Genomic DNA, 52555 nt, shown 5'->3' on the forward strand with positions numbered 1-52555 from the left:
GGTCAATGTTCAGGGGCTGTTCAGGGAGGATTGAATGTAATCTGCAGGAAAATTTCCAGAAGGTTAAAGGAAGCAACATTCTGCTTGCAGCCAAAGGGAAACAAACTCAGCACAGGGCACGGAATTTCCTGCCTGGAGCAGTGGGCAGGGGGGCTGGGGTGGGGGGGGGGGCGGCGGCTCTCCGGCCTGCACGTGGGGCTTCCTGGGCAGGGGAACGGGGTGCGCAGCCAACCTGCCAGCCCCATTCATTCGTCCCCTCCACTTTGCAGATACAGGCCATCTCTGCCCGCAGGGCCCAGGGCCATCCTGGGGCCATCGAGAAAGAAGACAGAATGTCCTGCCACCCCCAAACCACACCACTCAGCACCGCCACACCTCTCTCCCACCATCCAAGGCAGACGGGAGAGCTCAGCCCTGGCCAGAAGGAAGGACACAAAGACCCAGAGGAAAAAATGGACCAGAGACAGGCAGCAGGTGTCAGAAGACACACAACCACTAAAGATACCCGGGGGGAGAAAAAAGGATCGCATCGCCCGTGATCGCACACAAGTTAGAGTAACCACCTACCTCTGGGGCTTTCTAAATCGGCCAAGATGAAAAAGGAGGTCCACCCGGCCTTGCCCGGCCAGCAGGCATGCGGACCTGAGCCGCCCTCCTGGACGGCAATTAGGTGACATCTGTCCAGAGCCCTCGGGGGGCGGGGGCTGCCCCCTGGGAAAAGTCCCAGCGAGCGTCAAGCCACGGCCCTGACCGGAAGGAGGATGGTAGAGACACCAAAAATTCTGTCCCAGGAGAACAATCCACATGGGGAAAGGGCCATGATGGTGAAACATTGTTAAGCTTTAAACGGGTTACAAATCAGCAGGCAAAACACCTCCGATCGGGAAAAGAAAAGTGGATGAGCGTGTGCACACAGGCGCTCAGATACACACACACACACACACGCACACGCACACACGCACACGGACACGGTGGGGCCAGGGGCTCACACCCCACGGTGCCAGTGTGGGTCCTGGGAGGAGAACTTCGGGTGAGTTTGTGGCTTGGTCTGGAGTGCTTTTCTGTGCTTTTCACGCCTTCTCCGATGCTGGTGTCCCATTGTCACAAGCAGTAAGAAGACAAGAAGTGTCTGTAATGGGCAACGAGCCACAGGGAGACCCGGGAGTTGGCCAGCCCACAGGCGAAAGGGCAGGCATCCAGGAGCCAGCTTTGCACCCCGGCCCGGCACTGACACTAATTCCCTGTCGGAGCAGGGGTTATCACTGCCCTTGCGTGACCCTCCTCTGGGAAACGGTGACAACTGTAAAATCACAGACTGTCGGGTCTGCAGAGACCACGTATAATGACGGCTTCCAGTCATCCATCCGGGCACTGAAGGACATGACACACACACACACAGGCTGCCCAAAATATAGGCGTGTATTTTCCAAAAATTAAAAACTTCTTTTTTTGTTTGTTTGTTTGTATGGTAAAAATACCTCCTTGTGTAAAAACTTTGTAAACATTCAGAAAAAGGAGAAAGGAGACACTCCCCCCGACCGGATGGATGTCACCATCCCAGGAACACCCCATCAGGGAGCCTGTGTGTTTTTACACGAACAGGATATTTTTTATGCTGCTTTATTTTTTTTTTTCTACTGTTTATTTGGAGCTAATGACAGAATCACATCAACATGCACAGACAGCACGGAGAGGCCCGTCTACCCATCACCCAGCTTCCCTCCACGGTCAAAACCAGGAATCTGATGCTAAGATGCTACATAATGTCGGGCGTGTGTAGACTTCTTTGTATCAGTTGTATCACTGCATCTCCTGTGTAGATTCCTGTAACCATCATCCCAGTCAAGATCCATGCCTCACCCCCCCCCCCGCCCCGCCCAGCACCACGATTGTTCTCTGTCTCTGTCATCCTGAGAATGTTCTATAGATGCAGCCATGCAGCTTGGAGCCTTTGGAGCTTAGCGCAGTACCCAGGAGAAGCCTGCACTGTGTCGCCCATCCCCATGGCCGAGGAACATGCCATGGCGTGCACGTCCCAGCCGGCACGGTCAGTCACTTCTTGAGGGCATCTGGGTTGGTTCCCATTGGGGGCTTTCAAAAATAAGCTGCCCTGCACATTTGTACACAGATTGTGTGCAGGACGTGAATGTTCATTTCTCTGGGATGAACGCCAGGGATAAACACGGCAATTGCTGGGGCGCCTCCTAAGTGTTTTACATGCTGTTTGGTGAGCTTGACACCAGCATATCAAGGACAATATCCCTCACCGCTGGATACTCTCGTTTACAGTGGCTGCTCGGGATCCCCTCCACACAGAGGTGAGTCCCTGGGTTCCTTGGATATGAACGTGCAGGTCGCTGGCGGGGATGCAGCCCCAGACACACGGCGCCCACTGACTGCTGTGACTCTCGGACTACGCTTTTCTAGAAGTGGAACCACTGGGTCAAGGACTCGTGCTCGTGTTGACATGTGGGGCCACGTGCCCTCCAGCCCATTTAAACTTTTTTTTGGTAAATTGAGATATAATTGACATATAACATTGTGCTAATTTCAGATGTACAACCTAATGATTCCATATTTGTGCATATTATGAAATGATCACCACGATATCTAGTTCACCTCCTTCCACACTTAGTTACAAATTATTTTTTCTTGCTTTTTTTTTTGGCCATGCTGTGCCGCATGCAGGATCTTAGTTCCCCCTACCAGGGATTTAACTCTCGCCCCCTGCAGTGGAAGCTTGGAGTCTTAACCACTGGACTACCAGGGAAGTCCCAAATTATTTTTTTCTTGTGATGAGAACTTTAAATATCTCTATCAGCAACTTTCAAACACAGGATACAGTGTTAACTATAGTCAGCAAGCTGTAAGTTACCTATCTTGTAACTGGAAGTTTGTACTTTCTGACCCCCTTCACCCAATTCTCCACCACACCCCCTCGGACACCCACCCATTGGTTCTCTGCATCTATGAGCTTGGTTTTTTTTTAAATTTATTTATTTTATTTATTTATTTATGGCTGGCATGGGCTTTCTCTAGTTGCGGCGAGCTGGGGCTACTCTGTTGCGGTGCACAGGCTTCTCATTGCGATGGCTTTTCTTGTCGCGGAGCACAGGCTCTAGGCGTGTGGGCTTCAGTAGTTGTGGCATGCAGGCTCAGCAGTTGTGGCACACGGGCTTAGTTGCTCCGCGGCATGTGGGATCTTCCTGGACCAGGGCTTGAACCCGTGTCCCCTGCATTGGCAGACAGATTCTTAACCACTGCGCCACCAGGGAAGCCCTGAGCTTGGTTTTTGTTTCAGATTCCACATTGGAAGTGAGATCGAACAGTATTTGTCTTTCTCTGACTTACTTCACTGAGCATGTGTTAAACCTTTAAAAATAGATGATTCAGACTATATATAAAATAGATAACTAATAAGGACCTACTGTATAGCACAGAGAACTCTAATCAATACTCTGTAATAACCTATATGGAAAAAGGATCTAAAAAAGAGTGGAGGGCTTCCCTGGTGGCGCAGTGGTTGAGACTCTGCCTGCTAATGCAGGGGACACGGGTTCGAGCCCTGGTCTGGGAAGATCCCACATGCCGCGGAGCAACTAGGCCCGTGAGCCACAACTACTGAGCCTGCGCGTCTGGAGCCTGTGCTCCGCAACAAGAGAGGCCGCGATAGTGAGAGGCCCGCGCACCGGGATGAAGAGCGGCCCCCGCTTGCCACAACTAGAGAAAGCCCTCGCACAGAAACAAAGACCCAACACAGCCAAAAATAAATAAATTAATTAATTAAAATAAATAAATCAATAGTCAATCTAAGAAAGAAATAGAAAATTAAAAAAAAAAAAAGAGTGGATATATGTATATGTGTAATAGATTCACTTCGTTGTACACCTGAAACACAACATTGTAAATCAACTGTACTCCAATAAAAATGTTAAAAATAGATGACTCAGGACATTAGTAAAAAAAAAATAAGTGTTTTTACCAATATATATCATATATATAATATATGAAGGATACATACAGTGTAGCCAGTTTAAATCTCTATCAGTCATGCAGCCCCGTCCAAAACACACACACACACGCACACACACACACACACACACACACAAAAAGCCATCTCCTTTTGGGTGACGTCTTTGGCTGTTGGGCTGAACATCACTCCCATCGAGAACTGCGTTTTCACTGAGTTTGCCCATTTTTCTCCTGGGTTGTTGGTCTTTGTTGATTCACAGCAGAGGTTTGTATATTAAGGATATTAATTGTGTGTCCCAATGGTTACACGTACGTAATTTGTTGTAAACTTTTCAGTGGCCAGATCTCTGAGTGTTTTTTATTGATGGTTTCTGGCATTTAGAGCAGATTTGGACAGGATTCCCTCATCCCAAGACTAAAAAGAAACTTATCTGAAATTTCTTCCAGGACTTTATGGATCTACGAATGACCCAAGGATGTCTTTTTCTTTTTTTTTTTTTTTTAATAAATTTATTTATTTATTTTTGGCTGCATTGGGTCTTCGCTGCTGCATGCGGGCTTTCTTTAGTTGCAGCGAGCGGGGGCTACTCTTTGCTGCAGTGTGCAGGCTTCTCATTGCGGTGGCTTCTCGTTGCGGAGCACGGGCTCTAGGCACACAGGCTTCAGTAGTTGTGGCACATGGGCTCAGTAGTTGTGGCGCACGGGCTTAGCTGCTCCGTGGCATGTGGGATCTTCCCAGACCAGGGCTTGAACCCATGTCCCCTGCATTGGCAGGCGGATTCTTAACCACTGCACCACCAGGGAAATCCAAGGATGTCTTTTTCAAGTGAACTTTCTACTGTGGAATAATTTGAGATTCTGAGAAAATTTGCAAAGGCAGTGCGTTGTGTTCCGACACCCAGATCCCCATGGGAACCTCTGATGGGGGGAGGGGGTGCATCCCTAACAAGGAAACCAGCCTTTCTTTGATTTCACCCATTTTTCCACTTCTTTCTGCTCCTGGACCCCATCTAGGATTTCACGTTTCAGTTCTCATGTCTCCCCAGGCTTCTCTATCCAGAAGTTATTGTCATATAAGGATCTGCTTGATTTTCCCCCCAGTGGCATTTACACAAAATTTACACAAATTTAGAGTCCATTCTAATCTCTAAAGGTGGGTTTTCTCATCCCTGAGCATTGTGGGTTGCCTTGTGTTCCCCAGAAAGATAGGTCCACGTCCCAACCCTCGAGACCTGTGAACGGGGCCTTATTTGGAAATCGGGTCTTTGCAGGCATGATCAAGTTAAGATGAAGTCACACCGGATGAGGGGGGCCCTGATGGCTGGTGTCCTTGTAAGAAGAGGGACATTTGGACACAGACGCACAGGGAGTGGCCACGTGACCACAGAGGCAGAGATCAGGATGATGCAGCTTCAAACCAACGAACGCCAAGGATCATCAAGAAACCACCAGACACTGGAAGAGGCGGGAAGGACCATCCCCGGGAGCCTCCAGAGGGGGCATGGCCCTGCCACACCTGGATCTTCACCTTCTGGCCTCCAGACCTGGAAGGAAATAAATCCTATTGGTTTGGGGGTTTTTTTTTAATAAATTTATTTATTTATTTATTTAATTTTTGGCTGCATTGGGTCTTTGTTACTGTGTGCAGGTTTTCTCTAGTTGCAGCGAGCGGGGGCTACTCTTTGTTGCAGTGCGCGGGCTTCTCATTGCAGTGGCTTCTCTTGTTGCAGAGCATGGGCTCTAGGCGCGCGGGCTTCAGTAGTTGTGGCTCGCGGGCTCAGTAGTTGTGGTTCGCGGGCTCTAGAGCACAGGCTCAGTAGTTGTGGCGCACGGGCTTAGTAGCTCCGCAGCATGTGGGATCTTCCCGGACCAGGGCTTGAACCCGTGACCCCTGCATTGGCAGGCGGATTCTCAACCACTGCGCCACCAGGGAAGCCCTACATCCTATTGTTTGAAGCCACCCAGTTTGTGGTCATTTGCCACGGCTTCCCCAGAAAACCGTATACCCAGTCACCCTGCAGAGCTCTGGGCGCACAGCGCAGGAGGACGACCAGGCCAGGGCCAGGGGACGCCGAGTGGCTGCAGCACGTGGGAGCACCCTCCAAAATGCCGCTTCGGAGCTCCCCCCAACGGGGAGCCCGCACGCAGGCCTCTCTCCAAACCGGCTCTCCTACAGAGGGAGACACCACAGAGGCCGGTGCCCCACATCTGCATTTATTATGAAAACAGCAAGTAAAAGCTCAGTGACCAAATATAGCATCTCTGCCACAACGCAGAGCAGCCAGGCTGGCTGGGTGCTGGTGCACGGCTGGTGGAGCATGACACAGGCAGCCGCTGTGCAAAACAGGATGGCGGTCCCCCAAAATTAAACATTGACTCACCATGTGAACCAGCAATCCCACTTCTGGGTCACCTTTGGGTGTATGCCCAATGGAACTGCAAGCAGGGTCTCAAAAAGATATTTGCACACCCATGTTCACAACAGCGTGCTTTACAACAGCCAAGAGGTGGAAAGAACCCAAGTGTTCATCAATGGATGATGGATAAACAAATGTGGTCCATACACACAGTGGAATATTATTCAGCCTTAAAAAGGATGGAGATTCTGGGGACTTTCCTGGTGGTCCAGTGGGTAAGATTCCGTGCGCCCAATGCAGGGGGCCTGGGTTTGATCCCTGGTCAGGGAACTAGATCCCACATGCATGCTGCAACTAAGGAGCCCGCCTGCCACAACTAAAGGAGCTGGTGAGCCACAACTAAGGAGCACGGCTGCCTCGACTAAGACCTGGCACAACTAAATAAATTAAAAAAAAAAAGGATGGAGATTCTGACACCTGCTACAACGTGGATGGACCCTGAGAACACGATGCTCAGTGAGAGAAGCCAGACACAGAAGGACACACAGTGTGTGATTCCATTGATAGGAAACGTCCAGAACAGGCAAATCCACAGACACAGAGAGTGGGTTTGTGGTTGTCAGGGGCTGGGGAGGGGTTGGGGGGTTGACTGCTCATGAGGACGGGCTTCCTTTTGGGGGGATGGAATGTTCTGGAATTAGAGGTGATGGTTGCACAACCTTGTGAAGGTACAAAATCCCACTGAATTTTTTGCCTTAAAATGATTAATTTTATGTTGTGTGAAGTTCATCTCAATTAAAAGGTTACCTTCCTAATTTCTGTTCTTTGTATTGCAGAAGTCAGGCATGGTCACTGCTAACTAAAGCCGTCGTAAAAGTCTGTAGCCCGCCAGGAAGCTCGCACCTGTGTTCAAAGTTCTCTCCGGGGAGAGAGGTCTGTGCAGACAATGCCGTTTTTATGTAACAGTGAAAAAGTAATGTCAGCCACGGCTGTGGTCCCCAAGCTGAGGGCAGCTCACGTCCACCCCTGCTGGCTGCGAAGGACCTCAGAGCCCACAGAGTCAGAAGTGGCTGCTGATGAGGGTCCCAGGCCCACCCATCCTTCTTGGGGGGCCTTCTCCAGCAGGATCGCTGCTCTCGGGTTTGCAAATCTGAGCCTCGCGTCTGCTTCAGACCCAGAGGGGCTGCTGGGTCCCTGCCCCAGGCCCAGGAAGTGGGGAAGGAGACCCCTGGCCTCTCCCAAGCCCCAGCTCATCCCCCTGGGCACTGCCCAGACATGATGCACTCGCGGGAGACTGGGACGCCACCCAAGCCCCAGGCCCTGACCGCTGTGTCTGAGCCGCCGCAGGGCTCGGGGCTCTGCAAGTGACTCCATACCAGCCCAGGCCAGGGGGGGGCCCACTGCTCCCATTTCACAGCCAAGAACACCGAGGCTCACGGAGATCTCAGCAGGCCCCAGCCCCAGCCAGGGCAGGGCTGGGATCTTCCCTGTCCCCACGTTCCTCCCAGGGCCCCCATGCCCCACCTCGCTGTGCTCCAGCCCCCAGCCTCCCGAGGTCCCCTGCCCCCAGAGCTCACAGCCAGGGCCCTCGCATGAGGCACCTCGGGGAGGGGAATCGTCTGTTCTCCTTAAGCCTCCATCTTTAAGCCGGCCGTTGCCTTGGCAACGGTCTGTGGCTGACCTTTGTGCAGGAAGAAAGGGTGACCCTCCCAATGCAGCTCCCCTCCCTGCCATCCCCACCCCCCCCACCCCGCCCCGCCGAGGTTTAAAGGCATCTGTCTAAACAATACATTATGGATTTCTCTGCCGGTGCTCACGGCCTGAGAATTTCAATACAGGTGCTCCACCGTGTCCTAAACTTGAGGAGGGAACGGTGTCCTGGGAGAGGGTGTTAGAAATGCATGCTCTGGGCTGGGGTGGGCCTGGGAATCAGCAAACGCTGCCCGGACGGCCCAAGACGCAGTCGGGCCAAGATCGGCGCCCCAGCCTCAGTCTCCCGCTCTGTACGCTGGACACGGCAGGACCCAGCAGGTGGAGGTGACTGGCTGGCCGTGCTGGAGCCCGTAAGGGGCAGTTCCCCAAGCAGAGCCACTGCCACGCCAGGCACAGGGACGCGCTGGTCAGTGTGCAAACCAGGCCCCCCTCTATTGCCCAGGACGGGGAGGAGACTCCCAGGCTGCAGCCGGTCAAGGCCCGGGGTCATCACTGGGCCCGGTGCTCCCTCAGGGGTCAGACAAGGGCTGAGGGCGGGAAGGGGTGCCTGGCTCAGCTGGGCCACCCCCCCACACAATGGAGAGTGGCTTCGGGCACCAGGACCCTCGCCACCAGGCACAGGAACCCACCCCCAGGCCCTTCCCTCCAATTCCTTAAACAGTGAGGGAAACAAGGAAACGAGGTCGGGGAGGAGAAATTTTCCTCCAAGTTCCTGTTGGCAGGATTTCTGCCCTGGGCTCCTTCCCCCACCTCCAGGCAGCCCTCCGTGCCTGGCCCTCCTGATGGGCCCACCATCGGATCATGTCCTTCCCCTGCTCCAAACTCTGCCATGGCTCCCCAGGGACCTTGGGGGGAAACCACGCTCCTCCCTGAGGTCCCCCAAGCCCTCACTGGCCTCCCCACACCAGCCTCCCCCGCTGCCCATCACACCAGCTGCCTAGAGGACCTGCAAACACACCTGGCTGTGCCCCACCTCAGGGCCTTTGCACTTGCTTGTGTCTTCTGCCTAAAGTCACCTCAAGACACTCCTCTCCTTTCAGCTCAAATGACACTTCCTCTGAGAAGGCCTCCTGTTCCTTCCCTTAGAGCTTGTCGAGACAGACAGGGAGAGATTGAGGCAGAGAGAGATCCAGGCAGCTTTTGGAGCTCACAGACTGCCAGCTCCCTGAGGACAGGCACCGGCTCTGTCTTCATTTTTATCTTATTCTCTTTTAAAATTTCATTTCATGTTCAGACACAATGCACGTGGATTCTGTGCCACACGCTGTTCCAGGCGCTTTACAAATACAGACTCACTGGACCCATAACCACCAGTTACCCCGATGTCTGAAGGTGCAAACTGAGGCCAAGGGAACAGGTCTCTCTTTTCCTGCTGCTCCCCTACACCCAGAGCACAAAGTCGGTGCTCAATGAATGCACACGTATTATGTGTTATGATACCAGTCATTGGATGAGGGTTCACTCTATTGACCTCATCTTCACTTGATCCCATCTGCAAGGACCCTATTTCCATACACGGTTCCATTCCAGGGGTTGGGACTTGGACACATCTCTCTGGGGACACGATTCCACTCATAACAGCACATCAGTAGGTCTGGGCCCTCCCTCCTCTGCCCCCCCCTGCACCGAACCCTCAGCCTCTCACCCTTCCCTGCGAGGTCCGGGGAGATGCCGTAAGCGTGCCGAGGGCGGTGCCTGGGGCTCCACCATCTGAAATATTGGGACCTGACATTAAGAGGGGCCCCTCTTAGGGGCTACCCTGGAGGTCCAGTGGTTAGGACTCCTCACTTTCACTGCCGAGGGCACAGGTTCAATCCGTGGTCGGGGAACTAAGATCCCGCGTGGCGCAGCCCCCCAAAAAAAGAAGGTCCCCTCTTAGATCCAGAGTCAGGCCAGGAGGCCCTTCCTGGGGGCCTGGGGCGCTCAGGCCCAGCAGAGCCCAACGGTGTCTGAGCCCTTTCCTGAGTCCCTACGGCCACGCCTGGCATACGGCAGGTGCTCACAGATGGGGCCACCCCGGAGCTTCGTGACACTGGGAGCGGACATGAGGCAGCCCCTAGGCCCCCGGGGGTCCTGACCTGGCGGCATCAGCTCACCCTCAACCCCAGACTCAGAGGAGTCATGCGGCTGTCCGTCCAAGGCCACAGAACGGAACCACCCGAACAGCCGGGGCGTGGGGTTCAGGGAGCTGCTGGGCTCAGGGGGCCCGGGAGTGAGGCCGCTGGCCTGGCAACATCGTCCCCGGCCCCGGCTCCTCCTGTGTCCCTCTGTGTCTGTCCCTCTCTGTGTCTCTGTGTCTCCCACCCATTGTGTGGCCTTTGGCCCCCGTCCTCTCTGGCCTCTGTCCAGTAGTCTCCACTCTGTCTCTGAGATCTCCTTCAGGAAAAGAAGGAGATGGATGCAAGGGCAGGGACTTATGCAACCCCTCCTCCTTGAGGACTGGAACACAGGTCACCTGGCGCCCCAGGCAGAGCGGGGCAGCTTCCAGGGAGGGCCCGGAAACTGCCAGCTGCCTAGCCAGCGGACAAGGGGGCTTTAGTGCCCCCACCAGGCTGTAGGCATCAGGTGGGTGCTACCCACCCCCAGGCCAGGCTCAGGGACCTCATCCCCTGCCCTCCCCACGTCTGCACAGCAGGTGCGAACTCGCTCCTCTGGGACCACCCCTCCAAGATCGGGGACCAGAGGAGGAAAGTGGCCTTCCTGGATTTCTGGACAGAAAACCGAGGGGTCGTGGATGCTGGGACACCCCCTCCACATGCCCAGCTTGCCCTCCAACAAGAGCGGTGGTGAGACCCCCATCTGCGGGAGCATGCAAGCCGGGACCCCCTGCGCAATTGCCTTTAAGTGAAAAGCAGGTCTGGGCACAGACGCTGTTCCGGTGTGATGTGAACACATTAGGTGCTGTTAAAGCCCTTTGGCCAATGGAGACACCGGGGTCAGGGCAGGGCCACCCGGAGAGACTCGGGGTCCATGCCCCTGACCCCACATGAGGCTTTTTCCCGGAGCTGCAGACGCCCCGAGCCGCACTATGCTTTTGGCCTTGGTGGGCCTTGACCTTGTGTGAGGGTTTCATGCACAAGGCAAGGGATGATTAAAGGGCTTTCAAGAACAGAATCCCCTTGGGCTTCCCTGGTGGCGCAGTGGTTAAGAATCCGCCTGCCAATGCAGGGGACACGGGTTCGAGCCCTGCTCTGGGAAGATCCCACATGCCGCGGAGCAACTAAGCCCGTGTGCCACAACTACTGAGCCTGCGCTCTAGAGCCCGCGAGCCACAACTACTGAGCCCACGTGCCACAACTACTGAAGCCCACGCGCCTAGAGCCCGTGCTCCGCAACAAAAGAAGCCACCGCAATGAGAAGCCCGCGCACCGCAAAGAAGAGTAGCCCCCACTCGCCGCAACTAGAGAAAGCCCGCGCACAGCAACGAGGACCCAACGCAGCCAAAAATAAATAAATAAATAGAAAAATAAATTAAATAAAATAAAAAAAAGAACAGCATCCCCGTCATAAACTCCAACAGAGTGGGAAACAGCCCAAGTGTCTCTCAGTGGTGAAGAGATAAACACCACGTGGTCCCTCCACACACGGGAACATCACTCAGCCACGTAAAGGAGAGAAGCCCTGACACTCGCTACCACGTGGACGGACCTTGAGAACACGATGCTGTGAGAGAAGCCAGACACAGAAGGCCACACAGTGTGTGATACCACGGATGGGAAACGTCCAGAACAGGCAAATCCACAGAGACAGAGAGTGGGTTCCCGGCTGTCAGGGGCTGGGGTGACTGCTGATGGGGACGGGGCTTCTTTTAGGAAGGACGAAAATGTTCTAGAATCGACTGTGTTGATGGACACATAACCTTGTGAATATAGTAAAACAAATGAATCATACGCTTTAAATGAATGAACTGTTAAGGTATGTATCTCAATGATGTTGTTAAAACCATGACATGCCCTCCTGCCCTGTGTCCCATTCCTCCCTGACTTTGGAAGTCCACCCCAGGTAAGGCACAACTTCCCCCTCACCCAGGGCCACATGCAAGGAGGCCTTGTCTAGAAGACTTGCGAGGTAGTGAGCTTCCCGTCTCCAGAGGCATGCAAGCGGGGAGCAGCAAGCTGTGGGCAGGTCTCCCTGCCCTTGGTGATGAATGGCCTCTGACTCAGGCCCAGCACTGAAAATCCTGGAACTCCTGGTTGCTAAAACTACCTGGTATCTCAGACACTGTGCCTGGTGTAGGGGCCCCAGGGGTGAGCCCTCTGCTGAGATGGCACCTCAGGGATGCAGCCTCAGGGCCTGGTGGGGCCGCTGCCATTGCACATACGTACATGTACGTTCACATGCACACATATAAATGTTTGGGGATTTTTCCCTTCTTTTCTTCAAGTAAAGGAGCCTGTCATGGTCACGGGGCAACGGTGACACCGTGGATTTCACGGTGCTTTCATCATCGCCGGCCTGGCTCACAAAGGCCCTTCTAAGCCCTCTCCTCTATTCTCTACGTGGGAGCCTCCTCGTTCCCTATTAACTTCAAAAGTCTCAATCCCATTAGGGTGGGGGCAGAGGGACAGCAGGCCAGTCAGGGGCCCTGGGGACCCTCATTAGGCCGGCGGTGTTCCCGCAGGTCTGAGGGTCTCTGACAACCCCCCTCCCCGCCTCAGCACCTCCGGAAGCAGCGGTAGGGTGCTGAGCCACCCACAAGGGCCACTCCTTCTGGGCAGGAATGCAGGGCGGGGGGCAGCGGGTTCTGGGCATCTAGGGGTTCAGCTGACATCATTTTGTGCAGCTGAGAAGTGTCTCTGGACCCCGACTTATGCCGCATCCCCTGAACCTCCGTCTCCTTACCAGGAAAATGGGGCCAATCCCACATCCCCCAGCTGTCGCCCACCCTACCCTTCCTATCCGAGCCGGGACCCTCCTGAGGATCAACCGGCCTCGCCGTGTGGCCGCGGGAATGTCCGGCCATGCCCTGGAATTCGGATTAACCCTGAGGGCAGTGGGAAGCCTTGGATTTAGGCAGGGGAGAGTCACGGTTTGACTTGGGGTTTTGAAAAGTGCCCTGGTTGCCCCAGGAAGCAGGCAGTGTGGGGTAGTTAACCGGCCTGACCCAGAGCAGAGTCGCGGATGAGGAAAGGGGCAGATGCCATGTGTGTTGTACAAGATGGGGACAGATGGGGGGGTCAGGGAGGAGGCGGATCCCTGTGGGACCCGGCCTGGGTGTGCTGGCCCACAGGGAGGAAGGAACGAGTCGGGCTGCCTACATACGATATTCAGACACGAATCTCATCAGCACCCTGACCAACACGGAGAAAAGGACAGGACAAAATGGGAATATCCACACACGGGAGCATCACTCAGCCGTGAAAAGGGGTGAAGCCCTGACACTCGCTACCACGTGGACGGACCCTGAGACCACGATGCTCGGTGAGAGAAGCCAGACACAGAAGGACACACAGTGTGTGATTCCATTGACGGGAAACGTTCAGAACAGGCCAATCCACAGACACAGAGTATGGGTTCCTGGTTGTCAGGGGCTGGGAGAGGGTGGGGGGTGACTGCTTCTTTTGGGGTGATGGAATTTTCTGGAATTAGACAGAAGTCATGGTTGCACCACACTGTGAATGGACTTGAAAACACTGAACTGCACACTTTGAATGGATGAAGTATGTGGTATGTGAATTACACCTCAATTAGAAACAAGAGAATCACTGGGTCTTCTGGGTAAGAATGTACCACTCACTCCATCAGTGTATGCAGCCGTCCTTTTTCAAACACATTTGCCTCCTGTACTCGACCGTGACTTTCTGGAGGCAGTGGGGCACAATCCCCCAGCCTCTTTGTAATAAATATTGTTGAACTGAAAGTGAAAACGGGGTTGGCACATGGGGGAGGGTGTGCCCAGTGGGGCTGCCCTTCGCCTGATTGGCCAAGGGTCATCACACACGGGAAGGGAACGGGCCTGTGCAAAGGCCCTGAGGCAGGGACAAGATTCATTTGTTCCAAAGAAGAACAGGATGGCTGGGTCGGAGTGAGCAAGGAGGAGGGGCGGCCTATGGGGCCAGATTCCTTACTCTCAGTGCCGTGAACCTGTATAGAGAAGCGGCTGGGGAGAAGGTTCAGGGGCGGAGCAGGGCGGCTGAAAGATGCTGGAACCCCAGTGCCACCCCACAGCAGATGGCATGCTAGGGAAGGATAGAAGCCGGTGCTTTGTGGGGGAACACCTCCCCACAATGAAAACAAGAATGGCTGCCAGGGCAATGTGGCCTTCCTGGGGCCCAGGACATGGGAAATGGCCACCAGATGGGCTAATCATACCGAAGGAGGGACCCAGGTATGCTCATTACACAGAAGGGGACCACAATGTGCTAACTGCACAGAGGAAGCACCGCAGATGTGGCAATTGTACAGAAGAGGAATCCCAGATGTGCTAATTACACAGGGGGAGCTCCATATGTGCTAATTACACAAAAGGGGACGCACATGTGCTAATTACACAAAAGGGGGTCCCAGATGAGCTAATCACACAGAGGGAGCCCCACATGTGCTGTGAATGACCAAACCCTCTGTGCCTCAGTTTCCTTTTCTGAGAGATGGGTCTTCCAAGAGGATGAAGCTGTACAGCAGAAACTAACACAACATTGTAAAGCAACTATACTCCAAAAAAAAAAAAGAGGATGAAGCCAGAAGCCACTCCTCAGGCGGCAGGTGGAGCTGGCAGAGCCAGGAGGGGGGCACGGGGCAGGCTTGGGGTTCCAGTCGAGAGTCAGATCCGACCCTGAGGCTCTGGCAGACAGGGGACAGCCTGGGGCCGGTGGCTGACACCTGAGCCCACTCTGGTTGTCCATAGCTTGAGCCCTGCGGCTCCGTCCCTGCCCAGGCCCCACCTGGACCCCACCCAGCCTCCCCCCTGGCCCTACTGGGCCCCCACTCCTGCCTGGGCCCAGGTAGCCGGAGGGAGCTGGGAAACAAAGTAACTTAGACCATATCACTCTCCTGCCCTCACCCACCATGGCTCCCCAGTGCTCTCTGCACAAAACTCAAGTCCTCCCTACCCTTCGTGGCCTACAAAAGCCTGGGGTGGAGGCAGCCCTGCTCTGCCTCTGCCGCCCAGCCTGCGGTCCACCTTGGGGCGGGGAGAAGCTGCCCGCTCTGTGCAGGACACTCACTCTGCCCAGTATCCCTCGTGCCCCAGGTTTCAGCTGCAACGCCACCTCCTCAGAGAAGCCCACCTGGGTCCTTGCCTGGGGGTGAGGAGGGGGTCCTGAGGACCTGAGAAGACCCACCCAGCCTCAGCAGCACCCTAACTCAAAAGGACCCTCGCAGCCCCTGCACGCCGGCGGGCACCCAGCCTCAGCCTCCCCAGCCGCCTACTCGCGCCGCTGCCAGGCTGCGGGCGTTCGCTGGGAGCTGCCGAGTCTGAACTGTGCGTCCGGCTCCCACACCGGCATCCGCGCGGCGGCCGGGTCAGGGGGTCGGGGGTCAAGGTCGGACGGGTCCTCACCGCGCGCGCTCTGGACCCCGCCCCTTCTGCTCCCGCGCTTACCCCTCGCAGGCTGTCCGGCCCGCGGGCGGCGCTTCCCTCTCAGGGCCGCTGTTTGCAGGGCAGGGGGCTCGAGCGCGGAGGGGTCGCGGGCGTCCACCCAGCAGCGTCCGCTCAGGGCCTCCGCAGCTCCGGACCGCGTGTCCGCCCGCGCCGCGTCTCCACCGGCCTCCTTGCTCCACCTAGCGGCGGCCGGAGCCGGAGCCACGCGGGGCCCAGGGAGGGCGCGGGCCGCCAGGCGCACAGCCGGGGTCGAAGCCCAGGGGGCGCGCGGGGCCCCGGGCGCACAGCCGGGGAGAGCGCGGGGCCACCAGGCACACAGCCGGAGTCTGGGCCCAGGGAGGGCGTGGGGCCGCCAGATGCACAGCAGGGTCGGGGCCCAGGGGGGGGGTCCCGGGGCGCACAGTGGGGGTCGCCCCCTGCCAGGTGCACAGGCCGCAGCAGGGCTGCGAGGGTGGGGGGCGGGGTTCACAGCCAGGAGAGGTGGAGCTTCATACCCCCGCCCTTACTCTGAGAGGGAAGAATCTCCCACAGTCTCTTGTTACAAGGTGGGGAAACCGAGGCACGAAAGGGACAGGCATGCCCCAAGGTCACCCAGAAGGGAAGGCGAGTTCAAAAAGTCCACCGACTCCGGACCCCATTTATGTCCTTCCTCACCTCAGAAATTGTGGGGGGCCTGGAGTCCCCGAATAGTGGGGTGAGGAGAGGGGTACGTGGCTGGGGGTGGGGAGGTGGTGGCTGAGAGTCCACTGCAGAGGGACGGACGATGCCCACCACCATCCTGCCTGGGACTCTAGGACAGATCTGAGCTGGGACCAAACCCCAGCTCTGCGCCGTCAGTAAACTTGGCCAGCAGCCCCCCCGCCCCCCGCATGGCCTCAGTTTCCGGATCATAGGGTAGTTGATCATAGGGTAGTTGTGAGGGAGATGAGGCATATAGTAGGCACTAAATAAATGTTGGCTGTTGATTAGCATTGAGTCATATTGTCACCAGGCTCATCCACACTCCCTCTGCTTCCCGCTCCTTACCTGCTCCTGCCACACGGGTCTCCTCATGCTCCTCCAGGGCCCTATGCTCCTGCTGTCTCAGGGCCTTTGCACGTGCTCCCCCTGCCCAATGCCTGAGAGTCCCCTTACCCTGATTAACTCCAGCTCAGTTTTGTCTACTTTGGTTCCCACTTTGTCCCCAGCGTTCCGCCTGGGATCAGACACACAGTTGGCACTCAAGAAATGCAGGAGGTCCGATGAAACAGGCCTGGCCCCAGGCTCCCTCCCCCCATTTCATTATTCCCGGGAAACCGAGGCCCAGAAAGGGGCAGCAACTGCAGAGCCCTCTTGGCACCCGGCGCAGGTGCTCGGGACCTGGTGGGGCAGGCTGAGGAAGCCACCACGTCCCCCTCCCCGACCCCAGCCCCCGAGGAGGGCCAGGCTGCAGAGGCAGAGACCAGGCCAAATTGAGATTGATCGTGGGGAACAGCTCGGCAGGGTGGAACAGACACGCGGCCACTGGGGAGCCCAGGGGCGCCCGGGCGTGCGAATGCATCCCAGCCAGCGGTGGAGAATCGTTTAATCTTCACTGAAGGCTCCTAGCGGCGGCCTCCAAGGAGCCGGAAGGCTAAGTCGCCACAGCTGCCAGAAGCGGGGACACCCCCCTCTCCTCATGCCTTCACCCCGTTCTTCCTCAAGCATTTAACAAGCATCTGGTTATTCAGTGTCTTAGTTTCTCCTCAGCCAGCCCTGCCGGGTCGGTAGAAGCAAAAAGAGGCAAAATGCTCCTGCACGGTGGCCCAAGGTCAGGACTGGAGCCAGGGCTGAAGTCAGCACCGTCCTGAGCTGCATCTATTGAGTGCCTGCTGTATGCCTAGCCCTGGGCTCAGCCTGATTAGTGCAGTTCCTCATTTTATCTTCACAACAACCCTGGTGTTACTATCCCCTGTAACCACCGGGGGAGGCCCAGAAAGGAAGACGGCTCACCCACACCCACGCCCACGGAGTGGGACTCACCCTGGGTGGGGGGAACTGAGATTTGAACCCAAATCACAGAGCTCAATGGCCAAAGCGTTTGCCACTGTTTCTGTGGCCCTTGTCCAGGTGGGGAAACTGTCTTGAAGACAGTGGGAGTTATGGAGGAGTCTAGAGCAGGGGAGGGCAGTCCGGTCAGAAAGTCTCTCCCACACTCCAGGCCAGGGTCTCCTGGGGCTTTCCCAGAGGGGACACGGGAGCCATCCTTAGCCATCCCCCAGCCCAGAGGGGTACACTGAGGCACAGAGCCAGCTAGGAGCCCAACACCCAGCATGGCTGTGGGATGCCTTCCAAGACGCCCGGGCTGCCTGTGACCTTCCTATTTTCAGGCTCAGAGAGGGCAGCTGCTGGCCTCTGGTCACCAGCCTGGAGGTGGCAGGGCCTGGGGGCTTCCAAGGGCTCTGCCTGCCCTCAGTTTCTCCCACGGGCCTCTGCGGGATGGTGACCAGACACGTGGCCAATTGGGCAGCCGTGTTCCCTGAAGCCCCTGTGACCCTGACCCGGAAGCCCCCCTTGGTGCCTGGGGCGGGGGTCACACCCTGGCCCATCTCTTAGGGCCCTCCCAGTGAGGGCCTCAACCCCGGGATTAGGGGGCCGGGGTCAGGGGTCAACAGCATTTGCCTCAGCCCCTTTCAGGCCTCAAGCAGATCCGTTCTCCCTGCCACCTCGAATTTCCTGGACAAAGGCTCGGTGGAGGGACTGGCCAGAGGGCCGGGCCGAGCACCCCTGGGAAAACTGCGGCAGCTCAGGGAGGGTGTCTGCCCGCCAGCCGCCACTGCCCACACAGCCCCCGTCAATCCCCAAATGACCCGCGGGCAGCCCCGGTGGGCGCACCCATGCTACAGATGAGGAAACTGAGGCTGGGAAGGGACTCAGCTAAGCCACTGGGCCGCAAGCCGCTCTGCTGAGGGTCCGGTGGGGTTTTGTGCCGGCCTCACCCGTCAGGGGCCACAGCTGAATGTGCGGCAGTGGAGACGGCGTCCGGGACGGCGCGCGGGCGGGGCCGGTGGTGGACAAAGGCCGGCAGGCCGGGCCCGCGGGGGTGCGTTCCGCTCGTCAGCGTCGGTTCCACTTGAGTCCATCCTGGACAGGCCGGAATAATCCCTCCCGCGACCGCTGCTGGGCCGTGACGACTTGAAGGGGCCCCGCGGGCCTGACTGACGGCCAGGCCGGTGCAGGGGGGCGCCGGGAGCCCGCCAACAGCCCCCGGTGCTGGGAACAGTACCAAACCACCACTGATGATGACGTGGGGAAACTGAGTCACAGGAGGCGCACACGACCTCTCACATCACACAGCCTCACCGGGACCTCCCCGCCCCCACCAGCAACACAGCCTCACCTGTGACCTGGAGGAATTTGGGGGCCTGGGCCCTGCTGAGTCATGGGAACCACTCACCTCCTGTTCATTCCCCAGCACCTGGGCGGCAGGTACACACAGGTGGCTGGACTGGAGCCAGGCCAGGGTCCCAGGGGAGGCCCCCCTGGCTGCTGCTGAGGCCGGTAGACAAGGCTACCTGCCACGTGCCTCCGTCTCTCTGGCTCAGGCCTGGAAGGGTTTCTGCAGGAGGGGACAGATCCTGGGAGGAGGAAGGCCCAGGGGCAGGATAATTAGTAGACTCGTGGAGCGTGAGGGTCGGATGGGGTCTGCGGGAGAGTGGGGAGCAGGCTGGGGAAACTGAGCCCCAGGGGGAGGTGTCCATGGGGGTCAATGTTCCGCAAAGAATGCTGGGAGGGGGACAGGGACCAGTTGGGCTAAAAACCCTCACGGGGCTCCCTTGTCACCCTCAGAAGGAAAGACGAACTCCCTTTCTGCCAACCTCCTGCCACACCACCCTCAGGCCTTCCTGGGCTCCGGCCTTTACTGCTTCCACCCGGAGTGCCCTCCGCATTGACCTCCTCCCCCTTTGGTCCCCAGAGCTGTTCCCCAGTGGGCATTTCTCTCCCACCAGACCCCTGGCTGCACGGGCCCCAGTCTCCCTCCCTCTTGTTCACTCTTTGGCCTCAGCACTGGGCTTGGCAAACAGTAGGTGCTCAATAAAGCCATTCTGAAACCACAAAGGAATAGGAGCCGCTTAAAAAGGCCTGGGTTGGGGCTTCCCTGGTGGCGCAGTGGTTGAGAATCTGCCTGCCAATGCAGGGAACACGGGTTCGAGCCCTGGTCTGGGAGGATCCCACATGCCGCGGAGCGACTGGGCCCGTGAGCCACAGCTGCTGAGCCTGCGCGTCTGGGGCCTGGCGTCTGGAGCCTGCGCGTCTGGAGCCTGCGCGTCTGGGGCCTGCGCGTCTGGGGCCTGGCGTCTGGGGCCTGGCGTCTGGGGCCTGGCGTCTGGGGCCTGTGCTCCGCAACAAGAGAGGCTGCAATGGTGAGAGGCCCGCGCACCGCGATGAAGAGTGGCCCCCGCTCTCCGCAACTGGAGAAAAGCCCTCGCACAGAAACGAAGACCCAACACAGCCAAAAATAAATAAATTAATTAATTTAAAAAAAAAGATATTAAAAAATAAATAAATAAATAAAAAGGCCTGGGTTCCAGGGACCCTGGACTTATAGCCCTGGGATCCGGCTCCTCCCCTGAGGGGCTCTCCGTGCTGGCCGGGGCCTGGGCTCCAGGCAGCTTGATCAGGACAGGCAGCTTGATCAGGACGAAGACCCCGCCTCTTGTCCCTGCTGTTCGACAGCCATCTAGGCCACCTCGCCCTCTGTGGGAAAACCCACCTCGGTGTGCAGGGGGGAACAGCAGTGGGCCGTGCTTGGGCCGGGTCCACTGGGGGTGCCCTGGGGCGCATGCCCTGGGAGGCCCCCTTCACTCGGGGTCTCTGAGTCTATCTGGGCCTCAGTTTCCCTCACTGAAAATGGGTCCTGGCTTCTGCAGAGGAAGACCTCTCTCCCTCTGCCTGTCCCCCCCCCGCCCCCCGGGGATGGCTCCCTTGCAACCCTCCAGGGGCCTCGCTCCGCTAATCCACTAGCCAGCCTGCGCCTCGGTTTCCCCTCCCGGCTGCCTAATCCCAGGATTGTCGGAGGCCGGTTTTACATACATTTAGAGGCTTTTCATAATAGATTTACTGGGCCCCAGAACGGCCCTCGCTGGGTGATTAGCTTCTCCTTAATTGAAAACTCCCTTCCCACTCCCTCTGCCCCTTTGGGCCGAGCTCAGGCAGAGGGATGGGGCCAGGGAGCACCCACAGCTGTGTGGGCCCCACGGGGGCCTCCCCCTGTGTTCAAATGGGGTCTCCCTGGTATCCACCTTGAGGGGGGCTGCCAGTACTGCTGCCACCCCCGCCCAGGAGGGGCTGAGCCTGGATTCAAACCTGTTCTGTCCCAGCCCCACGTCCATTGCTACCATGGCTTGCGGGGGGTGGTCTCCCCAGTGCGGATAGGGGGGGTCTCACTCAAACCTGGGCCTGTAGGACCAGGTTGTGGGCGCCCACCCTGGGGCTCAGAATTCAGGTCTTGGACCCAGATCTCACTCCCTGAGGTTCCCAGGATGCCCCCCCCCCCCCCGCCAGGTCCCCAGCAGGCTCCAGGGGCGCCAGAATGTTCGCCGATAGAATGAGGGACGGTCGAGGGGCAAGAGCCAGTGACGCATCCCCACCCCCCCACCCCAGCCATCGCGGCCGGGTCCCCAGCCGGGCGACTTAATGCCGCCTGTCACGAGGCTGTGGGCCGGGTTATTTATCTGGTGTATATACGCATTGTAATGTAAAGATCTGCCAGCCAGCACGGCTGACTCCTGCGGTGCCCCCACTGCCCCCCTCATCCGAGAGAGGCTGTTCCCCACCACCTCCCCATACCCGGGCCTCCCCCAAGGAACAAACGCTGGAGAAGGAGGCCAGCACCTCCAGCGCTGTTGGTGAGCAAAAGCACTTGATTTGGAGTCCATGTACAGAACACACTCAGTAAGTCATTCAACAAATGTTTGCTGAGGGCTGGCTGACATTGTGCCAGCTGCTGGGGCCATGGGGGGAGGGGAGAACCAAAGGTCCTGCCCTTAAGGGTCATCAAGAACCCCCAGGCAGAGTCCCCTCTGTGTGCCATTATAGCTCCATTTTCCAGACTAGCAAACTGAGGCTCTGAGAACAGCGGTGGTTCATCCGTGGCGGGTGGTGGGCTGCCTCCCTCCCCACCCACCTCGTGCTGACAGCAGGGTCCCAGCTGTAGGGCCTGGGGCTGGCCCGCCCCTCCTCTGGCCTCAGCACCTCATCTGTAGAATGGGTCTCAGCTGGGTCTCATCTGCTCGCAGAGAGGTCGACTGAGGCCCAGAAGGGAAAATGCCCCCTCCCTCGGGGGGGTCCCAGTGGAGAGAGAGGCTGAGTGGAGGCTGGGACCCAGACCTTGCACCACACCACACAGCTGGGGAGACTGAGTCCCAGGGGAGGGGGCAGCTTAGCCAAAGCTCTCAAACCGGGCCTGTCCTCCCCACCCCAGACCGGAGCTCACACCCCCACTTTGTAAACGGGGAAACTGAGGCCCAGAGCAGGCCCTCCAGGGTGAGATGAGCGCAAGGAACCACGCCGCTGGTTGGGGGGCCCATCTGGGCGGCGGGGGGAGGAAAGGAGGGAGGGGGGAGCGCAGTGGGCAGGGCCTCACGGGAGAGGTGGGGCCTTGTCCTGGGTACCTGGGGGCCAAGCAGGGATTTGAGCAGGGGAAGGAGTGCGGGATCCAGGACCTCGGGTTCGGCGGCGTGGGGGGGTGGGGGGGAGGGGGCAGACGTGCTGGGATGCACCGCCTGTCTCAGGGGCTAGGACTTTTCGGGTGGGGGCACCCCCAGCCTCGGCCCCCGCTACCCTTCCCCCGCCCGCCCGCCAGCCTGCGGGTCCCAGCGGCCGCAGGAGGCTTTTAAGCACTTAGAGCCGGAAACCGGTGTGAGAGAAGCAGCTGGTCCTCTGGCCCATCCCAGTCCGGCCTGAGGGCCCCCAGGGGCCCAGAACCACCTCTGGCCGCCCCTTCCTCCCCCCAGGAACCCCTCCGGGGCTGGGGCAACGCCCCTGAGGCCTGCCTCAGATTCCTGGGGAGGGATCAGTAGATGGTGCAAACAAATCCTGGAAGCCGCGGAGGAGGGTGGCCCGGCGGGTGCGGGGATCCGGGGGTGCCATAGACAATACCCCCCCCTCACCTCCCTGCACTGGGAGGCCACACAGCCTGGTGTTTCCTGGAGGAGGGGCTTGCAGGGCGACCCCCACCCTGCAGCACCCTGGCTGCTGTCGGGGAACCCAGGCCTCCTCCATCGCCGGCTGCCCTAGGCCCAACTCAGATCCAACTCCTGATCCCACGGAGGCCTGGGGCTCACCCTGGATTCACCCCATTGACATGTGGGGCCTGGTGAGGCCTCAGTTTCCCCCTCTGTACAGGAGAGGGGGGGTCTCCTCCACCACTCGCTGCCCGCCCTTCCCCAGGGACTGCATTGTCCATTAGGGCCCATCGATCACCTCCGGGCCTCAGCCTCCGTTTCCGGATCAATGGGGCGGGTGAGGGGCTGTCAGGTGGGTGGCCCCAGAGGGAGGGGTCCCGCCCCCGACACCCCTGCCTCCACGCCAAGTTTCCTGGCTCCCATAAGTGAGCCGGTAAGCGTGGAGAGGATGGATGGGGTGGGCTCTCTTCTTCAGCAGAGAAGGCACAGAAGGGTCAGTGGCCTCCTGGACGCCTCCCTGAAGGGAAGCCGGGGTTCTCGGGCTCAGCAGTTCCCCACCCAGAGTCCTCTCCTCCTCCCTGGCCTCCAGTCCTGCCCCACAGCCTACCGCGGCACCCCCTGCCCATCTCCTTTGCCCCTGCCCCCCTCCCCACCCAGCCTCCATCAAGATCAGGCGAAGAAATGCCTCAATCGCCCAGCAGTCTGTCTCTGTCCTGCACCTGCCCCGTGCCCAGCATTTGAGGCCCCTCCCTGTCCCAGGTCCACACCCAGCCCCAGCCCTAATCATCCTCACAAGTATTGTTCCAGTAAGGACCACCGCCAGCAGCTCCGGGGTGGAAACTGAAGGTGGGAGGGGCTCCTGGCTCCCCCCGCCCCCACCTGTCTCAGCCCCACCAGCCACACCAGCCCAGCTGCAGCCACTTAATTTCCGACTTGTGTGTCATCTCATGTGATTTATGGCTCCTCAGGGGCTCCCGGGCTGTGAACTCGCTTTTTATTTGTCTGTCAGTGGCCGCCTGGCCACCTGCAACCTGGTCCACAGTCCCCATCACCGTGGCCTCCTCTCATGACCCATAAGCCCGCCAAATATGGGGCCCGGGGCCCACTGGGGCAGGCCCCACTGTCCTCGCCCTGATGCCACAGACAGAGGGAGGGCCCTGCACTGACTGCACACAGTAGGTGCTCACTGTTTGCTGGGGGGCGCTGGCATTGACATGGGAAATGTGGGGGGTGGGGCGGCAGCACCCCAGGGAGGCAGAAGGTCCCCGAGGGAGCCGGTGGCAGGAGGGAGGAGTGGAGGCACCTAGACTGGGGACGTGAGCCCCAGGGCCCCTGGGATGGTGGCCTTTCCTCCGCGTGACATGACCCACTGCGTGACTGTGGTCAAGGGACTTGATCGGACCCCTGAAAGCCAGGGTGGTCCCCATCAGTCCAGAGGGCGAGGCGTGAGCCCCCTCGTCACGGTCACGGAGGGGGTGGTGGTCGGGGACCCAGGGTGTGGCTTCTCCTGAGACAGCGCCACAGATTAGATGGGGACTCAGGGGCCCAGAGGGGAAGGGCTGTGGGGTGCCCTCCTGTGACTGTGGGCATTGATACCCCCAAGCCTAGGCGGCCATGAATCTGAGGGGGCCCCGACCGGGAGGCCTGGCTCCACCCGAGAGCGACCGTCAGGATGTGGGGGAAACCTCAGGACTCCCCCTCCCCAACTCCCTGACCCCCCACCCTTGGGGATCCTCTGGGTATACGCAGGACCCCTTTACCGATGGCCACCCTGGGGGTACCCCGCTGTGCCCAGTGCAGCCCCAGGAGTGAGGGGCCACTCTGCACCTTGGTGGTGGCCCCCGAGGCCGTGGCTGGTGACCAGTGATGGACAGCATGGTTCCTGAGAGACCCAGGCCCCAAACGCAAGCATCTGTCGGTACAAGGGTGCACACAGGTGGGCGCGGCCATGGGGTTCCTCCACACACGTGTGTGCACGCGTGTTTGTGCATGTGGCAGATGACAAGTCCCAGGGGAGACTCCTGACTGTGGGCCCGTCCCCCCCCCCCGCCCTCTGGGGACTCCCAGCCGGTGGGGAAGACAGACAAGTAAAGAATCAGAGATTTGTGTTGTATGAAAGGAGAGAAGGTTAGCACTCCCCTCGACCAGGATGGAAGAGACCCTCGGGCCTGACAACACGCATACGGTTAAGGCATTGCCACCTACTTCGTGGCATCTAACCACTGTTTTTGACGTGTACCATAATGTTCATTGTAGCACTATTTACAATAGCCAGGACATGGAACCAACCTAAATGTCCATCGACAGATGAATGGATGAAGAAGATGTGCCACATATATACAATGGAATATTACTCAGCCATAAAAAGAAACGAAATTGAGTTATTTGTAGTGAGGTGGATGGACCTAGAGTCTGTCATACGGAGTGAAGTAAGTCAGAAAGAGAAAAACAAATACTGTATGCTAACACATATATATGGAATCTAAAAAAAAAAAAAAATGGTACTGATGAACCTAGTTGCAGGGCAGGAATAAAGAGGTAGACATAGAGAATGGACTTGAGGACGTGGGGTGGGAGGGGGAAGCTGGGGCGAAGTGAGAGAAGCATCGATGTATATACACTACCGAATGTAAAATACCTGGCTGGTGGGAAGCAGCCACACAGCACAGGGAGATCAGCTCGGTGCTTTGTGACCGCCTAGAGGGGTGGCATAGGGAGGGTGGGAGGGAGGCTCAAGAGGGAGGGGATGTGCGGACATGTGTATGCATATGGCTGATTCGCTTTGTTGTACAACAGAAACTAACATAGTATCGTGAAGCAATTATACTCCAATAAAGATCTAATAAAAAAAAATACATGTGGTAAATTAGATGTAAATAATGCCTGGTAAATAAATACACATTATTGTTAAAAAAAAAGAAGAATCAGAGATTTGACAGCAGGGGGATGGGGTGAGGGCCACTTGGCCAGGGAGGTCTAGAGGGGACATGTACCCCTTATGAAGGGGCTGGGGGAGAGAGTCAAGCAGTGGTCTGCAGAAAGGGCACACCAGACAGGGGAAACAGCACGTGCAAAGGCCCCGAGGTGGGAATAGAGCTATTTTTATACTTACCCATCCAACGTCGCCTTTTTGTGTTAAAATTTTGTCTCAAAAGTCCTCAGAATAGCTAAAAGGAAACAACCCAAATGTCCATAAACTAGTGAATGGACAGAAAGTGATCCCTCCACACACGGGAACATCACTCAGCCATGAAAAGGTAGGAAGCCCTGACCCTCGCTACAACATGGAGAGACCGTGAGAACACGATGCTCAGTGAGAGAAGCCAGATACAGAAGGACACGCAGTGTGTGATTCCACTGATGAGAGACGTCCAGAACAGGCTGATCCACAGGTACAGAGAGTGGGTTCCTGGTTGTCAGGGGGTGGGGAGGGGGATGGGGCTCCTTTTTGGGGTGATAGAATGTTCTGGAATTAGATAGTGGTGATGGTTGCACAACCCTGTGAATGGATAAAAATTGTGGAATCGTACTTTAAATGGATGGATTGTGTGGTATGTGAACTATATCTCAATAACTCTTTTTTAAGTAACAAAATCAAAGTTAGCTGCTACGATTCTGCACCACGACCCCTGCATTTAATCCTGGCCCTCCAGTTTCCTCTGTCCCCGTGGCCGAGTTGGGGTGTTCGAGCGAGGGGTCTCAGGGGGGTGGACATAGGGGGGCCTCCTCCTTCTCTGAGCCTCGGGGTCCTCTCCACAGAGTGGGGGGGATCCCTCGGCTCTCCCTCTGTGGTGCTCGGCAGTGGCCACCCTCCGTCCCACTGCTGCTGGGCAGGGCAGGCGGGGCGCACACAGGGGTCTTTGTGCCGCTTCCTGGCCTCATTAAGAGGCAGCCCCCGTCGCTGGACCCAGCACGGCCGAATTAATTCGCTGAGAGCCCTCCCTCCAGGCTAATTGTGCCCGGGGCGCCGCAGTCCCTGCAGGTGACACTGAGGCAAGGAGCAGCCCCGAGGCCCCAGTCTCTCCGCCCTGTTCTGTGCCTCTCCGGGGCCAGGCTGGGGTGAAGGCCCCTGGGACCCCAGAAGCCTCTGACACATGTCTTTCGGAAAGCCAGGAGGGAATTCGAGATGACAAACCCCCACCCTTGCCTGGAGCAGTTGGAGAAACTGAGTCACCCCTCCACAGAGCTTGGTGACCAAGATGGCACCGAATTTGGTTGGATCCTAAAAGACCTGTCATAGAACCCAAGGACCGCCCCTCAAGTGAGGACGAGGGTACAGGAGGCCTTGACTGGCCCTGGGGTCCAGGGATTCCCACCTGCTCAGGTGCATCGGGTGACAGACACTTAACAAGCCCCTGTTGTGTATTCAAAGCCAGCTCCGTCTCTTCCCTCCATCCTCCCAGCTGCCCCAGGGGAGAGGGGCTTGTTCCCCTCTCCTAGGGGTGGTATGAAGGGCACAGCACCCCATAAGATGCTCAGTTCGGGGCCAGGCACCCAAACGATACACAAAACCAAAGGATCACAACCGGCCCCGGGGTCTCCAGACATTCCTTAAAGACACCCCTCCCCAGCAGGTTCCAGACCCGACCTGCGGCCCCAACAGAGACACACAGCCTGGATGCTTACGCTCATTTTATTATAAAAAAATACAGAATCCAAAGTTGATTGTGACGGGGTTGGGGGTGGGGGGGGCCTGTCGCCAGCTCCAGGCGTGGCAATGCCGCCCGCCCACGACCCCTACAAAAGCCCCCCACTGGCGTGCCCGAGCCATCTCCCGGCGGCCGCACGCCATATATATTTATATATAATATATATAAAACACAGATCAGGAAAGGCGGGTAGAAATATGAAATCTGTATAAATGCGCTGTTTACTTCATTAGAGTGTTTTTGGGAGGGGGTTTCTCTTTTTTGGTGGTGATGTTCCCCTCCCCCCCGTTTTGTTTTGTCCTGTTTTCCCTTTTCTTACAAACATTATTAGTCATACGGTAGAGGGAAGGGGGTCTGACAGACAAAGGAGCTTATTGTGAAGTGCGGCTTCTACGCTAAAAAGTCTACCCCAAGCCCCCCATCAAAATAAAAGCCCCCCCCCATGAAGGGGTGAGAGAAAAAGAAACATTCCAGTTCATCCTCAGGAATACAGTAAAAATAAATCACAGTATATACTTGCTGGCTCTATTTACAGAAATATAACGTCTTCTCGGCCTCGGGGGCGACTGTGTGAGGCTGGGCAGACAGGTGGGGCCTACATCATCTCTAAGACGTTGTGATGCTATGATTTCGAGGGGGCCGGGGCTCCATGGTGGCCGCTGGTGAAACCCCGTGGTTTTCTGCTCTAGGAGACAATCACCAGGCGGGAGGAGGGTAGAGCTGGCAGGACAGGGGTCTGAGGGCCCCGGACCAGAATCGGGGGGACTCACCACCCGCCCCTTCTGCCTCAGGCCAGCCTGTCCCGTGGCACCTGGGGTTCCACTCCATGGTTGCCTCCACCCAGGACCCAACAAATGGAGTGACCAGGCCAGGGGTGCCCCAATCCCCCTCCCCTCAAGGGGGCCAGGGACCCCTGCCCCGTCTGTCCATTCTGTTTCCTTCCCAAAGTCACAGGCGACAGCAAGGAATAAATTAAATTAAAAACTCAAGTCTTTCTGAAGCAACCATGAAAAATACACTTCAAAAACAAAAACCAACATCACCAAAAGATCCCAGGGTTCAGCAGGTCCCCCGGACAAGACAGCATGGCCAGGAGCTGAGCAGACACCCGGCCCCTCTGGCACGGGGTTGGGGGACCTCGGCTGCCCTCACCCACCTCCAGCCCTGGGGCGGGTGGACGGCCCCCTGCCCAGCGAAGCAGCACCAGTCGTGGGAGAAGTGGAGTCTCTATTTGGTCTCGGAGGCGGGCCATCAGGGCGGGGCCAACGTCCCATTGGGGACTAGGAGCCCAGGAGGGTCCACAGCACGGGGACGGTGCTGAGGAAGAGCTGGCAGCTGCGCAGGCCGCTGCATGAGTTATTGCTGGTGAAGATGGGCTCGGGGGCCTCATACAGGGTCTCGTCTGGGTAGACAGGGAGACAGGGGGGTCAGTGGCAGGCCTCCCACCCCCCACCCTGCTTCCTAGACCTCACCACGACCTGACATTGTTAAACATCTCCATTACGGGACTTCCCTGGCGGTCCAGTGGTTAAGACTCCGCGCTCCCAATGCAGGGGGCACGGGTTCCACCCTTGGTCAGGGAGCTAAGATCCCATATGCACTGCGCAGCCAAAAAAAAAAAAAAAAAAATCTCCATTTCGCTGCACCTCCGAGGGCACAGAGATTTCTGTCCACCTCGGCTGAGGCTGTGCCTCCAATGCAGAGCATGGCAATCAGCAGGCGCCGGGTGAAGTGGCGAGGCTGCAGGACCCCCCTTCCCCATGTTTCAGGAGCTCAGAACACAGACCCGTTGGTCCATCTCAGAGAACTTCCGTGATACCCGCTCACTGGGTGAAGGGGGCTTCGGCCTCAATGAAGCCCAGCCATGGACTTCAACCCTCATTCTTGAAGGTCTGAAATGGCCCCATTTGCAGATGGAAAAACAGAGGCTCAGGCAGGGCCTGTCCCAGCCATCACTGAGGTTGTGGGACTCCCCAGGCTATGCCATGACCGCCTCCTAACTCCGCTGACGACTCACTGGGTTCTGTGAGTTGAGGACCCTACATGAACCCCCACCAATAACTTACTGGTCGGTCGCACGTAAACCTTCAGCCGCAGGCAGGGTCGGTCCACAGCATTGGGGGGCGTGGCAGCTGGAAGAAAGGGGTTGGGGGTTAGTAGGGCAGGAGGTTCTTGGTGCCTGAGACCTCTTGAGGCTGTATCCCCTTCCCTATGCCGGTAACCCAACCCTGACCCCAGGTTGGGGAATCCACCCATAAAACTCCTCATCATACATCAAAGCCCCAAACACAATGCCCATGATTTCCCAGAAGTCCTCTTGCACTCTCCCCCTACCTCTCAGTTTGCTGAATCCTAACCCCAGAGACGGGGGTCAGGTGAGGTGTCTATGTCACCCCAGGGCTCCATCTCACCCCAGGGCATCACAGGGCAAAGTTCAAAGGTGATGAATAAAAATAGGTGTGTTTCCAATCAGCAAAAAAAGGGAATTCCCTGGCGGTCCAGTGGTTAGCTTTCACTGCCAGGGGCACGGCTTCCATCCTTGGTCGGGGAACTAAGATCCCGCATGCCGTGCAGCACGGCCAAAAACAAAACAAAACAAAAATCAAACAGCAAAAAAAAAAAAAAATCAGTGTAACCAAATGATTGACCAGGGATCAAATCCCTGCTCTCAGGGTGCCTGTCGGCAAGTCACTCCCTATCTGGACTCATCTGGCCCATGGGAGGTGCTTTGGAAATCATTCTTTCCATCTGGGTGACGCCGGGAACCCAGTTACCCCTGGGAAGGAGGCAGCTTCCGGCCTCACCTGGAGAGCGACCCACACCGCCGAGTCATGTGCAGGCCGAAGTGCATTGGGTCCTCACACCTAAAATTCCACCATAGGGCTCCCAGCTTCTTGGCCCACTTGGCGGGCGGGGGAGGTACCAGAGCATCAGCCATGAGTCAGGAGGGAGGAGCTCGGGGACCAGGACAGGGGCAGGGAGGGAGGCCTGAGGCCCTGCGGGTGGTGGGGCTCACACAAGTGAACAGGCATGGGCACCCACACGGCTGCGGCTGGGCCTGCCCCCGCCTGTGCTCTCGGCCGGTCCTCTCTGTGGCCATCACCTCTGCCCGCCCCCCCAGAAGCCCCTCGTGCTGGGAGATGAAGATAAAAAGCACGTAATAAAAGTAACATTCATCACAGAGATAGGACGAATAATTACAATAATTATCTTTATGAAACTCCCATTTCGGAAAGAAAAATGTAATTTTTCTTATATTACGGAGACTTAATTTAAGCACCTTCTTCCCCTCCCCCACCCCCTTCTTCCCTGAATTAAAAAGAAAAATTCCAAATAGAGCAGAGAAAGGAGGAAATGGGAGCCTTGTAGAGTTTAATTTGACTCAGCAGGAACCGGGGTGGCGAGGCGCTGGTTCCCTCTCCGAAGCCCCGGGGGTAGACCCCCCCTCCCACCTGCTCCCCATCAGCCCCCAGGACGCTGAGAAATGGGACTCCACAATCGGTTGAAGTCTCACCGCCTCGGGAGAGGCATGAGTCCGATGCCAAGGTGGGCTCCCTGATACCCCCTCTCGGCAGGGGCGATGCCTGGACCCCAGTATTCCTGGTTTAGGTTCTCAGACTACAGTCTGCCAAGGCCCCACTGAACGGGAACTTGAACCCAGGCCCGACTCTGCCGCCTCCCCAGACCCTGCCCTTGGCACTTGATGGGAAGGAAAAAGGGGCCCCTTGGGAACCCCTGATGCCTAGGACAGGTGGGGGCAGCCTACCCGGCCCCCCCGCAAGGCTCACAGCGGGGCACGCATGCCCAGTGTCCCAAGGCTGCCACCAGCCGACAGTGAAAAGCCCCACGCTCCTCGGGGAATCTGGGCGCGGGTGGGCCGCTGGGAGATGGGGGGTGGGCCCGGGAGACCCCTGCCGGGTCCAGGGTTGGTCGCCCTCACCCCCTCCCTCAAGATTCCGCAGGCCTCAGTTTCCCGCCTCAGTGCAATGGGGGGACGGCACCCCCGGTCTCAGTGTGGGACAGGCTGACCACATGGTCCCAGTCCAGAGGCCCAGAGGCTTATCCAGGGGCCGAGGTCACAGGGGGGCTTGCGGGGAGGATGGCGAGACCACCGGAGCGCCCGCCCGGAGACAGAGGCCAGCGCGGAGGAGGGGGCCCCCCCCCGCGCCCCTGGCCCGCCCCCACTCACAGATGTAGTAGTACTCATGGCCCGGGCGGAACTCGAAGCCCAGCGAGAAGGGCGTGAAGAGCTGGAACTTCTCCGAGAACTTGAGCGGCCCCCCGGGCGCCGCGGGCCGGTTACACTCCCAGCGCTTGAAGCCGCGCTGCCGGTGGTCGCAGGAGGCGTGGCCCTCGCCGTTGACCATGTACAGCACGTAGCGCTCCATGCGCTCGGCCGGCGGCAGTGGCGCCCCGTAGTGCGGGCAGTAGATGTCCAGGTAGTCGTTGATGCTCACCTCCACCGTGTAGCCGCCGCCGTCGTCCGCCGCGCCCGCGTGGAACCTGGGGGCGGGGCCGGCGGTCAGCGCGGGGGGAGGGGCTGGGCCCGAGATGGGGATGACGGATCAGTGCAAGGGAGAAGAGGAGGGTCAGGGATGGGGTAAATGGAGAGGGGTCAGCGGTCAGCGCGTGGGAGGGGACGGGGTAGGGGACAGGAAGCACGAAGGCGGGTGGAGACGGGTCAGTGCAGGTAGAAAGGGGTAGGTCAGAGATGGGGAAGGGGGAGGGGTTAGGGGACCGATGGGCGGGCACCCTACCCACAGACAGGTGCCAGGGTCCGAGCCCACAGCCCCCTGCCTGGCACAACCCTGCCCCACCAAGGCCACAGCAGGCTCCTTGAGACTGGGACTAGCGCTGCTGGGCGCTGGGGAAGAGGCGCTGCCGCCAGGCATTCTGGATAACCACATGCAAACGAGCAGGTGCCACGTGACTCGGAGCCCCCCAGTCTCTCCACCCCCTGCAGAATCCACATCTGGGCCCCTCAGCCGCAACAGGCCTGGCACAAGATATCCCCCACCCCACCCCACCAGGAAGTCCCTCTCCAAAAACCTTACTGCTTGACTTCGATGCCCCCTCCTCCAGGCAGCCCCCCACGCCATCCCCACATGCAGCCTCCTCAGCTTTCCTTTTGCAGATTTGCCTGCCAAGAAGGCCGAGGGCAAGACTATACTTTCAGGGATCATTTCTATAGTTCGTTACTAGAGAGGTTTCAATATTACTCAGCCATAAAAAAAAATGAAATTGAGTTATTTGTAGTGAGGTGGATGGACCGAGAGTCTGTCATACAGAGTGAAATAAGTCAGAAAGAGAAAAATAAATACCGTATGCTAACACATACATATGGAATCTAAAAAAAAAAAAATGGTTCTGAAGAACCTAGGGTCAGGACAGGAATAAAAACGCAGACATAGAGAATAGACTTGAGGACACAGGGAGGGGGAAGGGTAAGCTGGGACGAAGTGAGAGAGTGGCATGGACTTATATACACTACCAAATGTAAAATAGATAGCTAGTGGGAAGAGGCCGCATAGCACAGGGAGATCAGCTCGGTGCTTTGTGACCAACTAGAGGGGTGGGATAGGGAGGGTGGGAGGGAGACGCAAGAGGGAGGGGATATGGGGATATATGTATATGTATAGCTGATTCACTTTGTTATAAAGCAGAAGCTAACACACCATTGTAAAGCAATTATACTCCAATAAAGATGTTAAAAAAAAAAAAAAGAAGGCCGAGGGCAGTGTGGGACACAGGCCAAGTGTACCCAGCCTCTCTGGGGCAAGCTCTGCCCCTCCCCTAGCCTCAGTTTCCCCAGAGGGGGCGGGGTTTGGCATAAAGGATGCTCAGGCCCTCCCTCGCTCAGTCCAACTCAGGGGTGCCCTGGGTTCAAGCCCCCCAGCCCCACCCCTTCCATCCTGTGTGACATCCTTCCTTCTTCCTCCAGAGCCTCCAAAATCTGGCAGCTACCCCTCAACTTCCTGGTCACCCCACCAGCTTCCCCACCCCTGACACCTCCACCCCCAAGCCCTGCCTCCCAGGCTTTGCTCTGGAGGTCTCCCCACACTGTCATGCAGCCTGCACCCCTTTCTCTGGGGGGGGGCTCCTGACCCAGGCTCATCTGTCAAGGATGGAGGTCAGCTGAGCGAGGGACCAGCAGCTCCCCTTCCATCACCGCCTCGGGCTACAGCGCCAGGAGCCCCTAGACCTCCTGGACGCGGTGCCCCGGGCCCGTCATGTAAACGTGGCCTGGACCGAGGGGGGACAAGGGGGCCTCCCGAGAGGGGCTTATTAGCACATAAAAGGCCTGAGCATCAGGGGGTTGGGGGGCGGGCTCCCCCAGCCTCCTCCACTCTCTGTATCGGCTGGGAAACTGAGGCCCAGTGCGGTCAGAGGCAGGGAGGGCTGCTAGGATCCCAGCCACGCCGCTGCCTCCGTGCCCGCCGTGCCAGCCGCCCCGGCCCATGGGAGGGAGCAAGGTGGCCCCCATGCCAGGTGCGCTAATTCCCACAGCTGGCACCTGAGGGGGCAGCTGGATTATCAGATGGCATCGGCTGGCCCCCCGCCGCCCGTGAGACTGAGCCAGGTGGGGGCGAGGGCTCCTGGGAACCCAGAGCTGGAATGACGGAGACAGGGGACCAGCTCACGGTGCCTCAGTCTCCCCCTCCGTCAGCAGGGACCCAGCATGATGATTCACGTCTGGGGCTGAGGTCAAGGCTCGCAGAATTTCAGGTTGGGGAGCGGGGGAGTGGATTCACCTCCAGCCCCTTCCCTGCTCCACTGGGTTCATCCAGGGACGGGGAGGCCACCCCCTCTCGCAGAGGTGGGAAGGCGTTTGCAGAATAAATGTGTCTGGCCTCGGGGGTCACTTGGGGGCCGAGGAACCTCAAATGCAGGTCAGTCACAGGTTGGAACCCAGGTGGATCTCACAGCTCCTCTTCTCAAAGCCTCAGTTTCCAACTCTGTGCCGTGGGGATGGTCCTCAAGGCTGATGGGAGAACTCCAGCTCTGTACACAGCAGGCACTGCATAGATGCATGCGGGGCGGCCCTGGGTCGGGCTGGGACCCTGCCCGTCCCTCAGGCAGCTCCACGGCTGGCCAGGCACGGGCGTCTCATTGACCGGCCGCGTCCTCCGGCTCCTTGGGCACGGTCGATGCAGAAGCTGCTCCAGGCTTTTTGAAAAGTCATTTTCGCTCCTTCCCGGCCCCACTGAAAGCCCCATTGATCAGCCGATCGATGGCAGCTGTGGCCCAGCAGCCGCCCAGGGACCCAGCCTCACCCAGGTGGGCCCTGCAGGGGAGGCTGTGACGGGGAACCACAGGCAGTGGGGGGAGTCCTGGTCCTGGCCTCCGGCCCTCAGTGTTCCCTCTTGCCCTGGCACGATGCCGAGGGATGTATACTCAACCTGAAAGAGAACGTGACTCCACGCACGGTCTTTCTGGGAGAGAATGGACTCCAGAAGGTGGGCTCCCCTTTCCTCCTGCCTGTCCCATCAGGCTTGCCTCCCTCCCCCCGTGACACCTGCACCGTCAGGTCCCCCCAGCTCACTTTCTGAAGAATATCAGAGACCGAAGCTGCTTTGCTGCCTCAGAGGCTGGACACCTGAGCCCCACTAGGGCGGCCAGACTCCTGGCCTCCCAAAATCCAGGGCTCACTTTTCTGAGTGTATATCAGACCCCATGACCCACTGTCTCAAAGCCCTCCATTGGCTCCCCCAACACAGAACAAAATCCACAGTCCTCCCAGGCCCACGAGGCCACATGTGGCCCCCGTCCATCCCCAACCTCATCGCCCTCTGGCTCCCCCAGCTCACTCCCCTCCAGGCACACCAGCCTCCGGGCTGCTCCTGGTCCCACCCCAGGGTCTTTTTTTTTTGGCTGCGTTGGGTCTTTATTGCTGCACGCGGGCTTTCTCTAGTTGCGGCGAGGGGGGGCTACTCTTTGTTGCTGGGCGCGGGCTTCTCTTCTCTTGTTGCAGTTGCAGAGCACGGGCTCTAGTCGCACGCAAGCTTCAGTAGTTGTGGTGCCTGGGCTCAGTAGTTATGGCTCGTGGGCTCTAGAGCCCAGGCTCAGTAGTTGCAGAGCACGGGCTTAGCTGCTCCACAGCATGTGGGATCTTCCCGGACCAGGGTTCGAACCCGGGTCCCCTGCATTGGCAGGTGGATTCCTAATCACTGTGCCACCAGGGAAGCCCCCACCCCAGGGCCTTTGCACATGCTGTTCCCTCTGCCTGGCACGTTTTTCCCTACTTTACCCAACTCATCTCGTTTGGACATCATCGTATTTATACCTTTAAGCAGCCCATTGTCTGACTTCCTTGGATCCTGGGGGTTGGCCTCCTTCTCTGCCCTTTTCCCTGTAGCCCGCACAGGCCCTGTATACAGTGGTGCTCAATATATGTTTGCTAATCAAACAAAGGCCAAAGACTCGAGGTCTTTGAGGTGCTACAGTCATGGGGAGCAGAAAGCTGCCCCCAGGTGGGAGAGTGAGGACCCCAGACAGGCGGGTCCCCAGGAGACGCCTACACCCACACACACACCTGAGCTCTGGCCGCCTAAATGGACCATTTTTCTCCCTTCCCTGCTCTAAAATAGTGACGGCCTTGCTGCGTTGGCATTCCTGTTCCAAGTTGGTGCCTCGCCCCGCTCAGGGTGACGCTTACGCAGGGGAGCGGGCCCCCACCCCAAACGGAGCCTGGTGAGAGCAAGACAAAGCCTTCATTTCCTCCGTTAGTGCCGAAGCCTGATATGCAAATGCTCCGCGGGAGCGGCGGATAGAGATCGAAATTCTCACTAAGGGGTTAATGACTGACTTGGGATGGTTCCCAGACAGAGGGCTCCCGAGGCTTTCAGACCTCCCCGCCCCCGCCCCGCCACACCTTCACCCCCAGCTGCTCACCCTGCCGGCCTCCTGCCAAAGTCCACCCTGCAGGCAGCCCCCCCAAAGCCCAGGTGACCCTTACCCGCCACCAACCCACCCACCACCCCTTCCCCAGCAACACCCAGCCCGCAGCTAATCAGCTCCAATCGGGCCACTGTCAAGTCATTAGATGCTAATAGCAAAGCCACTAATTAGGAGTCTCACCCAAAATGGGGGTGGGGTGCTGTGCCACCTTCCCAGACTGGAAACTGAGGCACGGGCAAGGCGGGCAGTGGAGTCTGTGTCCCCCTCACTCCCTGTGGCTCTGCCTCTACCTCCCTGGTCTGAGTCCATGCACAGCTCCTACTAAAGGCGCTCAGACATGCCAACAAAGATCCCAGCAAACAGCACGCCCAGGCCGGCCTGAGTGGGCAAAACAGCCCCGAGGCCCAGGGTGGGCCGAGCTCGCCCATCCCCGCCTGCCACCCCCAGCAAGACCCCTGAGACCTGTGTCCTCCCCCAGCTTTTCTAGGGGCCAAGAAGACATGTCCCCCATCCAAGGCCTGGCCGCCTTCCTCCTGCTGGTGGGAAGTGGGGAGGACCTCCCAGAAAATTAGGGCCCCAGGGTGGTGCAGGATCAGCTGAGAAAGGACGATTATGGCCTTGTGTGTGGATGGGTAAACTGAGGCACGGACCCCAGAGCTGAAGCAAGAGGTAAACAAATGGGGCTGGGTGAGCAGGAAAGGTAGGGGGAGGGCCTCAGGGCCACCCCACCCCTCAGGCCTTGGTCTGAGGCAGGAGGAGGCCCAGGTGCACGGTCCATGGGGCACACCTGCCTCGGTCACCGCGCCCTCCTCTGCCCCCCGGTGTGCATGGTGTCCCTGATGCTCCTCGGCCAGCCCCAGACGTGGCTGCCTCTTGGAGGGGGTCACCCCACTGGACTCGACTTCCTCATGACCACAGAGGAGTCACTTTCTCTGGGTCCATGAAACGGGGGCTTAAGGGGGAGTCCGACCCATGGGGTGGGCAGATTAGGGGGTGCATGGCTGGGTTGGGGCAGGCGAGGGGCAACGTGGCCCGGGTGGTGGAACGAGCCCCTCGAAGCCAGGGTCCCTGCGTGGGAGGGGGTGTGGGGACAGGCTCCCCCCACCCAGGGCCGGCCGGTGCAGAGCTCGGATTCTGGCTTCTGTGCTCCCAGCCTTCAGCTGCGCGTCTGCCATGGGGCAGCCACAAAGGCGGCTCTGCCCTTTCCCAGCATGGCCCACCAGGTGGGGGATGCAGCCAAGCCCCCTCTGGACCCGTCTTCCAAAGAGACAATTTCCCCAAAGCAGCACCTGGGGGGCGGGGGGCAAGGCTGGCCGAGTGCCGGGTCCTGAGGAGGAGGAAAGGGGAAGGGGGTTGTCCCAGAGAAAACCTGCTGCGAGGCGGGACCCCCCCAGCAGGCCCGGCTCGGAAGCTGCAGAACCAGCCATCGGCCCTGCAAGAAGCCTGTCTTCCAGACCCCCGTTCACGCACCTGCCGTCCCGAGGAAAACCACCTTTGCACCCATGACCTCGAGGGACCCGTGAACCTCGCGGGACGTCTGCTGGGGGGTCCCGAGGTCAGAGACGGCCGCCCCTTCCCCGGCCCAGCTCCCAGGCAGGCTGGAGGCGCCCCCCGCACCGCCCTGTGTCCTGAGCTGGTCCCTAGCCTCGGTTCCTTCCTCTGCAAACTGAGCAGCCTGGGGAGGGGAGAGGTCCACTGTGGGGAGGGACCAAGGCTGGGGACAGGGAGCCTGTGGACCCCAGCTTCAGCGCCCAGGCCCCCGGCAGGGTGGGGGTATCTGAGAAACACCCCGCAGCCCCGGCACTCTGGTTCCCCCCCTAACGTCACGACTGCTGCAGATGTGAGGGCCTGGTCCCCAAGGCTCCCCCGCTTGCCCACAGGAGCTGCATCGGTTTCCTCTCCCCCTCGGGGGCCTCTGATTCCCTGGGGTCACGCCCATGCCTCGCCCGTCCACGCTGCGCCCTGCTGCCATCCGCAGAGTGACAAAACCCACCAGCCCACTTCCTGGAGGAGGCGCGGGGGCTCCGAGCAGCCAAGCTGCCCACCCGAGGGTACAGCCAGGCTTCCCAGATCCCCGAGTCCGAGCCCCGGCCCCCCACGGCCCCCCAGACCCATGGATCCTCACTCTCCAAGCCACCCCCCACCCCACCCTGCAAGCCGGGTGGTCGAGCCTCTTCCAAAGGAAACAAAAAAGCCTCATGCGGCAAAATAAGGCATCGCCCCCTTCAAAGCCGGTTCCCTGGAGGCCTGGACGAGGCTGGCAGGGACCGGGGTGCCCGACATCCCCCCCCATGGGGAAGATGCTGCCCCAGTCGCCATCTTCCCACCCGGTCGTTTGAGAGGGGAACGTGGCTGCTGCCCACACCCGAGGGTGATCAGAGCCTCCACCCGGGTCCGCACCGCTGGGTCCACCCGGGCTACAGGCCCCCAACCAGGTGGGGGGCCCCGGGGACGGCGGGTGTCCTGCCGGTGCCAGCTCTGAACCTCGACGGCCCCTCTGCACCGAGGGTGGCACGGTGCCCATGGGATCTGGCCACGTCCCCCCAGCAGAAACCCACTGGGCTGGAGGAGGGGGCGGAGGAGGAGCGGCCGGGCGGGCAGGGAGGGCAAGCTGTGCCCCCACTGGTGTGGAGTGTCTGCCCCCTCACCGGAGTCCCCGGGACGGCCAGAGCCGGGCCGCACACGCAGATACTCTAAAGACATGCATGCATCCCACATACAGATGCACCTGCTCCCCAGGTGCCAATCTGCACACACAGATATACACACGCACCGCAGACACCACGTACATTCCACACCCAGACACACTGCTGCAAACATGCATGCACCCCGCACACGTGTGTACTCCAGGCACACTCACGTGGGCGCATGCAAACGTCCAGGGCCAGGGTCGCCGTGCACACGTAGGCACACGAGCGTCTGTGTGGCGGGGTGACACATGTGCTCCACACACACAGTTCTGCACCTCCCAGGGCCCCAGGACCCCCGAACATCATGGGCGAGAACACGCAGCTACACGCAGTGACACGTGCAGACACACCCTGCAGCTCAAAGAGACTCCTGGGTGCCCCCGGGTCCCCCATGTACACAGATGCACCCGCAGCCCCACGCTCGGCCCGTGAGCAGTCAACCAGGACCCCCGGCCCAGTCCCACCCGGGCCGCGGACAGGTCCAGAGACGCCCGGCAGCCAGCCCGGGAGTGCCCGGCCCAGGCAGGGGCCGGCCGGAGAGACGGCTGGACAGCCGGCTGGTCGGGGTGCCGGGGCCAGGTGGCTGGACTGGGCTCCACCCTTTGGCTGCGGCGGAGGTGGGTGCAGGGCTCCCTGGCAACGTCCGCCAGCCTCACGTGCGCAGGAAATACACGGCACAGCAGGAGAATGCAACTGGGGAGACATAGCCACATACGCATTACCTCGGCGCGGGTACCAGGCCCGGCCGGGCGAGGGTGGTCGGCCTCACTGAGCCCACCTGAGCGCACTCATTCCCTCCCACCCCCGCTCCTCCGCTGGCTGCCCGACCGCCCCCCACCCGAGCCTGCCCAGCCCTGGCTCCATCCCCGTCCCCACGGTGCCTTTTGTGTGCGCCCCTGTCTCCGGCATGGCCCCCGTCCCTGCGTTCCCCGTCTCCTCCTCCTGCCGCCGCCACCAATCTCTCTGTTTCGACCCCATCCTTGTCTCTCCCCGCACAGGCCCGTCTCTGCCCGCAGGACTGCCTCCTGCGTGGGGCCCGCTCAATGACTCCACACTTCTCCCCGCACCCCCGGACCCTGGCAGCTGCCCCCGGGACTGGGTGCCCTCAGGAAATCTCCATTCCGGGTGCCCTCGGACCCCGAGGCCGGACAGCACCCCTCCTCCCGTGACTGGCACACACCCTGTCACCGGACGCAGATTCCAGTCCAGACACCCCTGGACACGAAACCTCCTGAGGGGCCCCCGGGCCTCCAAGGCCTCCTTTGGAAGAGCCCCTGAACCTCAGCGATGGATGGAGCCCCAATTCTGGACCCAACCGGGCTTCTTGGGCAAGGGGCTCCCCAGGGCCCCAGACCCCATCGCAAGAGGTCGGGGAGGTCACCTCCCACCCAGGATGCCCCAGGCAGAGAAGGGGGAGGAGAGATAGGAGAGGAAGGCCCTGACTGCCAGGGTCTGCGCTGGACAGCAAGGCCGTCCCCTCGGGCGGCTGGTCGGAGCGGGGCTATCAGGTCAGCAACAGGAGGCGGCCGAGCGGCCGAGCGGCCGGCCGGAGCCCGGCCCCACGGGCTGCCTCCTTCCCGGCCGAGATCCTGCCTGCGGCCCGGTGGCAGGTGGGGCAGCAGGCGGCCCCAACGACCCCCTTCTGTCCCCGTTCGAGGCTCCTCGCGTGTCTGGCGTTTGTTAGAACAAAGGACAGGCCATGCCGGGACGGAGATTCCGGAGCTGAAACCAAAAACTTGGGCCGGGGAAGTGCTGCCCGCTGGGCTCCCTGCTTGGCCGCAAGGAAGAGCCTTAATCAAACCCACATGTGACCAGCGGGGCGGGCCACGCGGGGGACCAGCTCCATGGTGGCCCGGCCAACCCTCCTAGGCCCGGGGTCTCTGCCCTCGGCCCCGGGGCCCAATCCCACAGCCAGGCAATGGAGGGGGGTGTCTGGGCGTGCTCCCTGCCCCCACCCAGGACCCTGACTGCCCTGGTCCCAGGCCTGCCTCAAAGATGGCCCTTTATGCAACTTTCCAGTGGAGGATGGAGAACGGTGGGGGACAGTGAGGGGACGGCGGGCTGTGGAAGGCGGTGCGGCTGGTGCTTGAAAACCGAGAGAAAGTGACTGGTAGCAGAGGGTCAGGGGGCGGGGAGGCCAGCGCCTCTACCCCCACGTGCAGCCCGGCTGGCCTCGATACAACGGTGACCGTGACCGTGGGGCTGACCGGGAGCAGCAGGACCCCGAAGCCCCATCTCCCACGGATCCCCAGCCCGCTCCAGCCTCCCAGACCCTGGATGGTCCGAAGTGCCTGCTGCTGTCCAGGATGTGGTCAGTCACCAGCAAACTTTTCTCACTCGACAAACAAGGGCTTCTGCTGCCCCCCAGATGGCACTCAGCGCCTGACATCGAGGAGGACTGCAGGCAGGCGGGCGGGGCAACTCGGCCGGGCGTGGCAGGCTGGGCACAAGGCCACCTGGGTCCCTGTCCCAGCTCTGCTCCCCTGGCCGTGACCTTGAGCCAGCCGCTCGGCCCCTCTGTGCCTCAGTTTCCCCACCAGCGTCAGGACAGGAGAGGACGCCACCTGGTCAGGACTCTCGGGACAGACCACCAGCCCCCTTGGTGCCTCAGTCTCTCTGTCCCTGCAGAGCAGGGGCCAGGGACCCCCTGCAGCGAATGTGGACGCCGGCCCGTAGGGAGGAACATTCTAACTTCCCCAAGTTCATCTGGGGACCCGCCGGCAGAACGCACCCCTGGACTCCTCCCCCGAGGGGCCACGGTCCCCCACCTCCGGGCGCGGCTCAGTGACAAGGTTCCCGGGAATCCCCACCAACTCTAAAGCCAGCGGGGGTCCCTGGAGAGGCCAGAAGATGGGGTGCCCCAAGTCCGGGGAGGGAACTCAGGGCCGCACTGCATCTGAGGGTGCCAGAAGGGATCCCCAAACTCCAGGGCCGGCGGCGCGCCGGGGCATGCAGGGCGCCCAAATCTGCAGGCGGAGGGGCGCCCTGGGGGTAGATGCACACGGAGCGTGAGACCCCCAAACTCTGGGGGCCGGAACTCCCTGGGGGCGCCCGTGGGAAGCGGGCGCCCCCACTCCGGGGGCAGCGCGCAGGGTCGCCCCGAGCCCGGGGCGGGAGACCAGGCTGGGATGGGAGCGTCCGGAGTCTCCCGGCGCCCGGTCCCCGCCCGCGGCCACGCTCACCTGGGGTTGCTGCGGTTCCAGTAGACGGCGTAGCGGTCCGAGTTGCCGCGGGCGGCGTCCTCGGCGCGCGCGAAGGGCGGCGGCGGCGGCAGCGGCAGCAGCAGCAGCAGCAGCGGCAGCAGCGGGCGCTGCGCGGGCGCCATGGCCCCGGTCCGGCCGCCGCGCTCGCCTGGCCGCCGCCTGCCAGCCGTCTCCGCCTCCTCCGCCGCCGCCGAGCGGGCGGGCGCGGGGCGGGCGGGAGGAGGGAGCGCCGGCGCTTGGAGATCCCCGGCCGCCCCCGCCTGAGCGCGCGCGACCTCGGGCGCCGGAGAAGTCAGGCGGCGGCGGGCGGGGCGCCGGGGCGCCGGCCCGGCCGCTCGGACTCTGAGAGCACGGGCCGTCGCCGCCGCACCGCCGGGGAGGGGCCGGGACTCCGGCCTTTGTCCCGCCCGAGCGCCGGGAGGGCCGCGGGCGCCCCCTCCTGCCGTGCCCCAGCCGCGCGGGGGCTGGGCGGGGGGCTCCAGCCCCCGCCGCGCCCCTACCTCTCCACCCCCCGCCCCGCCCCGACTTTCCGGGACGCGTCCCCCCCGTCGGGCTGCCTGCACCCCCGGGGTCCTGCCCCCACCAGCTCCCCGGCCACCCCAACTCTGAGGGGCCCTGCATCCGCCCCTGTCATCACGGGGCCAGGCCGGGGTCGCTGAGTTGCTCTCAATCACCTCCATTCAAGCCACCAAGCGGGTCTCCAGAGCCTGGCCCGGTGCCAGGAGCAGAAGACACAGAGATTGCTCACTCCCATCTCTCCTCCCTCATTCAAACCCAGACCCCAAATCCTAAACCAGGCCCAGCCCATGCCGTACCACCCTGTCCAGCCTGGTGAAGAGTTCTACAGTCAGGCTGACCAAAGTCCAAAGCCAGTGTCCACTGCTGCCACCCAGGGGGACCCCAGGGCAGTCACTTCTCCTCTCTGAGTCTGTTTGTTCATCTAGGAAACAAAATAGGAATCCTGACCTCAGCCCCTAAGGGTGCCAAGCATAGTAGGTGCCCAATACTCCCAGCAACCCGGAATTGGGTCCAGGCCAACAGCGGGTGGGAGCACGGGGAGTCTGACCGGGGCGGAAGATGGGAAGGGCGTCAGGCGGAGGGTGCAGCTTCAGCAAAGGGCTAGAGTGCCTGATGGGTTCGGGGCACTCAGTGACCACTCGCGGAGGAAGGGGGCAAATTGCTGACTGTGGAACTGGGAGACTGTCCTTCATTTCTGTCCTCATTCATGTCATAGTCTCCCTCACCAGACTCTGAGTTTGTGGAGGTACGCTGTCACCAAGTGCTGGCAGGAAAGTGCCAGAGGTGCCCAGCCAGATTCCACCTCTCTGGCTTTGTTTCACTCTCCCAGGCCTGGTGCAGGGCCTGGGAGCCAAGAGCTGGAAGGTCCCCATGTGAGGGATTATCGAAACTCCTCGCAAGAACCTTGAGAGGCCAGAGACTGGCAAACTAAGCTTTGCCCCAGCCAGGCGGGGATGGTAAATGCACCCGCCCCAGCTACACATTTCCGATATGCTGTGGCCATGTTCCACATGTGCCCTGAGCTTCCTGCTCTCCTCCCGGCTCCCCCCTCTTTGCTTGGGCTGCACCGTGCCTGGGAGGCCTTCCCCGCTCTTGCTGTAAAATTCTGGTTCCTCCTTCAAGGCCTGTCGTCCTCCCTGTACTTCAGCCACCCCCCACACCCCGCCCACAAGGTTCTCTGTTCTCTGCCCTCCAGGGAACTCTGCCCATCTGTTTGGGGTGTTCTGGCTTCTGGGTCTTGTCCATTGACTGCAGGTACCCAAGTTTGAAGTCCCAGGGCTGGCTGAGGTGGCTCCACAGAGGAGGGTGGGAACCTGCCCCCAGGTGGTGGGTGGGGCAGGCCCGGGAGGCAGAGAGAGGACCAGAACTGGCCCAGGGTCACCTGGCAAGGCCCCAAACAGACCATCTGGACACCACTGGAGTGAGGGCCTGGGGCTCCAGCCACACAGGCCAGGCTCGGCCCAGGCTGGCTGGTCTGGCTCTTTGGGAAGTGATGGGGCCACCACTCTGGAAGGCGTGGGGCCTGAGCCCAGGAAGAGGGGCTGCGAGCCCAGGGGTGCCAGGCCTGGCCGGCAAAGGGGTCCACCCAGAAGCTCTCTCTGCCCTGGGACGAGAGCACCCTCCATGGCATGGGACTTCATGGATGGGCGAGGGTCTCTTCTGTCACACCCAGCAGGACTTGGACCCGCAGGGTTGCAGGGGTGTGGGAGACAGAAGGGCACAGCAGGTGAGGGGACATCCGGCAAAGGCCTGGATGGGTCGGCTCATTTGCATGCAGGGGCCACCGAGGCGAGAGCCACTGCCGCCGAGCGGATTTGAGCAGAAGCTCCGTTTTCCTTCTGTTCTTGTCTCTCTCTCAAGGTCAGAGCCCGAGCAGGGACAGGAACAAAGGCGCACGTCCCCCATTCAACCTCCCTGCGCCCGCCGCGCTCCCGGAGGAGGGGCCCCCAGGGAGGGGAGGGGAGGGCAGGGCTGCTCCACGGTTCGGCCCTGGGTAAGGCGGGGACGGAGGCGCGGGAACAGCTGCCCATCTGCCCTTGTGGACCCCTGCCCGGTGGGCCCCGCTGTGGGCCCCCAAGAGGCTCTGTCGGCCTCCCAGAGTGGGTGGCCATCCCAGCCTCCAGGCTCTGCCGGCAGGGGGGTCAGCTAAGGTCAGGGGTCATTCTGGAGTAAGCTTCTGCTGCAATCAAGGGTCAGTGGTCAGGCTCACTTTGGGGACCGGGGTCAGTCTTAGGTTCAAGGCTCAATCAGGGTCAGGGGTCACTCAGGGTCGACTGTCAGCTCCAGGCCCAGACCCAGGGCAGGGTTTTTGATGGGGTCTGTCCCCGTCCACTGCAGTCTGCACTCCTGGGCTCGAAGGTCCACCTCAGACTCAGGGAGGGTCTTGTCCAAGCCAGGCCCAGACCTGCCCCTAGTCTGTGCCCAGCACCCCTGCTTCAGCACCCACTGCCCACTGCCCACCAACCCTGACCGATCACCCCCTACCCACTGTCCCCTGCCCACCCCCACTGGCTCCTGACCCGTCACCCGCCGCCCACGAGCCCCAACACATCACACACCACCCATCACCCTCTGCCCACTGACCCCCGGCCCAGTGCCCACCACCCATTACCTGTCGCCCCAGCCCACAGGGTGAATTCCCAGGGCTTGGCATCAGCGACCAGCACCCCCTCAACCTTCAAAGGCCACAGCGCCTTGGAGAAAGCTAAAAATATGCGGGCAAAAATTTCTCATTACAGAAAATATTGGACCCAGTCCGCCGCCCGCTCCGGCTCGAGTGCTTTTCAAGAGGCGGGAAGGGGTCGCCGGGGAGGGCAGGGGGTCTTGGCGGGTCTGGGGCTTCACTGAACCAGGTCAGAGCGGGTCTCAAGGAGAGTTCTCCAGGCTGTGACTGAGCATAAACAAACCAACCGGTCCCTTTCTCTTGCTGGTAAATTAAAATTCCCACCCTCATGTCCAGTGTCCAGCCAGGCCCTTGAAACCTCAGCCCGGACCTCAGATTCCTGCAAGCTCCACAGCCAGGCCAGCGCCGGACCAAGCAGGCGTCATCCCAGCTATTCCCCCCTCCCCCTCCTCCTCCTCTTCCTCCCCGCTCCCCTCCCTCCTCTCCACCCTCCTCCCTCCTCCCCCTCCCAGCCCCAGGGCCCTGGACACAGACCCCCTCCTCTGGGGGCTAGACCACCACTGTCCAAAAGAACTTCCCACAAGGATGGATAAGTCCAACACAGGCACCACCAGCAGTTCCACATGGCTACTGGGCCCATGAAATGTGGTCAGTACGATGAGGAACAGGACTTTAGACTTCACCTACGTTTAATTAACGTGGATATAAATAGCTAGTCACGGTCACCATACTGGGTGGTACGGCTCTGGGTGGAGCCGTGCCTGGGTGGCCACCTGGACCGCCACTTTTGTCCGGGACCAGGACATCAAGGCCTCCGTAGAGAAGGGAGGTGGCGGCTCAGCGCAGAGAGGAGATGGGGGAGGCGGGGCTGAGCCCCCGGGTAGGATAGGGGATCAGGGGAGGGGTCCTGGGAACCCCAGGGAGGGCACAGCTCCCTCGCCTGCTGACCCCAGGGGAGCGGGGGCCACGTCCGAGGGAGACCACGTCAGAACCAGCAGAGGGGCTCCCACCTACAGGGAAGACGCCTGGCCTTGACCAGGTTCCCCGCCCCCTCCCGGCCCCAGTCCCCAGACGGAGAACCGAGGTTGGGGGCGAGGCCGTCTAGCCGCACAGGAGCCAGAGACCCCAACGTGGCTCCCGGGCCGAGGGGGCTGCTTTGCTGCGTGTCCAGTGGGCACTCCCAGGGTGGGGGCTGGGGGACGGAGGTGGTGGGAGGGTCCTCGAGGGCGCCGGGCTGTGGGTCTGCGCACCATCACCCGGCGCGGGCTTGGGACCCGCTGCGAGCGACACCCGTGTGTGCGCGCGTGTGGGCTTGTGCCCTGTGTCCGTCCCGCACACCTGGCGGCCGTGTCGCCTGTCCTCGCAGCCGTGTCATGCCTGTGCCCGTGTGTGAGTGCGGAGAAGGTGCTGGAACGCCTCCCGAGCCGGCATGCACACGCACACGCGGCCCTCCAGCCACCCGGGCCCGGGGGCCTTTCATCTCGCGCTGACAGGCTCCTCTCCCGGCTCTTAGCCGCCGAGCACTTCCCGCTAATAGTGCATTACCCTTGGCGGGGGCTGCCAATTACCCGGCACTAACGCCGGGGGCGCGGTGCGCGCGCGGACGGCGCTGACAGGCGCAGGGGCCGGGAAGCGGGCGGGGCTCCCCCCCACCCGAGGGGGGCGGGCAGGAGGCGCGGGGCTGCGGGGGCACGCGGTGTGTTCCCGGCTCCGGATGGCAGAGCGCGGGGTCTCTCCTGACCTCATTAGAGTAATTAATGTGCCTTTTGAAGCTCGAGAAATCGCTCAGAGCTGTGGGAAAGGGGCGCAGATCACGGGGTGGGGGCTGGGGGTGGGCCGTGGACGGTGTCTGAGCGCCTGTTAAAAGCGTGTCCCAGCGGGTCAGACACGGAGAGAGACGGAGTGACAGAGAGGGACAGACAGAAACCCAGGGAGGCTGAGTGAGAGGCAGTGCAGATGGAGAGAGACACCAACAGGGAGACAGGCAGAGGTTCAAAGACAGAGACACAGAGACAAAAAGACAGAGATACGTGGAGAGAGACCCACAGGCGGAACAGATGGGGGAGAAAGAGCGGCCAGAGCCCGGGGGTCAGGGGGCGTGACATCTCAGGGCCTCCCAGGGACTCTGGCCTCACTTCCTCAACCCTCCCTGGCTGCTGGGGACCGGCTCGCCACTCCGTACAGGACCCTCCCAAAGAATGGGGGTGGCGGGGGCAGTTAGGACTTCCTGGAGGTGGCAGCTGGGCACCAGAGGGGCTAGAGGAAGTGTGAGCAGACTTGGGGCAGGGTCGGGGGCTGCCAACAGAGATGCCCAAGGAAGCCAACTGGGGGCCAATGCAGAGGACCCCGGCTGGAGAGAGGGGTGGCCAGCTGACCATGACAGCTCTTCTGCAGGAAGCCGGGCTCAGGCTGGGCCAGGAGGATCAACAGGACTGCAAGGTAGACGGGCCCCAGGGGCTGATGGGTCTTGAGTGGGCAGCAGGCTGGGACCATCCCATGGTGGACATGGCAACAAGGTGGGGTTGAGAAGGTGTGCGAAACAGGGCCCCCGACTTCGAAGTACTTTGCCACCTGTGCAACGGTTTGCCTCAGGCCAGCCCGGGACCACAGGCCAGCATGGGACCACAGGCCAGCATGGTAGAGGCCAGGCAGCACAAGGCTGCCACCTGGTGGCAGCTCCTCCTAATGACAGCTCCTCCTAACGACACAGCCTCGGTGCCTCCAGCCAGCGGCCAGGGGAGACCTCAGGCTGTGGGCAGCCACAGGCCAGCCCCACCTCTCCCACTCTCCAGGACCACAATGACAGGGTGCGGGCGGGGGGGCGGGCTGGGGGGAACAGGCCAGCGCTGGGCTCCGCCTAGAAACAAGGCCCACAGAGAAACTCATCAAGCCCCTCACCAGGGATGGGGACTGAAGTACCCCGATGGGACTCAGGTGCCCAGTATGGATCTCAGATGGCCAGGATGGGGATTGAGGCACCCCAATGGGGTGCAGGTGCCCGGGATGGGGCTCAGGTGGGAAAGGAGGTCAGGTGCCCAGGATGGGGGTCAGTTGCCCCAGTGGGACTCAGGTACACAGGATGGATCGCAGGTGGCCAGGATGGGCAGTCAGGTACCCCAGTGGGGGTCGGGTTCCCAGAATGGGGCTCAGGTGGGAAAGGGGTTAGGTGCCCAGGGTGGGGGTCGATTGCCCCAAGGGGATTATGGTGCCTGAAAGGGGTTCAAGTTCCGGGGATGGGGCTGAGGTGACCAGGATGGGGGCTGAGGTACCCCCCATGGGACTGGGGTGCCTGGGATGAGGGTCAAGTGCCCCAGTGGGACTCAGGCAGGTACCCACGATGGATCTCAGGTGACCAGAACGGAGGCCTGAGTGCCAGAATAGGTTTCCTGGGATGGGGGATCAGGTTCATCAGTGATTCCACAAGAGGCTGATAGGGGAGAGGCAGGGTGGGCACAGGGAGCCTCAGGCTGCAGAAAGCTCCAGACCCGTACACTACAGCCTGGGGTTCCTTAGGAAACACCCCCGAAATAGTGGTGTGAGTGTGGTGAGGCAGAGAGCATGGCCCTTAGGGGCCCCAGGCTGAAGGCATTATGGATGGGGGAGCCCTGAGCAGGAGCTTTGCTGGATGAATAGGAGTTCTCCCTAGGCTCAAAAACAATGACTAGCAGGGTCTTTTTCCAGGCAGGTGGGAGTAGTTCTCCCCCATCTCTTTGTCTCCTTTGTGGGATTCCTCACAGGACCCTCTGGACACCTGAGGATGGGACCAAATGGTCACAGGTGGGAGAACTAAGGCCCACATGGAGCCCAGGTCTGCTGCCCACCCCCCACCTGTGAGCCAGAGCGCTGGGTCTGGCCCACTGTGGAGCTGGGTACCAGCTACAGAACCACTGGCTGCCTTTATTGTCCTCAGCCCAGGGATACGGTGCTCCCAGACAGGCCCCCCAGCCCACCCGCCTACCAGACCTCAGCTTGGGGCTGACGCATCCCCACCAGGAAGGGTGATCGGCACAAGTCACAACGTGGCCAGGGGACCTCAGAGTTCTGCGTGCTGCTGCCGGGGCCCCTCTGGCTTCCAGCCGGTATCCTGGGCGGTCTTGTCCGGGGGCAGGGCTGAGGCGGCTTCTGGAAGGCCGGGCAGGCCCCACACAAGCTCTTTGGTGGCAGGAGAATCAGCGGGGCGTTCCAAGCACTGGGAGGGGCCCTGTCTCTTGTCCTTCCCACAGGGCCGCTGGAAATGCTGCCTTCCCAACCTGTACATCTAGAAACGAGGGATAGGAGGTGAGAAGTGTGGGGTGGGGAGCCTGCCCCGCCCCCGCCCCGCCCCCGCCCCGCTGTGCCTGTGCCTCTAACCTGCCCAGCCCCCACCCCCAGCCTGCAGGCCCTGCCGACTCCCTACCAGGGGGAAAAGGGTGCCCCAGCCAGGAAACGCTGAGACCAGAGGGATTCCCAGGCCATACCCACACCTCCCTCGGGGGGCTTGGAAAGTCAGAATTGTCCTGTGGTCTCTCAGCTTCTGTGCCTGAGCCCCCAACAAGCTGGGGTTAAACAGGCCATCCCTCCCCGCTCAGGTCCTGTCGCTGGCCCTGTCGCTGGCCCTGCGCCCAGTGGCCACTGGGTCACCTCCGTCGTCAGCCCTCTTTCTTTGTCTCTGCCATTGCCTCTGCCCGGGATGCTCTACCCGGGGCTGGGTCCGTGGAGAGGCCGTCTCTGACCCACCCCCCCAGCTTTGGTAGCACCTCACAGTTCATTCTCCATCTCTGACACTGATCTTGGCCTTCGGGGTCAGGCCCAGAGCAAGTGCCCACTGAATCAAGCGCTGCAGCCCGTTCCCATCTTAAAGAAATGGGAAACTGAGGCTGGGAGATGGACGTGCCTGGGACGAGACCACACAGCCTGCGACAGCAAAGCCAGGCCCGGCCACTGTTGTGTGCTGACTGCACTGAGGACCTCACCGGCCGACAATCTTCCTAACTCTCTGGCCTGCTGACCCCACCCCCCAACCCAAGGAGCCCCTGAAGATGTGTGGAGGGCTGCCCTACCATCTCAGGTTCCTTGTTTCAAAGACCGTCTCCTCGTCGCTGTCCAGCGATGCCATCTCGGTTGGGTCCTCGGTGTTGGCCAGGAGCCCGTACCTCCTCCGCTGCGGCTTTTTCAATCTGGAAGCAGACCCAGGCTCGCTCAGCGGCCCTCTCATGGCCCTTCGGTGGAGCTGCTGACACTCTGCCCTGCTTCCCACCTTCTCCGATAATGCTCGTCTGCTCGACTCTCAGAGTCTTGCTGTGAACTTTCCGGCTCCAACTGCGTTTCTTCTCATAATGGTCACAATCATTATCAGTTGCTGTGGACATCTCCCTTGGCAGGCCCCCAGGGCATAGGCCCTTGGGCGAGGACCCCTGGGAGGGGGGCGCTGTAATTCCATTTTACTAATGAGACGACTGAGCCTTAGAGAGAGTTTGCTAAAGACATCAAGTGGAAGGTTGTCACGGGCAAAAGCCCCGGCTCCTGACCACCACCAGGGAAAGCATGGGACCCTCTGTGGTGGATGTGGCACGTATTCAGATGGGAGATGAACATTGTGTACCCACAGCAGTGTCAATGCAAGACAGAAAAGGCCCCTTCAGAGCATCTGGATATGATCAGCTCTGCGTGACAAAGGCCCTCTGGAGATCAGCCCCAGAGAGGAAACCAAACGGGGAGGACAGACGCCTGAGAAGGGGGTCACGGGCCTGCAGGAGGCAGGGCGTACACCGCGGGGAAGGCAAGAGGGGTCCTCAACTCTTGGGGAGAGCGTGGGCAGAACCTAAACACTGACGATCACAGCCAGCTCTGGGCTGAAGAAACAGGAGGAGCAAGGTGCGGGGGCAGGCTCCCACCCGGCCCTGGTCAGGCTGTGGGCGTTAACTACAGGGAAGGATGCGGCCAGGCCCGCGTGGCAGATGCAAGTTGGGTTAGTGGGCGCTGCGCTCGTCGTCGCCGGGCTGGGGGAGCCGCAGAGGGTCCCGGGAATTCCCGGTGCCCTCATCATCCCGCAACCTCTAGAAAACCGATCCCAACATCCCGAAGGAGCGGTGCGTCACGTGATGGCCTGACCCCACCCACTCACCCACCCACGTCCCCACCCACTCACCCACTCACGTGACGATGGCGCACCGCGCTGGAGAGGCGGGGCTCTCGCGCCGCAACACTTGGGGCGCGAGGCGCGCGCGGATTGGCCGCGCCAGGGCGGCGGCGGCGGCGTGCGCCTGACGCACCTGAATGCCCGGATGAGGAAGTAGAGCACGGCCAAGAAGATGAGGCCCGTGACCACGTAGAGGGAACGCAGAAGCGGCGAGTCCGGCGAGCCCAGCGGCCAAGGGTGTGTGCTGTTGTGCGGCGCGCCCGGCTGGCTCCCGTTCGTCACGGCGGGCTGCAAGAGCGTGGCCTGCGTGCGGCGCAGCGACGGGGGCGCGGCATCCTCGGCTCCGCACAGCAGCGCCGGCAGCAGCAGCAGCAGGAGCCGCGGCGGCAGCACACGCGGCCCCATAGCCCGCCGGAAGCGGTAGCCGCGCCCCGCCCCCGCGAGGCGCAGTCACTCACTGGCGCGGGGGCGGGGCCAGCCAATGGCCCGCGGGGGCGGGGCCTGGCTCCCGGAAACGCCCGGCCCGCCACCGCCCGCGGCCGCTCACCTCGCTTCACCCGAGCCGGGGAGGTAGCCCGCGCCCCACCGGCTCCGCGCGCACCCCGCCCCCGAAGGCTCGGAGCCGCAGATCTGTGTCCCCGGCCCAGAGCGTGAGCACCGCGGCCGCCCCGCAGGGGGGCTATGATGAGGGACAGGCGCGACTGTGCTCTGCGGGCCTCCCTCCCACCTGGGCCCTGGAACTCTCGCGTCCCCGCCCCCAGTCGCCCTGGGCTTCGGTGACACCAGCACAGTGGCCCGCTGTCCCTGGCCCTCCCGGAGGGGAGACCTGTCCCGGCTGTGAGCCTGGGCATCCCGCCTTTGGCGGGGGCCAGGAGGGACCAGACACACCCCGTAGGAGAAGGGGGGGTACCGGTGACCCGGACCTCACCCGGCTGCACCCTGCTGGGAGTTGAGGTAATCCGCCCAGAGCCCAAGGCAGCTGGAACCGGGGCTCAGCCCCAACGTTCTGCACCCCAAGACCAGGGCTGTAGGCAAGCAGCCTGGCAAGGCAGGCCGGCTCCGGGGGCGGCCAAGCTGAAGGTGCCCGGGGTTACTCTGACAAGGCCTCCGCCTGGCCCCGGGGGACGC

At 60.6% G+C, this 52555-nt stretch overlaps 2 protein-coding genes, 1 non-coding gene and 1 pseudogene across 4 annotated transcripts; 2 read left to right on the forward strand and 2 right to left on the reverse strand.

Annotated features, from left to right (window-relative positions):
• Window positions 1–24832: 24832 nt before the first annotated feature.
• LOC133091628 (U6atac minor spliceosomal RNA) lies at window positions 24833–24958 on the forward strand. Its single transcript, XR_009700959.1, has one exon. It is a non-coding gene; the product is annotated as a U6atac minor spliceosomal RNA (small nuclear RNA).
• A 3552-nt stretch (window positions 24959–28510) lies between these two features.
• Window positions 28511–42289, reverse strand: EFNA2 (ephrin A2). Its single transcript, XM_061190919.1, has 4 exons — window positions 42147–42289; window positions 31566–31879; window positions 29443–29508; window positions 28511–28778 (listed from the first exon to the last, which is right to left on the reverse strand). Exons 1-4 carry the CDS (start codon window positions 42287–42289, stop codon window positions 28657–28659), a joined length of 645 nt encoding a protein of 214 aa, XP_061046902.1. The 3' UTR covers window positions 28511–28656.
• LOC133091639 (small nucleolar RNA U3) lies at window positions 32537–32670 on the forward strand (annotated as a pseudogene).
• Window positions 42290–49478: 7189 nt separating the features above from the next.
• On the reverse strand, window positions 49479–51840 carry FAM174C (family with sequence similarity 174 member C). 2 transcript variants are annotated; one of them, XM_061190930.1, is made up of 3 exons: window positions 51561–51840; window positions 50349–50465; window positions 49479–49567 (listed from the first exon to the last, which is right to left on the reverse strand). In XM_061190930.1, coding segments are annotated over exons 1-3 (390 nt in total). In that variant the 5' UTR covers window positions 51833–51840; the 3' UTR covers window positions 49479–49566. The 2 variants fall into 2 exon arrangements, with proteins under 2 accessions (XP_061046913.1, XP_061046912.1); XM_061190929.1 differs by lacking the exon at window positions 49479–49567 and having other exon boundaries at window positions 50378–50465; window positions 51445–51840.
• Window positions 51841–52555: the final 715 nt, after the last annotated feature.

Source organism: Eubalaena glacialis, chromosome 4 (assembly GCF_028564815.1).
Source record: "Eubalaena glacialis isolate mEubGla1 chromosome 4, mEubGla1.1.hap2.+ XY, whole genome shotgun sequence".
Lineage (NCBI taxonomy): Eukaryota > Metazoa > Chordata > Mammalia > Artiodactyla > Balaenidae > Eubalaena > Eubalaena glacialis.

Bases quoted from the DNA above. Each gene is read 5' to 3' on its own strand.
- EFNA2 (XM_061190919.1), bottom strand. From the start codon at position 42,289: ATGGCGCCCGCGCAGCGCCCGCTGCTGCCGCTGCTGCTGCTGCTGCTG. The intron at 29,509-31,565 runs GTGAGTGGGGGC...CCTTTCTTCCAG, and splicing joins CCATGAGTACTACTACATCT to CTGCCACGCCCCCCAATGCT. The intron at 28,779-29,442 runs GTAAGTTATTGG...CTGTCTACCCAG, and splicing joins GGTTTACGTGCGACCGACCA to ACGAGACCCTGTATGAGGCC.
- FAM174C (XM_061190929.1), bottom strand. From the start codon at position 51,832: ATGGGGCCGCGTGTGCTGCCGCCGCGGCTCCTGCTGCTGCTGCTGCCG.